The sequence below is a fragment of the Embiotoca jacksoni genome, unplaced genomic scaffold (assembly GCF_022577435.1).
Source record: "Embiotoca jacksoni isolate LCO1_2020_lvr unplaced genomic scaffold, fEmbJac1.0.p SCAF_96, whole genome shotgun sequence".
Classification (NCBI taxonomy): Eukaryota; Metazoa; Chordata; class Actinopteri; family Embiotocidae; genus Embiotoca; species Embiotoca jacksoni.
Window position 1 is genome coordinate 734722 of NW_027185454.1, and position 72089 is coordinate 806810.

The window sequence follows — 72089 nt, forward strand, 5'->3', positions numbered from 1 at the left end:
ATGCCTGAAATAATAAAGGTGTGAAAAGAAAAAACATGAAATCAGAGTAATGCAATAGTTTAATAAATATTTCACATCATAATAACTTCTTGTTAAGCTTCTCAGTTCAACAAACTTTTAAAACTAAGATCATCTGCCTCTTTTAAATGTCTTTCAGCACCAAAAACACTTCTGCTTTTAGATGCAAAGAAAGCCAGACTATTAGAGAGATAAAGACTAGATAAATACAGATAGGATGTGATAGGATCAGTGCGTGACAGGGTGGCTGGTGGTTAGAAACCATAGCTATCTGTGTGCAGTATGTGCAGTATTTTGAAGGCTGCTATTTTCCTGCTGGAGAGAGAAAGATAATCTTCCATCCTTAGTATTTACGAAAAAACACCTCAGGGAAAGTTAGAAGACACTTCCAGTACACAACAGTAAGCATTTATTTTCTATGAATAAAGAAAAACACTAATTGTTGACATTGTATAAATCAAAATTTTTATGATAAGTCTTACGGATTTCTTTTTTTTTTTTAAGTGAAATAAACCGGGCTCTCCAATACACCATGAATAACACCCTAAATTGCATAATCTCCTGTCTGCACACAACCTTGCTTACCATACATGACGGGTACGTTACAGACTGTCATGCTGTGTGACACTGACCTCTGCAGGGTAACAAGAGCATAACAGCGGCACTATGCTCGTCCTGCTTTCAGCTTTTACACTTTTACTTTCACATTTTTAAATTTGAAAATATTTGTGTGGTTACATTTGATTTGCATTGTCCAGAAGGGAAAATGAGCCATCTACTCATGGAGAATGATTAATTTTCATAATTAAATAAGGTAAACAAGATATTACCAAGACACCACTTGCGTTAAACAGCCCAAGCTGCCATTAAACCTCCTTGCATTCTTGCTTGCAATCATAAGAAAGATTGATCTAGAGATTGCAGATTTGGCACCTGTCCGACGCTGGGATGCATTTAATGGAAGTAATGCGTCCGATAGGACATTACAAATTTTGCACTTTCTGTCGAGACAGCCCCTCTAGTTGTTGTGTCACTTGGAAATTCTCCAAGGTTGAAGTTTAATGTATATTTTTAAAGTGAACCGCGTGCACATGCATACTGAAACATTTTGAGTCGCTTTTACAGGCGGTTTTGATGATGCAACATGAAAAGTGGCCAGTGGTTCATAAGATACAATTTATGGCAGATAAGCCTCAGCATGATGATGACATTTCTTGTGTGCATTTGTGTGTGCTGCTGCTTGATTAAGATTTCGTTAAAAAAAAAAAAAAAAAAAAAAAAAAAAAAAATTGTTTTAGTTGTTTTCCCCATCTTATTCGCAGTCATATTAGATTTCATTAAAAGTCTCTCTTTCCCTCACAATTCAAAGGTGCTTCATGAAACACCAAGGACAAAAACAAAACAAGAATGCACGTTCCTCATAATGCCTTTCAACCATCAAATACCATAGAGATGTTATTTTAGCAGTAAAATATGTGAAAGCCTCAACCAATTTGGCATGTGAGGGCGTTCTCTCTGTGTGGCATTTGAGGAATGTTGACTCACACTTCCTGTTTCCTGTCCATTTAGGAAATGGCAGTGTTTAACCCCTGGCTGCCACCCCCATGCTGCTCTTATCTTCAAGATACTGCCTGGGCCCCCGTGAGAGGGTTTAGTCTGAGGATCAAAACCGTTATAATCTGGTCGGGTTAGTTGCTTGTAAAGACTTCCTGTGTTACTATAGTCTCGCTCACTCAGAATTGAGGTAAACATTTTTGGGGGGTCACGGTTGTTTGGGCTCCTTCATTGTACTGTTGCATTTTCAATTATTTATTTATTTTTTTGATTTGTTTAAAATTAGTCAAAGGTTTCCATTTGGTTTACAAGCAAAAATAATGATGTGTGATTATCATGTTTGTGTGAGACATCCTCTTTATTCGTGTTTCATTCAGAGTGCCGTCGTATTTATAATCTAATACCGTTGAAAAGCTAAAACTGTTGGGCATAAAATTCTATAAAAACCTCACCCTCATAAAGTTTAAGTGTACAAAGTGCATGACAACAAATTAACCACTTTATGATAATTTATGCAATCACTGTTTCAAATGCCAAAATGTAAAAAGTTATTGTCACATTAAAGTGAAGAACCTGTTATGGCACTAGGATTAAAACAACTGCAAGAAAATACACGAATGAACCACATTTCTAAATAATGTAAATATTTGTATTTACAATAAAACATATGCAGGAGAAATGTCTCTTTTGCAAGGCCCTTATTTTTTTTACATATCTGCTGAATGACTGAAGAAATTAAAAGGAAAAAAAAGTGCAAAATATTGTGCATGTAATCTCAGGTTGTTCGATTTTTTTTTTTTTTACCCAGCGAATGTTTAATCTGTTACTTTACCTTTGCTGACTTCCCCGAGTCCACAGACTGTTAACCCTCATGTGTAAGTCCTAATACGGCTCCTGAGACTCCATGACTGCCATCAAGAATAAGAGCTGTCAAAGCCAAATTTAAGGCTGTGATGAATTTCTGACATGTTTTAGACGCTCATATCCGACAGAAGAAGCCACAAATAGCTTTTACATTCGTTCAGAAGGTAGGCGTAAAAAATGTATCCATTTGAATTGTTAAAAAAAAAATTAAAAAAAATAGAATTAGTCCCAAAGAAGATGTTTGGTTGATCGTCCATCCATTGAAGTGTCACATATCTCTGCAGAATATTTTGTTTTCTTTAGGTTATTAAACAGGAAGCATTTAATTTTTTTTGTGTAATCACGGCTGCATCTCGTATTGCCCCTCTGTGGCAACAAAGAAGTCATTCAGAATGTTCTTCAGAAATTCGAAAGTGGGCCGGTCATCAGGCTTCTCCTTCCAGCACATCATCATGATATCGTAGAGTTCCTCAGGACAGCCGTCCGGACATGGCATCCTGTACGACCTGTCCAGGCTCCTGATCACCTCTGGGTTGGTCATTCCTGATTTAAGAAAAATACAATGTATGCAGATTGGGTTTTAATAGACTTTTAGTGAACGTATTTTGTAATCATTTCAGCTTTTAAAATAGCTATGCAACATTTGAGCTGGTTTCTGTACAATATAACAACATTAAAGTATGTATGTGGTTATTTCTAATGTTCTGTACCTGGGTAAGGTATTCTTCCATAGGTAACTATTTCTGTCAGGAGGATCCCAAAGGACCACACATCGGATTTGATGCTGAATGTGCCAAAGTTGATGGCTTCTGGAGCTGTCCATTTAATGGGAAATTTAGCACCTAATTATCAGAAAGAGGGTGAGAGAAAGAGGAGGGAAAATGCGTTATTGGATGGGGATTGTAAACAATGCGGCGGTCTGTGTGTGACTGTCTTGTTTGTTACTCTTAAAGTGACATAATAGGTGTTAAGATACACCCAGAAATAACAGTAATATGATTGTCATTAGAGAGTTAACAGAGGTGTCTATCTCCAGAATGTCTCTGGTTGTGTTTTTTGTTTTTGAGGACAATATGAATTTACATGAGTTTTGCATCAGTACAATACATTTATGAGTTTTTAATTCACTGGATTCAGCAAACTTTAAACAAAATTTCCCAGGAATGTACTATATCACCAAATATATTGCTATCACAACATAAACCCAGCCCGACTGTAGAATATTAGCACAATATTTCAAAACGATAAGTTATGACACAATATTATTGTAATGTTAAACACATTGCAACGTGCTAAGGTTTTCAATGACATATATTGAGATATACTGCAATTTATTTGCATTTTTTTCCCTCTGTAAATATGTCCCCAAAAGGAAATTTTGTCACCATCTGTTTCATCTGATAACATAAAGGTTTTTGTCTTTTCATCTCATTTTAATTTTTTTTTTTTTTTTTTTTTTTTGCAGAAAAATGTGATATTCAAGCAGAAAGACAAAGCAGCCTTAAAAGCATGTTATAAATGTTGTATGCACCCAAATTTATGTACTTATTACCACAATATAATATCAATTATTTGGACCCTGTATCTATACAACATTGCAATGCAAAATATTGCAATACAATACATGGATTTGTTTGCCCCCTCCCTTATTCATTTTAGGATCTTTAGCATTAAAATTGTCTGAAAGGGGTAAAGGCTACTGGGAGATTTGAACTGAATGAATCGAGTGTATCTAAAATCCTGATTATGGATTTTATGGAAAAACACTGGCCATACTCCACCTTCTTGAGCTGTGTACTCTGACTCGATTATTCTGGCCAGGCCAAAGTCTGCTATCTTGCAGTGCAGCGTCTCATTGACCAGTATGTTAGCAGCACGCACGTCCCTGTGGATGTAGTTCTTCTTCTCAATGTACGCCATGCCTTCAGCTATCTGTCATTAAGAGAGGATAATTCAAAACACTACTACTGTAAAACATTCAGCTGAAATATAAATTCCCAAAACAGGATTTTTAATCTGTGTGGCGTGTGAAAGAGGGTGCAAACAATATGTCTGCAGTGTGGATTTTTTTTTATGTATGAAGTGTCCGATACAGATAGCGGAAGCTACTATTTGCAATTATTGTCTCAGAATCATACAAGTTTAAGTAGGAATATTCTTGCAGTTTTCTGTGAAAATTATTTTTACATAGAAATAAATAAGATGTTTTGCACAACTTCAAGTAAAGTAGTTTTCTTGTTTTGCCCAGTACATCTTGAAAAGCATATTATATTATGTCTGCATCTGCCAGTGGACTGTCACAATAATATAGGCAAATTATTTGTTCAATCTCTTGTAGGAGAGACTGGATGTTCTCTGCAATTGAAAAAAAAAGAAGTATGTCGCCTATATCAGCATCAGGCAAAAGAGTTGGAAAATATTGGCAGCTTTGATATTGGCAAAAAATAAAATATCAAGATCAAAATTCTTAATTTGTACCATACAGTATTTGTCTGTTTTCCCTGATTAGTGTGCTCTTAGCTCAGCACATGGAGTAGTGCTGCTACAGTACACATACAGTATGTGTAAATATTACGTTTACATGTAAGATAATGGCAGCAAAGTGGGTTTAACAAGATATGCTAACTCTCAGGAAGTCGAAACGTTTTTTGAAGGGGCAAAAGACTTCTCAGTGTGGATGGAAAAACAGCATGACTTCCTGTCCGGATGTTAATAATTGACGTAGGGCGAGACTTTCAAGCCAGATGAGTAGAGGCTCTACCACAGAAACCACATAGCTACTGCTTACAGTTTCCATGTGTGTTCACGTCACGACTGCCGCCAAAGCGTGTACTATAAGAGACGTTCAGAGTGTTACTGTAGAGCAGCTAGTGTGTATAAATAAACTATGAGGGCAGCTGATGTTGTTTTTGACGGAGGATTGTAAACTGCTTTCTCTTTATCTACCTTCTAATGTCCTACTGTCACAAACAAAAGCAGCAGCAGGGAGACAAAATAATTCTAGCTAACTTTGAGATACATCTTTCATTATATCAGAGAGATATATATCATTGTCAAGAAAATGTCACATCCAGGATATGATTCTCGTTGACATCATTGAAACTGTTTCTCACCTGTGCTGACATGTCGATCAGCTTATTTAGCTTCAGCGTCCTTCCTTCGTCTGTCTTTAGAAAGTCCAAAAGACATCCTGTGAATAAAAGGGGAAGTGCAATTTTATTAGAACACAAAATGAAAGCTAACATTTTGAATCGGAAATTGTTTTCATTTCATAGAAACTGTTGCTTACAATTACACAGAATCGTGACATTTGATCGTCCCACAATGAAAGCAGCCAAAATTCACATGAAGCTGCAGCTGTAGGTGAGGTCATTGCTTTTAGGTCCCTAGCAGTTAAACATAATACCACAAACACACGTCCGGTGTAATGTGATAAGCCTTACAAATGCAGTTTTAATTTCCTTTGGTTTGATTGTATTATGTTGTATAAGTGTATTAATTTTTGCCACTTCATTATGTGCTTTAGTCAGTGAGCAGTCTTTAGTTTATTAAACAAAGTCTGTAAATAGTTTTCTCACCTTTGCAAATTTCTCATGAGCTGGTCTGCATCAATTTTTCAAATATTTTATGAACAGAAAATTATTTGTTCAAAACACTGAATAACCATGCGTCTCAAATGTGAAGATTTTTTTTTTTTTTTTCGTTTCTCCACTTCTGTTTTGTTTTTGACTGCTTGTTGGACAAACATGACAACAGATTTTTTTTTTTTTTTTTTTTTTTTTTTTTTTTTTTTTTACTATTTTCTGACATAAATGACTAAATGATTAATTGATTTAAATACTTTTCTAGATTTATCTTTAATGAAAAAGTTACAAGCCTATTTATAGCACAGTTTATCACCCCTCATTGGTTCAATGCTGTTGCTGTTCAATCATCAGCAACCCTTCCTCTCTGTCTTTTTTTTTCATTTTTCTTACCATTGATCATGAATTCGGTGACAATGAGAATGGGCTCCTTAGTGACCACGGCATGGAGGCGCACCAGTCGTGCATGCTGCAGCTGCTTCATCAGGTTGGCCTCCTGAAGGAAGGCCTCTGGCTCCATAGTTCCCTCCTTTAAGGTCTTAATAGCAACTTTCTGGCTGTTCTTGTAGTAACCTGCAGTAGTAATTCAAACAGGATGCCTCATTCACTCTAACATCTCGGTTTATAAGATGTCTCCAATCAATGGCTTAACAGGTAGCTTCCTCTTACCCATCCACACTTCTCCAAACTGCCCGGCTCCCAGTTTCTTTACCATCTTCAGTGTCTCTCGGGGAATCTCCCATTGATCTTGTGCCCATGGCGGCTGAGGTGGTTTAGCCTTACAAGGAGCATACAGCCGCTGACACAAACCATCTGCTGTGCCTGCACCCAAATATGACACGTTCAAATATTATGAACAAAATTTTTAACTCTCTCTCTGCCAATGTGATAAATTTAGTCACAGAAGCAGCACGGGGTCCTTAAATCATCTCTTTTTTGTGCTTGCTTTGCGTGTACCTCTTTCTCATATGTTGCATTTGCATTGCATTTGCAGCCATTCTCAAGATTTGGCCTTCTTATCTTGTGGTTTAGTTACAGGGGTTGATAGACTATCACTCTTCTCACACAGGAAATGCACAAGGGTCTATCTTCCCCCTTTACTTCAGGTGCAGATGTATTGTAATTATTTTTTTGTACTTGTAATTTAGAGCAGTGAAGCGAAATCTGAGTCCAAATAAATGCTTTATTAAAGATTTATAATTATTGACCAGAAAACGTACAAATCTTTACATAAATTCGCCTCTTTTTAATATTATTAAAAAACAAACAAACACTTTTGCAGGTGGATATGATGAATCTGTGGTTAATACTTACGACTGTAGTACTTAACCAACTCCTGTAGGGATGGGAACGTGTTGGAGGGGGAGATGTAGTAGCCACCTTTGTCCAGACAGCGAATCTTGTAGTGTTTTACCACATTTGCTTGTTCTGGCATTTCATCTCTGACCGACAGAGAGAAGGACCCTAAAGGAAGATAAATACAGTTTACAGTTATGTATTAACCAATTTGAGTCTAGACATGTTCATATGTTTCTGAATATGTATCCCTGAGATCACAGAAACAGACTGATGGCCGTCACCTTTACAGGTCTCACTCTCTCGAACTAGAAAACTCCCCGGTTTATTTCCAGTGGCTGAAAGGAGTCGTTCAGTCTCTTTCCTACTCAAATCCTTAAAAAACCACCTGCAGGACAGAGCAACACAAAACACACTTTATGTAACCTTTTCAGAAAATGATAATATAATAAACAAAAACTTATATGATAAATAATCCATACATTTTTTTGCAGTGCCACATTTTATTGAATAATATGTTGTGCTGTGTTTGAAACTGATGCTTACTTTTCCACCTCCAGTGTATCTGCTCTGGCTACATAATTACACGGTATCAAGCCCTCCTCTCCGGTCGTCATCGACTTCGCCAGCCACCATTCTCCATTTCTACAAACAACACAGACATGGCAGATTATTTCAATCTCTCAGGTTAAAAGCATTGTGTAATGCGTCTTGCTACTTTAGGGATCAGGATGAGACTTACTCTTGCAAAACTTTAAGTTTGTCTCCCTTTTTGAAAGGCAGATCATTGTCGTTGGTCGCTTTGAAATCATGCTGTGCCACAAACACGATGTCATCTAAAGACAAGTAGAGCACAAAGCAGTTTTAAAAGAAGTGAGTTCAAGAAGCAGTTACTTTATAGTTTGACATAATACTGCATTCCTAATACGGCGTGCAGGACATGTATCCAGCTTTATTCAGATATTGCATTATTTTTCTTCTCTTTGCAATGAGCATGTCTGTGACATTGCAAAGTTTTTCCTCTACTCTCAATCTTATCTTACTCCCACAAGAGAACAGAGGAAATTCAACTGAGATTTCAATCGTTAAATGCAGCCTCTTCTTACTGGTGGTATCTCTTTGCACAGCGATAGTTGACAAAGTAAACGCAGGCCTGTTACTCTCCACTAAGAAGTTTATTATTTAGTATGCAAAGTAATTACCATGTTCTGAATAACTGTTTCCTCTCCGTTCCTAAACAGCAGGAAAAGATCATGTACGAGTCAGTGTTCAGCAAGTCAAGTAAATAAAGTAATTACGAGTAATTAAGTAAGTTATTGGATTTTGTACTATGGTTAAAATAAATAAAGCTTTCAGTATTTCACTTACTATATGATTTGAAGAGTGGGAGGCCTGAGAGTTGAATTTTCCTTTGTAGAACTCATCTTTTATCTGTTTCTGGCCACTGCAAGCGCAGCCCATCCTGCATGTTCAATCGAAATCTCTTTTAGCTATATTGCATGCAACTAATAAGATTTACTTCATATTTGATAAACTACAATACATGTTACATAATGTAGTATCCCCACACATACAACTACAAGGTCCTGCTAAAAGTTCCAACATGTTTATTTCTGTGCTCTTACCTGATGAAGCAGATGAGCTTTACTGAAGCCGTCCTTAGTCTCTACTCCTCCCACTGCAGGGCCTGCTCTCTGACTTCATGCCCAGTGCTAGAAAAAAGGGATCCAACTCACTTAAAATCAGGAAATTATCTTTAATGAGAATGTTTAGTTTTTTTGACAAGTGCCCCCCCCCCCCAAAAAAAAAAAACTGACGTTCATTAAGAGGAAATGGAAAATATTTGTACAACTTTATACACTAGCATTTGCATGTGCACAGATACAGTCAAAGTGCCATGTCAGAGTTAAAAACAGAAGGGGAAATAAAAGTGCTAAAAATAACTGATAAGAAACTACGTAGAAATGTAGACCAAATACAAAGTATTTTTTATCAGTGTTTATCAACATGTTTTTCAGTAATAGGGTGCACATTCTGTTGCTCAATCTATGTGAAGTGACTGTTTCATAAAAGATGTTAAAACTTACTAATGTGGCACCAAACATAATTGACATCAAACAGTACTGAAGTAGTTTTAAGAGGCAATTTCAACTTTTCAGCATTTGAATATTTGGCAACTGGAAGGGTTTAATGTTTATCACGGAAGTTAAAGTTGATGATGGTACATGTAAATGGGTGAGTCTAACTGGGAACACATGTAGAGTATCAATGTCTAACAACCACTCCCTGTGTGAGTGTTGGACCATGTGGTCACACATTATTATTGTTGTTGTTGTTAATTAAATGAAACTTAAATTAAATGTATGGGTGAGAATTTACATTGAAAAACGACCATGCTCTAATTTGGGCATAAAGTCACACAAAACTTACCTTTGACGTCGAATAAAACTGTGATTTACATGGCCAGTGAGCAGTAATCTTTAATCAAACTTGTATTTTCATTCTGTTTCCATGTAGAAGAAGTAATGATAAAAAGTAAAATTACTTACATTACAGATTAATACTTTTATCACTCATCCTCACAATTTTATTTTATTTTTCTTTGTCTGAGTTTCTTTTAATTTATAATGTTATGGTAGCTATTATAACATGTTTTTTTTATCGCCAAAGGATTACTGTAAATCTTTATTAATAACTGTAATGGTTATCAATAACTACTCTTTATGCCAAGCTTGAAAAACTGCCATGTGTTTCATGATTTTACTTTCAAAACTTTATAGAAATACACTTGATTGTTAATCTTATGATCATAACATTAAGATATCTACAGTATTACAACTGTCAGCAGTCTATATTGTCAGATTCACATACAACAGATAAATACCTTGAACTTGTCCCCAGCTGTGTCTTCAGAAGTACTCCAGATGCGTGATGTCTTCAGTTTCCTTCCTAAAAACTAAATGCTTATCAATGTGTCACTCTCATTCACTCATTTTGGTTTGGAAAGTTTCTCTCTCACTTGTGCTCTCTCTCTCTCTCTCTCTCTCTCTCTCTCTCTCTCTCTCTCTCTCTCTCTCTCTCTCTCTCTCTCTCTCTCTCTCTCTCTCTCTCTCTTTCTCTTTCTCTTTCTCTCAGTGAAGTACATGGCCTCCCCTGGGGTACCACACAAAGTTTGGTACTGGAAATGGACAGCAGTTTGTCTGTTTATTTTGTCCCATGATACCCTCCCTTGCCTCATATACTGTGACAAAACAGCACAAACATCACCTGATCTTTAAACTTCAATAAGTTGCCTTCAGTCGTTCAACTGGTTAATGAATGAAATTAATTCAATTTACCTTCAGCCGTTGATTAATATTGATCGAATTACAAAGAGGGGTGGGTTTACTAAACAGTACAGTTGGTTGTATTTTAAAATGTGGTGCACAGTCCATGATTTGTGTTACTATGTGACGGGGATCTTTTTTGTTTGTTTAATTGCACATTTCCAAGCATATCAAATGAGCTCTACAATGGGGAAGTGGTTACACAGTGTGTGTCTGATGAGCAAGCATGCTTTCCACGAAATGATTTTCTGTTCCTCTTTATGGTCACTGTTTTTCTCTGCAGTATGTTTTCAAATGAGCAAATCATAATGCATGTTTACAGTACAGCTGTAAAGCAATACTTATTCTTGCCAGAAGAGGGACTCTTTAGCTGAAATCTTGAATTGCTCTACTTGAGTAATATGTGTGCAACTACCTGTGCAAGGTCAAAGGTTGAATTTAAGTTGAGAAATAAAATATGAATTATAAAGTGCTAAAACTACAGCAAAGTCTTTAAATGATACAGCTTTTTATGTCAAGAGGTGATTATTGGTGATCATTCGTGCAGTGAATGTTCATTCTTCATATTGTTCAGATCTGCAAATGATGTTTGTCCCATTTTTTTTATTCCTTGTACTTTAAAAAAAAGAGTATTTACTTACATATCTACCTGCATGTTTATTTCCTGCTGAGACTGTATATTTACACACACACACACACACACACACACACACACTCGCACACGCACATGCACATGCACACACGGTGTCAGTCTCATACCAAGTAATACCTGACCAAGAATCAGCAATAATAATACATGTACTGATATACTTTTTAAATATTAAAACCTGCAAAAATACTGTCTTTAAGGGGAGAGTCATTATGAGGTAAAAACATCATCAATAACACCGCCAAAGAATGTTTATTTTTATGTTAGTCACTTTGGATAAAAGCGTCAGCTAAATGAAATGTAATGTATTTCAACACCAGAAAGTTATCTAATGGTAAAATAAAAAAATATATATATTCATGGTGTGGTTAAATAAATATGGCCAGAATAAAATATAATGTGAGACAGATCCATCTGTGTTTGGGTATTGATGCAATGAATTCACTCTAGTAAAATAAACTTCAAGTCATCATTCAGAATTTACTACCTGCAGAATTATTTATTTCTTGCTGATGTTCCTCACTTTTGACACTAGAGGGTGTAAAGTTTCATGATATAATCCTGGACTCTCCTTCAGGTAACACCATTTCAAGTCACTTAAACAGTTTTTTCTCTAAAGTCGTCCCATTTCTATAAATGTATAACCTTTACCATGACCTCATATAATGAAAGAGTGTTCAACGTTGGGGATTTTTTTTAATTTTTTTTTATTGTGTACTGCTTTTATACCTGGTGAAGAGGGCAGTGTGCAGATGTGAATGCAGATGCAAAGTCTGTCACTCTGGGGGAGGAAAAATTGCAAGCTGGTAATCAATCTATCAAAATATAACAATGCTTTGGTTTTTCACACCATACAACATAGTTAACCAGGTCTTTCCTATTCTCACCACTCAATGCGGTGAGGAGGGGATTCACCCCTCTTCATCGGCTACTAAGACAATAAGCACAAAACAATATGTCCTTGAGTTATCTAGCAGTAATTATGACCCTTTTGTGTCCGCTTTGCATGCTAAATTACTATCAAATATCATGAAGAATGAATCGAAGAGCCTTGTGAGGAAGATATCATTCACGCTATGGTGTAACCTGTAAGTGCAGGGAACAATAAATCTTACAGCACCGGAAGTGTTTGTTTCCTATGGGGGGTTTTATACAACACGCAACGTGGGGATATTACTCTCTGGGCAACACTTCACAGGTTTTTGTTTGGACCACCTGTGCTGTGTGTGGGGACTGTGCTGTGCTGTAGTTCTCTGAAGGAACAACCTCACTTCACTGTACACACATACACACAAAGAGGCACAAACACACAGGCTGCAGGTGCATGGTGAGTGTTATTGAGTGCGTCCTGGTTACTAGCTGCTGTTTCTCTTTATACTCCTTTCTTCTAGTTTTCCATCAGCCCTTGTTTTCTTCCCAGGGCTTGGCGGATGCTTGTGTACAGCTCTGTTGGGGTCCCCAGACATTGCATCCTGCCTGCAGAAGGGTCATAAGTGGCCCCACAGGATAACCTGAACAACAGTGGGAAAGAGAGGGAGCGTGGGTCTCCTTTAGTAATACAGTTCTGACCACTTGTGTGACAAAAGCATAAATGCTGCCAAAAGCTGCTTTCAACTCCCATTATTAATGTGAGTGTGCGCTGCAGGTGACCAAACATGTCTATTCATGTGCTCATGTGCATGTTTGATACTTGTGTGTGTGACAAAGCATACAATGATAAAAGAGTGTGAAATTAAATATTTCTAGGAAGCTGTGAAGTCGGTTCTTGTTTATTCAAGTTTATCAAAGCTTTGATTTATTCACACAAACACACACACACACACACACACACACACACACACACACACACACACACACACACACACACGCATATCAACACACTTTCCTAAATTTTGATCCCTCTCTACATCACAAGAGGCCCCTTTTTGACTTCCTGTCTGTGTGGGAACCTTTTCTATCCTCTGTCACACATCAAGTGAGAGAAGGTCTCGCTTCTACATTTGCCATAAAAAGACAAAGTGATTGTCAATAAACAAGGAACAATTGAGCTCCCCAAATGTATTAAGCAGGTCCTTGTGCTGTTCCTCCAGGATGTTCATCAGTTTTAGACAAGCTTCACTTTTCCTGGGGATACTTTCCTGCATCAGCCCTCATCAAGTGCAACTAGTGGAACTGTACTATAGCCTTATTTGTGGGATTCACTGTTTCCTCCATATTCAAAGACAATTAAGTGCAGGATAATATGGCTGCATATTTATTTGTTCTTGTATAATTTTCTTATTTGTGTTTCCTCACTTCCATATCTACTGTAAAACAATCTAATAATATTATCTACAAGTGCCAAAAACGGCATTTTCCCTATCAGGTACCTGTCACACTTTCTTTAAAAGATAAATGTTCAGTAGGGATAATGCTGTAATATAGTTGGGAGCAAGTCTGCAGCTGTTCCAGGGGCAAGTTGCTCTGAGGTAAACATGGCTGCGGGAAAGCCCCATATTATTGTGCTCCGGATGACGTTCCTCACTCTTCCAGTGTTTACCGTGGAAATCACTGTGCCAGCAAGCAGGTGCTTCCTCAACAGCTCTTTTCTTTTCCAGAAGATTTGAGGATTAAATTCATCTCAGCAAGTTTAACACTCCTGCAGCATTTTTTTGGGAAGGAGTTTATAACAAATCTTCATTAGATGTATATCAATAAATTTAATTTATAGAAACTGATGAAAATGGTTATTCATAATTTAACAGGTTTTGCCTTTCAGCAACAGTCTTTACTGAATACAGTTTATCACACTTCCTCCTCAATGAAAAGTCACATTATACTCACAGCACACCTACTTTCATGTTAATGTCGGAAGCCAGGAGTTTGAACCCGCTGACATGACTGTAGTTTATATCAGACTCTTCATTTGAGACAATTTTCTTACTGTTTTACCTTAAAAAAAAAATTGTAATTAAGTTTGCACATTTGAATATAGAACAAATGAGACTGTACCCATTGCTAACGAACAAACGTATTCCCTTTAAGTCTGTCGGTCAATGCTCATGCTCGACCTTCACAAGTGTTTTCATTTAAATTGTCTATTTAGACTAGTTATATCACCTAACTCTGAACATGGCTCCACCCACCTTCAACCTGAACAGAAGGTCCAATTGGTAATGAGTAATTGAAGTCACCTGTCTGAATGTGCAAGCCTTTAAATTATGCTACCTCTGAATTCAATTACAAAACAAAAATTCTTAAACCTGTTCATGATTTTTGGCCACAAGGGGCCAGAAAAAAAATCCTCACAAGCTGACAGAAAGGCCTGGAGAAAGCTCTCTTTAGCACGTAAGGCTAAACAGATAGTGAACAGATGCTGAACTCGAAACATTTCTTCAAGGCTGGTAAATAAACAGCTGCTAATACTAACTTTGACAACTTAGCACTAGTTTATAAAGGTAGCTCGTGTACAACGTTACTGATAAATTAGCGGTTTGTTGATATGCGGTTCAGAGCAGTTAGAATAGCTGTATGTGGCCAGCTTAATTAGCTTATCATCTAGCTTTCTACCAAACGACATACATTTTTTTGTTGTTGCAAACAAACCGATAGTACTGACCTTAGACAACTTTAAACTGATATTTAGCGCAGCTAATGACAATGCAAAACTTGATGAAAAATCATTTAAAATAGTGTCAATATATAGTATTGCTGTGGCTGCTTTCCTATTATGGTCTTGCTAAAAACAGAGATAAGCAAGCTAAAGGCTGATCAGTGATCAGTTAAGTGTCTTAACCGGTCAGTTCTTTTTCATCTTATCCAATACTAGGTCCATATAATCTAACTTTACAGTCATCTCTCACTAAAAAAAAAAGCCAGGGCAAGGCAACAATAGACAAAATTTGACCAAACTTTCGGAGTGAATGCAGAGTGGACGCCACGGCGGCTCACTATTGCTTCTTGATGTACAAAGTAGTATTACAAGAAGGGACTGGTGTCTGGTGTCTTCAGTGTATTGGCGGTTATTAGGCTTACAGGATATAAATAAGTCAACTTTGGGTACTTGAAGTTGCTTTTTGGGAGACAGCAATCCTCTTTTAGTGGTTGTGCTTTCTTAACTAATGGTGAGATGGTGAAGAAGCACACTCCGCATACTGAACTCCTGAGTTAAAGTGTTCCTTTGTGGAGCAGGGGAATGTTGCATGTTGACATCCCTTGGAGTAGGAAGGACCTCAGAGGCTTCAGGCCATGGTCTTGTTTCAATAAGAAGAAAGCTTGATAATAGAGACCTGCCTCTTACTGGTGGTAAGCAGTCAATCAGAGTGACACCAATTATGTGTCACATGACCACAGGAGACTGTGAATGGAAACTCCGAGAAGGGCACATTCATCAGGTCTGTCTAATGGGGCTCACTATAGAAAGAGAATGGGAAAAAAGTCTCCATAGATGGCCCCAGGCACATCCAGTTACCATACTGTACCTCTCTAAAGAGGTTATTAGAAATTGTATATGCAATATCAATTATATTTAGAATTTTCTAGGATGGTAGAGTAAATTGTTAAGTCTCAAGTGACGTATTCATTTTTGGGACGATAGGCATGCGTGTTATTTTGTCATAGCAACCCAAAAACAACCCATCATTACTAACGAATTTAATGCTCTGCTGATTCTTAAAAAAAAAAAAAAAAGGCTCCACAAAGTATCTTTGGATGACCCTGTATGAATAATAATAATATAATAATTTGTATAATAATTGATAAGCTGCATTTTATGGATTTTTCTTTTTCACCTGTGCAATACATGTGTCTTTGTATGGTGACACATGTTTATGCTCTGGATAAGTGATTTGTAAAATGATCATTAATATGTTATTTTATTGCACACTTTAAAGAAGAGGGTACAAAGCCTCTGTTTATGAGTTGAAATCTCAGATGTTGTTGTCAAAGCTTAGATTTTTTGTTTTGAGTGATGTGTTTTTAAAAAAAAGACTACCAAAAGGACTTTCAAGTACATTTAATTTCAGAGACAGTATGTGCAGTACATTCATCAAAGGAAATAAACTCTGTAGCACAGAGAATAACATATTTTCTTACTGATAAACACAGTTGAATGGCCTAAAATACAGAACAATAGGATAGCATGTCATACATAAAACCCTGCATGTTACTTTTCAGAGGTGTTCATCAAATTATACCAACCAATTATAGCTTAAATGCAGTAGCCTGATGGTATTGACAAGATGTTTCCACTGATGTTAATTATCATCCAGTTTTTTGCTCTTTGGATCCAAAGCTAAATGCTGCCATTAACAGCACTGAACCCGCACAATAGAACATGATACATTCAGAATGAATATTATCTTATTCTGGATTCTGGATTTCCAGAAAACAACAATATTAACTAGAAAAAGATATACCTTAACCACCAGAATTAATTTAGTTCGACAAAATACATCCAGACACTTTCTCAATCCAGCAAAAAATGTTGAGCAGCAAAAATGGTGTAAATATACTCCAGCAATTTTAAGAATACCTACAGTATATGTGAAAGTGTGATATTTTAAAGTCGTTAATGTAACAGTCAGATACTATCATGTTCAGCCAACCATAGTTTATGATTAGTGTCATGTTCTGTCTAAGGCTCATAAGTGCAATAGGTAAGTAACATGAAACAAATACTCTATGACTCACAGTTCTTGAAAGTACATTTAGCTTTTCATAAAAGCTTTGCAAATCCCCTACATACAGTATATACATTCAAGTTTTCATGATTCTTTTTTTCATACAATTGTATGAGTAGTAGTTGTGCAGCTGCTCAATCTCATTCAGTCGCATTAGAAATGCTGAAGCAAAGTGCTTGTCATTTTTAGGGCTTGTTTACTAGGAATTCACAGTTGGAAATCAGAACAATCTAGATCAGTGATCCTGTGTTTTCTTCCCGACACAGGTGTTGGTAGGTATCCTCTGGAAGATCTGACTGTGTAAATGGTTTTGGTTTTTCCAAGGTCTCAAAGCACTTCACAGTTTTCGCCTCCCATTCACCCACTCACACACCGATGATGGAAGAGCTGCCATGCAAGGTGCTCACCTGCCATTGGGAGCAACTTGGGATTCAGTGTCTTGCCCAAGGACACTTCACCATGTGGACCCAGGGATTAAACTGCCATCCTTAACATTATTGAGCATCGCGCTGTACCGTCTGAGCCACAGCCACCACTTTATGACTAAAATTAACAAGAATAACTTTAAACTGCTGACTACTTGCAGTATCTATAACAGCTCTCTTCTTCCCAGTATCTACTTAAGACCCTCATTTTTCTCCTGCATCCCACTCTCTCTCAATTCTACATAGCTTTGACAGAGTCAACAGTCAACTTATGAAGAATCTTTTGTCAAACTCTTTGACTCAAGGCTTGCCCCTTCTTCTGGACTGTTTATATCAGTCTCAGAATCTTCAACATCAGCGTAAGTGCCGTCCTCAGATTCAGCGCTCACTTCGATCAAAGTCTCAAGTGGCATTAACAATGTTTCCCTGACTACTTTGGTAGATGTGTCTTGACTGGTTGCCTCATTTGTAACAAAAGGCACCTGTCCATCTTCAGTTTCTTCCTCTGGTTCCTCTGAGTCCTCCTCCGCTTCATCTTCTCCATCAGCGGAATCTCCCTCATTTTCACTCCAGTCTTCATTGGGTGTCTCGGTATCCTCATCTTCTTTCTCAGAGGCTTCAGCAATGTCTTCATCATAATCGCAGCTTCCCTTTGGGACACTGATACATTCACTTTGCGTGATATTTGTTTCTCTTTGATCATCACCATCTCCGTCTGCATTTTCTTCTGATTTGATTTCCTTGATTTCTGATATTTCATCTTCATCTTTCTCTGGTTTCAGCTCCACCACGGCGTCAGGGTCTTCTGTTTCGTCATGAGTCCCCCCTTGACGCTTGTCAGTTAAGTCACTTTCTTCGCCTGTACGTTCTTCTTCTTCGGCGTTCTCCGCAATCTTTTGATCTCGTGCAGATTCATCCTCTGTTTTATCTGTAATTGTTCCCCTTACTGTTTGAACTTCTCCATCCTCTTCTTCTGCAGATTCCCCCTCTGCTCCAGGTTCTTCTCTGCAATCACTATCAGTAATCTCATTCTGGGATATTTCAGGTTCTCCAGACTCTTTCGCTGCTGTTTCATGTCCTTCAATCTCATCTCCTGTTGTTACAGCTTCTGTGCAATCTTTACAGGTTGCCCCGGCCTCCCTTTCACTTTCATTTACAGATTCCTCCTCTTCAGATTCTTCTCCAGTTGTTTCACCTTCTATGGCAGCAGCACTGCTTTCTGCAACTTTTTCGCATGAGTCTGTCATGTCACACTCTTCAGCTGATCCCTCCTCCACATGTCCTGCCTCACTTAAGGTCTCGTGTGAATCCGTAGTTTCTTTTGCAGTCTCATCCTCCCCTGCAGTTTCTACGTCATTTTCAGGCTTGGACTCTGAATGCTCTTCCCCTGAATCGTTACTATTTGTGATCTCTGACGTATCCTCTTGTCCTGTGGTTTCACTTATGTCTGTTGTTGCATTGTTTGCAGATTCGTTTTCATCTGTTGCTGATTCATTGCTTTCTTCCTCAGATTCATTTTCTGTCACAGCTTTGGGGCTTTCTTTTCTGGCAAATTCAGGATCAGTCTCTACATTATCATGGTTGTCAAGTTCTTCTCCATCTGTTGTTTCTCTCATCTCCTTTTCATGAGTGTTTTTGATTTCCTCTTCACCTGAATTTTCCTTTTCTGTGTCTGTCTCTACATTCTCTTCCGTCTTTTCATCTTCACTTGTTACTGCTTCAGATGGTTCTTTGGCTGCATTATCGTTCTCCTCTGAATTTTCATCATTTGTGGAGGCATCCAAGCATTCTACATTGTCATCTTCACTGCCAGTAGTAGTGCCTTCTGCATCATCAATCGTCCCTTTATCCATGGTGTGGTCTTTGTCAGATTCATGTTCAGCTGTGTCTGCCACATCTTCTGTTGCATTAACATTTTCAACCTTGGTGACTTCACCTTCTTCCTCTTCCATCTCATCTACACTTGTGACAGCAATTTGTTTTTCAGCAGTTTCATCGTCAGTTACATTTTCAGCTGCTTCCTTGTCATCCGATTCATCCGCACTGGTACCTTCTACAGATGCCTCTTTGTCAGATTTGTTTTCAGTTGTAGCTACAACATCAGGTTCTTCTGCTGCATTGTTATCTTCAGCTTCATCCTCACTTGCGACAGCAACATCTTTTTCCACAGTGTTTTCGTCTTCACTTTTTGTAGAAGTCTGATCTTCATTGCCAACCATTCCTGCTTCCACAGCCTCGTCATTATCAGATTCATGTTCACTTGGGGCTGCCATAGTGTTTTCTTCGTTAGCTTCCTCATCACTTGTAACAGCCATCTCCCTTTCCACCATCAGCTCGTCTTCACTTGCCTCTTCTGCTGGTTCATCACCCGTGGCATCGTTCTCCCCTGTAATTTCTTCTTCATTTTTGGTAGCTTCTAAATCTCCTGCAGAATCATCTTCACTGGCAGCCCCAGTCTCTTCTCCATCATCAACCTTCTCTGCTTCAGCAGCATCCTCATTGTCAGTTCCTTCTGCAGCAGTTTCATCTTCAGCAGTCTCATCCTTTGATTCACTTTCTCCTGTGAGTGCAATCTCTTTTTCATCTTCAATTGCTGCTGCTTCGTCTTGGTCTTCTGATTCATCAGCGATGGCCGTGTCATTGTTTTCATCTTCAGACTCATTTGCACTGATGGCTGGAATCTTCTCTTCATCACTGACTTTTCCCTCTTCCTCAGCCTCATCTTTCTCAGATTCATGTTCACTTGTGGCGTCTATGGGGGTCTCTGCTGCCACGTTTTCATCCTCAGCTGTGGTGGCTATAGAAGCACCTTCTGTAAATTCCTCATCACTTGTAACAGCCATCTCCCTTTCCACCATCAGCTCGTCTTCACTTGCCTCTTCTGCCGGTTCATCACCCGTGGCATCGTTCTCCCCTGCAATTTCTTCTTCATTTTTGGTAGCTTCTAAATCTTCTGCAGAATTGGATTCACTAGCTGCACCAGTCTCTTCTCCATCATCAACCTTCTCTGCTTCAGCAGCATCCTCATTGTCAGTTCCTTCTGCAGCAGTTTCATCTTCAGCAGTCTCATCCTTTGATTCACTTTCTCCTGTGAGTGCAATCTCTTTTTCTTTTTCATCTTCAATTGCTGCTGCTTCGTCTTGGTCTTCTGATTCATCAGCGGTGGCCGTCTCATTGTTTTCATCTTCAGACTCATTTGCACTGATGGCTGGAATCTTCTCTTCATCACTGACTTTTCCTTCTTCCTCAGCCTCATCTTTCTCAGATTCATGTTCACTTGTGGCGTCTATGGGGGTCTCTGCTGCCGCGTTTTCATCCTCAGCTGTGGTGGCTATAGAAGCACCTTCTGTAAATTCCTCATCACTTGTAACAGCCATCTCCTTTTCCACCACCAGCTCGTCTTCACTTGCCTCTTCTGCTGGTTCATCACCTGTGGCATCGTTGTCGTCTACAGTTTCATCCTCGTTTGTGGTGGCTTCTAAATCTTCTGCAGAATTGGATTCACTAGCTGCACCCGTCTCCTCTTCATCATCCACCTTCCCTGCTTCCCCAGCTTCCTCATTGTCAGATTCGTGATCAGTCGTCATCTTATCTTCAGTTGTAGCTAATTCAACTGGTTCTTCTGATGATTCATCAGCCATAGCTGTGCCATTGTTCTCTTCTGAAGACTCATCTGCACTGATGGCAGGAACTTCCCCTTCTTCGCTGACTATCCCTTCTTCAACAGCCTCATCTTTGTCAGATTCTTGTTCACTTGTGACTGCCATTGCGGTTTCTTTTGCATTGTCATCTTCAGCTGTGGCAATTTCAGCAGGGTCTTCATTAGCTTCATCCTCACTTGTAACAGCCATCTCCCTTTCCGCCACCAGCTCATCTTCACTTGCCTCTTCTGCTGGTTTATCACCTGTGGCATCGTTCTCCTCATCTTCATCTTCATCTTCATGGTCAGATACATGTTCAGGTGAGGCTGTCAAAGCAGTCTCTTCTGCAGCTGCCTCATCCTCAGTTGTTGCTACATCATCTGGTTCGTCTGACGATTCATCAGCTTTGGCTGTGTCTGTGATCTCATCTGCAGACTCATCTGCACTGATGGCTGGAATCTTCTCTCCATCACTGACTATTCCTTCTTCCTCAGCCTCATCTTTCTCAGGTTCATGTTCACTGGCTGCTACACTGGTCTCTACTGCTGTGCTTTCATCGTCAACAGTTTCAGAAGTCATCTTCAGCTCATCTTTACTTGAGACAGCAATCTTTTTTTCTCCAGCAGTCTCATCATCAGTAGTTACCTCCTCAGTCAGTTCCTTTGCTGAATTGTCTTCCAAGATTGTGCTGTCATTTTCATCTTCAGACTCCTCTGACCCCGTAGCAGAAATCTCTTCTGCAGCGTCTTCTTTATCTGATTGGTGTTCCGTTGTCGTAACCACAGCAGTGTGTTCAGCTGCATTTTCATTCTCACATGTTGGGGATTCATCAATCTCTCTCTCAAATATATCTTCAGCTTTGTCTGCTGTCTCTTCTTTGGACTCATATTTGCATTCCTCACTAGCAGGGATTGCATCTTCAGTGTCATCTTCTGGAGTTTCATTTTTGGCAATAGCTGTTTCAGCTTCTATTATCTTGTCTTCAGCTGTGCCCACAGTCTCTAGTGTGAATTCTTCCTCAACTGTGCCCAAGTCTGCACTCTCATTTTCTGACTCATCATCCTCCGTTTTGCTTATCTCCTCTTTACTATCTACAGAAAAGACTTGTACTGTTTCTTCAGCAACAGACAATTCTTTTATTGTGTCATTTTCAGAACTATCTTCCTGAACTGCATCTTGAGATACATCATCTACCTCCTTTTCATCTGGTGCAAATGCAACATTTTCAGTGACTTGATGTACTTCATCTCCTTCCATTTCTTTTACAGCTCCAGAAATAACTTCTTCTACAAGTATTCCTGCTGCTTTATTTTCACAGTCATTCCCAGAGTGAGATGTGTAGTTGATATCCTGTGTATTGGCTGAATCACAGAGCTTCATCACCAGGATTCTCTTGAGGTCAAAGTCCATGACAACAGGGGCAGTTCGCGCAACTTCTTCCACAAGAGGTGGCCCAGATGTTGTATTCATGTTGCATGTTTCACACGGACAGTGTCCATCATTGTTTTCACTGCGCTGGTCACTGAAAGATGTCCCTGTTGCTGAGTCCTCGCTTTTTTCAACTGATTGTTGGAGCATGGCCAGCAGTCTTTGTCTTCTCTCCTCCGCTTGTGTTGTCAAAGTGCGGGACATCGCCTCTTTAGGAGGTCTTGGCATGCCAGCTCGAGCTTGAATTTTCCTCAGTTCTCTGTCGACGCTTGCTTGGATTCTTTTGTGAACCTCAGTTTTAAGCTCGTGTATCATCACGTCAAGCTGTTCATTATCTCCCAAGTTCCAACGAATCTTGAACTCTTTCATTGCATTGGTGTAATGTTTCATGAACTGCTTTTCAATTTTAGTCAATAAGGTTAAAACCCAGACAGGATCAGGATGTTTTCTGGCTTTTTGGATGAGAAGAGAACTATCCTCTGGACAATTTGTTTCAACTTCGTCTGACAGTGTTTGGCCATTGCTGTCATTTCCATAACTCTTGCTTGAGGAGGGCAGTGTTTCACGTAGTTCTGTTGGACTTTCTTTGCCTCCAATTGTCTCATCTTTTGGTGTATTATCTTCTTTTTGTTTTTCCTCATATATTTCCTCTACTCTCTCAGATCTCCATTGAGTATCTGCTTCTGTTTCGCCTTCACAGATTTTCTGTACTTTGTTGAACATATCACCGGTAGGTGCTTGAGACGCATCAGCACTCACATCATTACTACTCTTTACACCATCACTACTCTTCCCAGAACCCGTGGAGCCGCTATTGACATCCACACCAGAGGATGACGTGTGATTGTACTCATCATCCAGCGAATGGTGATCATCCTTGTTAACCACACGTTCATTTTCTGGAGGATCATAAAGCCAAAGAGACTGAAGAACATTCATTAGCTCTTGGTATCTCTTATCCTTTTCGTTTGCATTTTTAGGATTGTGGTCTATTAACTGCAGCTTCACAAGGCAATCCAAAAGACCTCCAGCTGCAGTGCTTAGCTTACGTCCATACACTGGAGATATTTCTGGTAAACTGTTACATCTGTCAAGTTTTGGATTTAAAAGTACTTTCATCACTTGTATGGATGAGTTAAATACCTTTGCGGCATCATCTTTCTGAGCAGAGTTATTATCTTCATTTGGTGCCTCTGGGCTTTTTTGGCGGTCATTATCAGGGCCACTGTTTATCACATCTCCTTCATTTGTGTCTTTTGGATTCTCAGCTGCAGCGCCATCATTGTTTTCATTATCCTCCACTCTGGCAATTTCCTCTGTCATGAGCTCAGTTTTTTGTCCATCACAATTTCCGTTCAATTCCTCGATGTCATATGTGTCACCCTCTGCTTGTATTGTTTTTAGCCATTCATTAACGACCTCAGTAGGGGATACGTTGGGTAGGCTAGATGGGACAAGCTTAAAGTCTTCAGCATCTGTGTTCCTCTGCCCGTGTTTGCTGCTTTTGTAATTTTTACTATCAGTGACACTCCCCTCAGCATGTGTAGCTTCCAATTCATCATTTGTCATCGGCTTCGACACATTAGATTTTGATTCTTCAGCTACTTGATTCTCACATATCTCTTTGACAAGATCTGAACTGGACAGAGTTTGTGACAAATCACTTTCACTTGACTCTGTGTGATACATGACTTCATTTTTGTCTCCTTTCGGTTGCTGAGTACTTTGAGAAGTCTCTGATGTCGCTGATTTTTCAACAGACTTTGGTTTGTATACATCTTCGACAAGTGTTTCTTCCGGGTCCTGCTTTGTTGACTTGTTTGTTTTGGAGACAAAAATGCTCTTATCACTAGAAACACTGGTCCTCTCCTCAGGAGACCCATCAACGACTGTAGACACCTTTAACTCCTCTTTGCTTTCCATATCTTCATTGGCTACTTTTGATTTTTTTGGTGTATTGGGCATACCTGAGTTCACACATAAAGTCTCTCCTTTATTCGCAGATGTTGTTGACTTTTTTGACCGTGCTGAACCTTTGGACTTCAATGACATTGCTCTAGATGCTCTGTCTTCACTTTCCTCAATTGTCACAGCAGGAACTTCAGACTTGGTGAATGCGTCAGATCGATTTGATTTTGCTGTTACAGGGGTAAGTGTTCTGTCCATTTCATTGTTATCAGCGAGAACATCAGAAGCTTTAGATTTTTTGGACTTGGCACTTGGTGCTCTTTCAGATACTTCCTCAGTGTTGCCTTCATTTTGATACTCAGGGCTTTCTCGAGTAGAAATGTGGGGGGCTATCAATGGTTGTGATTGTATTGAACTTATTGATTTAGCTGACTTGGCTGACATGGCACTTTGGGCTCTTTCAGCATTTTCTTCATCATATCCAATCTTTTCACCCAGGGTAACTCCAGATTTGTTTGACTTTGAGGTTTTTGCAGAAGTTTTTGACTTTATGGACATAATACTTGGAGGTCTCTCTGTTTGAACTGCTTCTTCAGCTGCCTGTTCAAATACTTTTGATTTCCCTGATCTTTGAATACCCTGAGAAGATTTTGATTTTGTAGAGACTGATGTCAGATTTGACATTATTGATTTGGCAGACAAGGGGCTGATTGCTCTCTTCTCAGTGTCTTCCTCTGTGTTTTGATCAGTGACGTTGGTACCCTTTCCTGCAGAAACCTCTGAAGCTTTTGATTTCTTGGATCTTGCTGAAGCATTTGAATTCCTCGATCTCCCTGATTTGATGGTGGTAGGACTTGGTGCTCTCTCCTCATTCTCCTCATGATGTTCTTCACCTGGAGTATTAGAGGGTTTTGTTTTACTAGATTTAGCAGAAATATTTGACTGTACTGATTTGGTGGATCTGGTTGATTTAGCTGACATGGTGCTTGATGGTCTTTGTCCACTTTCCTCTTCATTTGCATTGCTGTCTTCTGGAGGAACGTCACATACTGATACAGAAATATTTGATTTGGCTGTGGCTGACATGTGGCTTGGCGACCTCTCCTCAGTTTCTCCTCCATCATTTCCTTCATCAGGTTTGCCAAAAGAGACCTGAGAAGCTTTTTTAGATACCCCTGAACGATCTGACTTTGCTGATATCACTGATGCTGCACTTGGTACTCGCTCTACAGTTTGTTTGGCGGAGTTAGCTGACATGCAACTGGGTGCTCTCTCTGTGTTTTGTTCTTCAGCACTTCCCTCGCCTGGGAATGTACCTTTTGATCTTTGAGATGGTCTTGAGACATTTGACTTTGCAGATACACCTGACATGGCACTAGTGGCTCTCTCCTCTGCAACATGTTCTTCAGCTGGCACATCAAAGACTTTTGACTTACTTGATTTCACAGACCTGGCTGACTGTGTGGATTTGGATGACACTGCACTCGGCGGTCTCTCTTGAGTTTCCTCCTCACCATCCCTTTCATCAGAAATGTCAGTTGTGTTCCCAGAGCCACCTTCAGCAGAATTTGATTTAGCTGATTTGGCTGACAAAGCAGAAGGAGCTCTCTCTGACGTTTCCTCATATTCATTCACATCTTCAGTAGTAACACCAGAGCCTTGTGACTTCATAGATCTTTGAGAAACATCAGACTGACCTGAATTGGCTGACGTGCAGCTTGCAGCTCTTTCTTCTGTTTGCTCTTTGTCCTTTTCTTCGTTGGGGTTCTCAAAGCTTTGAGCAGCTGAAACATCAGAACTTTTTGACTTTTTCGATCTAGCAGAAATATTAGACTCAGACATTGAGCTCACTCTTCCTCCGTTCTCTGCATCACCAATTTCGGGAGGCATGTCAGAAGCTTTTGATTTCTTAGATCTGTTTGAAACATTTGACTTTTCTGATTTAGCTGATTTGATTGACATGCCGCTGGCAGCTCTTTCCACATGATCCGAATCAATAGCAGCTTCTATTGCTGGGGCTATCAAGACATTTGACTTATTGGACTTTGCAGACATTGCACTTTCTGGTCTGTCTTGAGTTTCTCCCTCATCATTTTTCTCCTCTGGATTATTTGTATCAGAAGGAACTTTAGAGGCATTTGATTTTATAGACTTTGTAGAAGTTCGTGACCATGGTCTGCCTTCTTCAGCTGGAACATCTGCTGGAGATTTTGACTGACTTGATTTTGCAGAAATATTTGACTTCACTGACATTGCACTCACTGATCTGCTTTCATTGTGTTCATCTTCATTTACCTTTTCAGCAGCGACAGAAGCTTTTGATTTCTTTGACTTAGCTGATTTTGCTGATCTGGCAGACATATTGCTAGGCGCTCTTTCTTCATTTTCCTCCTGATTAAATGTTTGGTCTTCGACTGGAACGTCCAGTCCTTTTGACTTAGTAGAAGTAGTTGACTTTGCAGTTTTGTGTGACAATGAACTCTCAGCTCTCTTTTGAGGTTCATCTTCACCATTTGCCTTTTCAGGAATGCCAGCGTTTTTGCCAGACTGAACATCAGAAACATTTGATTTGACCGATTTCGAAGAAGCGTGTGACTTTGCCGGCTTAGCAGACAAAGCACTTGGAGCTCTCTCTGCAGACTTTACAGATCTTTCAGAAACATGTGACTGGACTGATTTGGCTGACATGCTGCTCAGTGCTCTTTCTTCACTTTGCTCTTTGTCATGTTCTTCATCAGAGATCTGGAAGCTTTCTTCAGCTGGAGCACAAGTAGAACATTTTGACCTATTTGTTTTTGTAGATTTATTTGACTTAGCTGACACGGCAGACATTGAACTCATTGATCTGATTTCACTTTCCCCTTCTGAAATTCTTTCCTCAGGATCGACTACCTCATCTTCCAAACAAACTTCATAAACTTTCAATCTTTTAGATGTTGTAGAAACATTCGACTTTGCTGACTTTCCTGATCTGACTGACAAATTACTTGGAGCACGTTCTTCATCATCACATACATTTCCCTCTGGTGGACCATCCTGTTTTTTTGACTTGGTCGATCTTGCAGAATGAGTTGACCTTGCAGATTTGTCTGACATTGCACTCTGTGCTCTCTCTTGAGTTTCCTCTGCACCATTTATTTCAATGGGGCTAGTTTTGCCAGAACAAACTTCAGATGTAATTGATTTGAAATATTTTTTAGAAGCGTGTGACTTTGCTGATTTAGCAGACAAAGCACTTACTGTTCTCTCTGCAGACATTTCAGAAACATGTGTGGCTGACATACTGCATGGTGTTCTGTTTTCAGGGCTGTTGTCAGTGCTCTCCCTGTCATTTCCTTCATTAAGGATTTCAGAGCCGTCCTTGGCAGAACATTTGGACTTGTTTGATTTTGCAGAAATGTCCGACTTAACTGAGTAGACCGACATTGAGCTCACTGATCTCCCTTCAGTCTCCCCTTCAATAACAATTTCTTTAGAATAATCACCGCAGCCATCAGAAGGAATTGCAGAGCTTCTTGATTTCACAGAAGCATTTGACATGTTGCTTGGGGCTCTTTCTCCATCTTCTGTATGACTGGTAGCATCCTCATCAGCTGGAACATCACTGGGCTTTGACTTGTTAGATTTGGCTGAGATATTTGACCGTGTTGATTTGGCAGACACATTTGACTTTGCTGATTTCACTGAGAGCGCACTAGGTACCCTCTTCTCCACACACACTGTATTATTTTCTCTATCTGCCACGTCACTGCATTTTGATCCACTAGATCTCGCTGAAATGTTTGATTTGGCAGATTTATCTGACATTCTACTTGATCTCCCACCAGTTTCCTGTTCAACATCTCCCTCATCACGAATATCAGTGTTATATTTTGAAACATCTTGAGAAGCTTTTGATTTTGTAGATACTGCAGTGGCGTTTGATTTGCCAGATTTAGTTGACAATGCACTCTGTGCTCTTTCTGCAGTTCCCTCATCCTCATTGATTTCCTTAAAGCCCGAAGAGGCTTTACTAGATATTACAGATGTTTTTGACTCAGTGGATTTTTCTGACATGGCACTTGATGCTCTTTCTTCATTTTGCTCTCCATCATTTCCATCCTGGTGACTGTCACTGTCACGCCCTACTTTATTTGGAACTTCAGATGATTCAGATTTACGAGATTTATTTGACTTCACAGACTTGGCTGATTTGACTGATATTGTGCTCTGTGGTCTTCCTTCACTTTCCACTTCAGTATTTACATCATCTGAAATGTCATTACTTTCTCTCGCATGAAGATTAGCCTTCTTTGATTCTCCAGACTTTTTAGATGTTGCAGATAAATTGGACTGGACAGACCTTGCTGACATTGCACTCAGTGTTCTTTCACCTTCTGTGTTTTCAACTTGATTTTCCTCAATTGAAAGATCAGAAACTATTAATTGTTCAAATGATTTTGCAGAGGTAATTGATTTGGGTGACATGACACCGGGAGATTGCACATTGTCTTCGGATTTGTCCTCAAAACTTTCCTTAGCTTCAGAAGTTCTCGACTTTCCAGATTTTGCAGAAGTGTTTGACTTCTGTGACATTGCGCTTTGAGCTCTCAGGCCAGTGTCATTCTCATTTTCTTCAGCTGAGGTTTCAATGCTTTGCTCTGCAAATGCCTCAGATACTACATATTTTGATGCTGCATATGGGTTTGATGTAGCTGACATTGCACTGGCTGTCCTCTGCTCAGTTTCCTCTTCAGCATGTTTTTTACCTGGGAGAGAAGATACTCTCGATCCCTTTGATTTATTAGAGACTTTGGATTTTGATGACATGGAACTTAAAGCTCGATCTTCTTCAGCTTCCTCCTCAGGTTTATGCTGTTCAGCTGCCACGTCTGACTTCACAGATTTTTCAGATTTAGCAGACTCTCTGCTGGATGTTCTTTCTTCGGTTTCTTCAGCTGCAACATCTGAAATACCAGATTTGGATTTTGTCGAGGCATTTGAATGAACTGACATGGCACTTTTCAATCTTTTCCCCTCTTCATCTTCAGAGTCTCTGTTGTGTATTTCTTTAGATTTATTTGATCTGCAAGAGGCATTCGATTTGACAGACATGGCACTTGATTGATCTCTTTGGATCTCACCTTCTTCTTCAGCTTGGGTCTTGCTTTGTCCTTCTGTATCATCCTGGGCACCTGCAGATACGCCACAGTGACAAGCATGTGATGATTTTGATTTTCTTGACTCGCTTGAGTGCCCTGAAACGTTGGATCGTTTGTCTGTAGGGCTCGGAGATAAATGTTTCACAAGAGATCCTGTTTCCAAAACTCCCCTCTTTGTGGTCTCTTCCTTTTCAAGTTTACTATTTCGAGAAGATGCCCTTGAAGCACTTGGTGGGACATCGTCACCCTCAACATTTTGATTCTCCTCATCGTCTTTTAATACTTGAGAGGAAGCAAAAGTAACAGGTCCTGCTTGTTCTTCTTGCTCTGTGGTTTGAGCGGTTTCGACATTGATCTGATCATTTGGGCCACTATACATATAAGCAGCCACACTGTTGTCCAATGTGGCAGGCTGCACATTACACCTTGGTGAGCAAGTCTCACTCCTGATGATGCAGTACTCTACAGTTTCAGCTGTCTCAACAGTCTCCTTTACACAAGTTTGTCTCTCCACCACTTGTTCAATAAGGTCTTCACTTGATCTAGACATAGTTTTCTGATCAGCCACGGTCTTTCGAGAGACCACTTTACGTGAGGATGCACTTGAGCTGGAAGTTTGAATGCGGCGACTCGCTCCATGTGTCTCTGGTACATTTTTCCAGATGTCATAATCCTGGAAGTGACTGCCACAGTGTGGGCAGTGGGGCTCCGCTGTATGTCTTTGATAGTGCTGGGTGCTGTAAGCCTCATCTTGTTCACCTGCAGAGATGTTCTCAGATTCTGAATAGATTTTATCCTTAACCTGTGTAAAATGGGGGTTACTGTGTCCTTGGAGGTACTCGGAGCTCCTGTTTGTTTTCTTTTTTACTTCTGTCGACCAATGTAATGTCTCTTTATTTTGCAGTCTGAAGCGCACTTTCATCTCCATAGACAAACTGCCGTCTTCGTTAATGCAGACCCGTTTCTCTATGTCATCTTCTCTTATTCCGTCATCAGTCTGTAGGCAGGAATCAACATTATCTGGAGAGTCAGTTCCATCTGGTACTGACTTGTCCGATGACACTAACTGCCTGGCAGCTCTGTTGTCAGACTCCACGCTTGGATGGACAACACTTTTCTTTGCAGTGAGTCCTTGGTTTACCATCCAGCCATGAGAGATAATAAAAAGAAGACAAATACATCAAATTAATCCTCTTTTGCTTCTGGTGGACATAAATCATTTAATGCACTATTGTATTAATCAATTAGAATTAAATAGATACAAAACAAAATGACTTGTTTGATTTGAGGTAACACTTGGGATTACAACACCTTAATAATTGAAAGAATATTAAAGCAAAAAATTGTGTTAGAAATTAAACATGAAAATGATAAACTGTTTCTCCTACTCTCGTGTCCGTCAGTGGAACGTGACTTCCCACTCAGCTTTGGAAGCTTGTCATTGGATGTTTTCCGAAAATTCTCCACGATCAAAGGGTGAGAAGGCTCCCGTCCCACACAGACGAGCACAGTGGGGCACTGCAGCAGACTCTGAACACTGTCAATCTGAAACAAAACAGCAAAAAGTATCACTTAAACAAGAGTTTTTACTACTGAACAATTTGTTGCTATTTCCTGTAAGGAATACTTTAGTATGAATAAATTGGGAGTAGCAATTGATATATTTCAGTAGACTGCAAGTCTGTTTAAAAAACAGACTCAATAACTGCATTTTAGTTTCAAAACCACCATGTTTACAGCCCTCTGAGGAAAAAGACATGTTGTACAGGTGAAGGGGTTTCTGCCTGCTCTTCTTTTGATCCCAAAAAGTTTCAAACATTCAAAACTGCTCGCCATATCTTTTGAAAAAAATCGTGTACTTTTCATACTGAAAACAAGCATTTTTTTTTTACTCAACTTGCTCAAATGTGCAGCTCATTACAGTTGCATAGTTTTTGCCTTACAGATGTCCATCATTGATGTAGACATGTTCACAAGTGCCATGAGTAGGGTAACTTTTGCAACGATACCAATATAGCAATATAAATTTTGCCCCTACAGTAGAGTGCATATTTATGAAAATGTGATCATTGTGAAATTTGGACATGGACCAAACCTCTTTTAAAAAAATTTGAGTATCTCCTTTTTGTTTTTTAATATTATTCAATAACGTCCTCTAAATGATGAGATACTGTTGTTCCTTTATTGAACATCAATCATTAGTAAAAAAAAAAAAAAAAAAAGATCATATTTATGGAGAAATGTTTCCAAATAACTGTAAATGTTATGATCAAACTATTTGAATGGGGTTGGGACCATCCAGCATAAGACGACTGTGAGTCAAGCAGCAAGTCAAGACCGGATAATTATCCTAATCTGGGATGATCTCCGGGGAACTCCACCAGATGACAGTGCGTTCCCACAGTGATGAGCTGCCATTGTAACCATCTTGTGTATTGCAGGTCTGCTGAGTGCTTGGAAGAGGTCAACTAAATGTTATAAAGCAGTGGTGTGAGAGCTGTAATCTGTTAATACAGCATAATCACACTGCTTTATTATGATTTAGGATACCCCCAACTCCTAAAATGTATAATGTCGTACAGATGATTAACCTGAATAGATAAATGTTAATCATACAGAGGTTGAACAGAAGTAATTTGATTACATACTATTAACCACACAATACATTGTTTGATAAAAACCATGACTCTCCAAGTTGGTTGCCACATTTTTTTTTTTTACATTTTTAGATTTCAAAGGAGCATGTCATCTTTTTAGGTGTAAGGATTAAACTTCTTCTGTTAACCCCTCGTGTGAAACCCCTTCAAACAGCACTGGGTTGTTGAAAAATCCATTGTTTGGATATACATGTTATCCCCCAGACAATGACAGAAAGGCCATTAATGGCTTCTATACTATGTGTGTGTAATTTCTATTGCTAGTCATAAATAACATGTATATAATGCTGCCATTCCTGTTTATTTTATTTCCAAGTTTTCAATAGTGAACACTGCAGCTAGTTGACTGACAGCTATAAAATGCCGTGAGAACATGTAGCCTGAAATATTGACTGTTGCGTTGATTTCATTTCGCTTATGTGCAGCTGGTTTTGATGACAGTGCAGTTTTGAATTTTAAATCGGCTGTTGGTTAAGGCAGATGAATGGCTTCATCTGTGGTCACACAAAGCCCAGGTGAACATAATTAATTGCCACGGTGGAAGACACATTTCTGAGACACCTCTGGTATCAAAGTAGGGGAGTTTCAACGTTGACCTGTTTCTCTTCTCTCAAAAATAGCTCTGATTTGACCAAGATTAATGGGTTTTGGAGAGATATCCACAATCTGAATGTATGTGTGAGGGAATATCCCCATTTCATTCCCTCATGCACACACACAAAATATTTATCCCATTTCAGTTGAATTATAACAAACTACTCGGTGCGAACTAAATGAAAATGATCTTTTATGAATGTTCTTGTTGTTTAAATGTCAGTTGTACTTTTCTTGTTGAAGCAGTCAAACTCATTACTTCTTCTGAATGGGATTTTTGCTTTTTAATAAAGCATAAATCATCCTTTACTATTAATTACCTATTCTTATAAAGGACTTTAACAAATGCACTGCTCTTATAACAATTAATTTGAATTAAGCTTAAGAAGATAACTTTAAAATACCACTAATTGAGAAGTTATGATGTAGTTAATTTATTCTGAAAGTCCACCCTGGACATTGAAACTTTGCAGGACATGTTGGCATTTGTGTGCAATAAGTTACAGTACCATATTTTCCATATGTAACACTAAACCATAAATGTGCTGAGCGCCCTCCTGAAATGAATTCAACTTCAAACTGTGCATTTGACTAGTTCTCAGGTTGGACTTAGGGCATCCGTCCTATCACTAGAGGCCTCTCTTTCACTCTGGTCTTCATTCTCAGGGATGAATAACAGCAATATTAAACGATACTTTAAAACCAACATGCTTTTAGAGTAAGGCCAAATTAATACAGAGGAAACAACTCATGCAGTTAATTTCAGATTCGTCCATCCTTATCAATTCAGTAAAATACAAAGGAAGGTATTTATTTAGGGTCAAGCACTGAACCTTCTTGTTGTAAATAGAAGTTTCCCAACAAAAAAAGTATGAAGTCTTATTCAACCCCTGTAATCCCAAAAATTTTGAAAGTGAATGCCCAGAAAACAAGGATATATAAACTGAACGGCCCGGGTGTTTATGACCTTACCTTGCGTCCCTCCAGCGTATACAACTTCCTGATGTGGTACTGCATGAGTTCAGAAACTTCCTCCAAGAAAAGACCAAAACTGCGTAGACTCCTGCGGTGTAACACGATGGTCCTCTTGAATGAGGGGTCGCTGTTCTTCAGCAGCACCACCTTCTTGTTGTATCTGTGATGATGAATATGGCGTGCATGAACCAGCGGGGCCTCTTCTGGCATGCTCGGCTCTCTGATAACATACTGGGGCGGATGATGGTGGTGATACGGTGTGTGCGTGTGATAAAAAGGTGACAGGTGAGTCTCCACTGCTTCCAGAGCCTGGGCATGTCTATACTCAGAACAAAGATAGCAATCATCTACAGGTTGATGGGCCACTATGCCATGCTGGGGGAGCCTGGGTAGCCGGGTGCTATGATGCTTGAAGGGGAGGGAGGACTTGTGGGAGCCTTCCCATATAGTGTTGAAGCACTGAAAGCTGCGTTTGTGGGAGGACATTTTGAGCAAATGGTTCTGTCTGTACTCTAGATGAAGGACGGAAGAAGTGGGCAGGGCAGCTTGGGCAAACAATGACAGAGGTTTGTCATGTCTCTCTTGAGCTGCCTTGAGGAAGGTGTTGCACAGCACATCTGCATGGCTCCCGCTCACCCCAGAGACTAAAAGAGAGTTTGAAAAAATAGAGCACGTTAAAGAGCAAAACTGTGCCTTAATGCTATTTACCTATATTGAAAATTAGTACTTATTTTCGATAGGTGTTGGAAGCAAAGGAAAAATTAACAAAAACATTACTGTTTTCTTCTCACGAAACTTTGAATTCTAACCTGCATGAAGACAATCTACTGCCAATTGCACTTAAATGTCCATTTCAGCTTTCCCTCTTAACCAAGCATGGTTTCCCTGCTTCTTCTTTAATTAGTCTAAAATAATACCAAAACCGAAATGAGGCCTGACCGGCATGTCTGAAAAAGAAAATCCTCACAAAGAGACACCTAAATGTCTGCAGGTAACATTGCATCTACTGTTAACTTAACTCTAATTATACAAATTGAAAAGAAACTGAATTTTCTGTTTTATTCTGAATATGTCTAGCCACTTTTCCGGAGGTTTCTTCAGGTCAAGATTTAGCCATCTCACAATGACCTGAATGACTCCAAATCTTAACAGACGTTAACCTTGTGGTCATTTATTTTGTTGGAAATAGGGCCAAAGACTTTTTTATTTGCTTTCTATACCTAACACGCAATTTAAAGTGGGATACAAATGGCAGGGTTGTTACATGTCTGCAGACTGCTGTGAAGATCAAAGAGTAAATGAAGACAGGGATAATGAGGATACAGCCACAAATAAATCCTCCGAGTGACTTAAAATAAAAGGCTTAAGTCTCTGCTTGCAGTGGAAGTGGACATTACGTCAGTGATTGTCCCTGTCACTGAAGAAAATACAGTCTTAGCCAGCTTCGACTGCAATTAAAAATGCAAGGATTACTCATAAAAAGCAGAAATATCTGCAAAAAGCACAATGCATTCTTACTGTGATAACACATGGAGGTAAAGACAATTAATTGTTGCCCGATGAGAAACGGATGAAGCCCACTATGAAATGCAAATAAAAAAATCTGCAAAATTCTGTAAATGGTAAAATAGGCTAAGCTTGACTGACAACTATAAAGAACAGGTTTGGCTGTTGTCCTTGTTCTTGTATTAACATTGTTGTGGACATGCAAGTAAAATAGACACTGTTCGCTGGAGCTGAACATTTTGGCAGTGAATGGAAAAATAATTTATTTCTGTAAATATTCTGACATGTCATCTTTTGTATTTGGAGTTGAATTTATACCCATTTATAGCCTACAAACACATTTGATTGTCTTAGATATATAAGATTTTTCTGCTCTCCATAATCCAGGATTATCAAGGTAATGCTATTCCAGTTAATTGATGTGTGCGTCTTGAATACATTCTCTGGAAAATACAGTCTGCTTTAATATCAATCATGTCATCTTTGTCCAACAGCAGTAAGGTACTCCAGTATGATTTCTGACATTGAACACTGGCATTGTCCATATGTTTCTATATGTTTCCATTCATTTCGTGACTTCAGAAACAAAGTTAAGCCTGAATTTAGATAGAAAATCACTAAAAGGAATGGCTACTAACTGGAACAACATTTTTCATTGTAAAAAAAAAAAATAATAAGATTTTGAGATGCTTTTCAGCTGGATGCCAGCATTGCAGGTGACACTTCTATCAGTGTGAACATAGGACTGTTGATCCAAATATAACTGGTACAGGGAAGATAAATACTTGTATGAAAAGATTACTCACAATACTGTATAGTAGTATTCTAGTCTGCCAACTTGCCTAATGCACATATTTGAATAAAATGTCTGGGATCCTTATTCTGCAAAGTAGCCAAACAAATCATGTGCCTGTTTCATCTCACTGGATTACAAATACAGAAAGTACTTCTTTATTCACCAGAACTAGGAAACATATGTGGCCTTGGAATCCCTAAAATAATGCAATATATCCCTGCGGTGTCGTGTAGGCCAACTGAGGCTCCTGAAAGAGTTCAAACACGGAAAATAAAGATTGCATCCGGCCAGCCTGTGTTCACTCAGTTTAACATGGATTGCTGCATCCTTTCTTTGTAGGAATCACACACACAACTTACCCAGCAAATACTACACTAATTTGATACCCTGCAAGTGCAACTGCATTATCATTTCATCATTTCAGTTGTTACATTTATGTTATGGAAAATGACATGAATTTGCAAACAATACAGGAGTCCAGCCAAAATGTAAAATGTATAAGAAATATACTCACATGATCCATAATCCAAAAAAGTAAGACAACAAACTAAAAAATAAAAAGAAATAGTCCTACAACCACAGAATGTCAGATGCAAACGTCCAAAGAAACAGCAGCACTGTTGCAAGCAAAGAAACAAGAAACCAATCCTAAAGCCTCCCTCCAGCAGCGGGCCTACCTGCTAATTAGATACATGGGAAGCTAAGGATAGACTGAAAAGCCTGGCTAATCACTCTGAGATTGGACTGAAATCTGCTGAGGCTTTGGACACATGACTTGGGCTTCACCATTGCATAAAGGGAGTTAAATACGCTTTGAGAAATCAACTGAGGGGTCAGTCTATGACTAAGCATAACTCCTTTTATCTGTCACCTATTGTCCATTTAGTCATTATTATGTCTTGCAGTGTTTTTTGTGTCTGCACTACATGTTGGCTTCTTCTACTGGCTACTTGTTTATGTGTTGTAGAGCAAAACCTTACAACTTATTCAAAATATTAAAGATTCTTCCTAAATACAGTCAAAGAAAAAAAGTCAAGAAAAAGCAAATCAAAACCATCATTGTCAAAGCAAACCCATACATGTCATCTGATTTTTGACTCTGTCAAAAGGGAGATTTACTGATGTAGTCACCTTTTTCTGAGACAAATTTGTGAGCAAGACAGAAACTCTCGCTGTTTTAATTCTCAAGAAAGCGTAACATTTCTTTGCCTTTGCGTCGGCCAGATCTGTGGTCATAAGTGCTGAGTTAAAGTCGTAAAAATGCTGTTGCTAGGTAACGGCAACGTGGACAGCGTCTGGAGACCACAGACGCTAGCAATTTTAACAGTCTAACATAATGCAGGAAATGCAAAGGCACGACATCACAAAAAGATGAGGCCCTTAATAAAATCAATATTTCCCTCTGACATACACTAAGTTATAAATACAAACCCTATATGACTAAAAATTACAATATATCAGCTTAACATCAAACGAAAAATACATTTCCATGGCCCCTTGACATTTCTGTAAGTGTCTGCAAACATGTGACGTGTTTGCTGACAAACTTGCTGACAAATTTTAGGCTTATAGAAAATTTTGAGTTCCAACGTCAGGAATACCACGAGGGGGCTGTTTATATGGACTCTTCTCGTGTGCACGATAAATACGACCCCATTCAAACGCAGCAAAAGGCTTTATGTTCCCCGGTTGCCCTTCTGTCCAACTCAGGAACACCCGAAGACAATTTCCTCAAACTTGGCACAAACTTTCACTTATCCTCAGAGGTGCACTTTTTAGACTTTGGTGCTTGAAGGTTAAAGCTCACTGTGGCCTCTTTAAACATGTGGCCATAGCTTATGAATTAAAACGCTGATTATGACACAAATGTCAAATGGGATAAAACGGTGATGTGATGACATTTTAGATCCAAAAAGTCGAAGGTCAGCATCACTGCAACATGAAAGCATTCTTCAAAAACACTGTCCATTTTTCAATGCCATAAATCAGGAACAGAAGAGGAGATTGTGAACATATTTCACATGTGGTCAGATACTAAAGTGGTGACACTAATCTTGGGTGTCCAACTGTGATGATTGCGAAGATCTCCTGTGGGGTCAGGTTGACAATGTATGTAAAGCATCAACGAATTTGTAACTTCTTCGCAGCAACATTGATATTTGAAGCATTGTTTACTGTCCTGGCTACAACTTTGTGCTCAATCAGCTTTTTTGGTAAAAAAAAATCCTTCACTACATATACATATACATATACATATACATATACATATGAGTCAGGACAGACATGGATGTAAACTGCAACTTCGCTGGTTGGTGGAGGTAACTGGGAGGCTTCAATCTTGTGCACCTGTGACTTAAATTTTTTTTTTTAAAAAGTACCTCTGTGACATGGTGTCGTTAAAAATTAGCCTACTTCAATCTAAGCTGCCTTGCTGGCACATACTCCTCACAGTCTCCTCAGACAGACTGGTGCGACAGAGCATGCGAAATGGTCGCAACGCTCAAATTTACAACGCAAATAGCAGCTAATCATTCGTGTTCCACCTACAGGTGTTGCATGTGAATGGTATGGTGTGTGAAGCAAGTTTACATACTGTATTTTTCTTGTCTAAATAGTACTTAGTCACTTCAAAATGACAAAGAGGAACTGCCGCAGGCAGGGTTACCCTTATCAGAGGCTTACAGATGGCATCCCGATCCCCCCTATGATGTCAGGAGTATGAAGAAGGGCTTAGTCACAGGAGCACCCACTCCCACGAAGCCTACACAGACACACACACACACATACACACTCAGTGGGGTGAGCTCCATATGTCCTCCGTCTTAAGGAGCTTGATGGGTCATGATAGGGTGGAGTTGACTCAAGGTGGACAGATAACTCATGGAACAAAATAAAAGAAAGACCCTCCCTTTCTGCTGTGTGATGACGGCAAATGAATGACTCAGAAGAACAGCTGAGGTTTGACCATGGGCTTTCCTGTGTGAGGAGGGCACCTCCCCTCACTCCTTAGAGTCAGATGAAAGAGGTCATGATGAGTTTGAGTCAGTTTAAATGGAATCATGAGGAGTTGCAACTATGACAGAGATTACTTATGCTTTAATTAAATGAATTCTAAACCAAATATTTCACCCATAGAATGACTTTTACTGTTCTTTGATAGACCAAATAATGAACTAACCACTTCATCTACTGCCAGCCTATCAGAGCTTAAGGTGCACAGAAGAAGATTTCCCAGAACCTGTACTCTACATTAGATTAAATTAAATATGATTAGCATTTCTGTGTCCTGTCAGCCGTTTAGGCTCCAACATTGGGAGGCAGTTAAGATCACAGTCACAGAAGGACGCCCTGAAGCTCATCATCCGTCAAGCTCACACGTGTGCACTGATGCTCAGGCTTAGCACTCCCTCCTCCTGGCTGCAGTTTAAATATTAGGGCTAATTAGTGTGCAACCTGCTGTGCAACAGGACTCCATTAAGTCACAGTCTTAATAAAGCATACACCCAGGAAGTTGAAGCACTGATTAATTGCCCCAGTTAAAGGCTAAGACTTGAGCATTTAAGAGTTGAAGGTTGAGTTTTAGTAACAAATACTCACTCTTAAAAGGTACATTAATTGTAACATATATCAACTTTGTAATTGCACTAATTTAGACTTTAGAGATTTCAGGTAAAAAAATTTAAAAAAAAAACTTTAAATGTCCATAATGAAATATTAAATCATCATTGAATTTACGTACATAAAATTCACAACAAATACAAGCAACTTTGATTCTGGCACTTACATGCTAACATTAAAAGGTTGTAAGATTTCAAATGTTGATGTTCCTAAAGAAGATTTTTTTTTTTGCTATTTTGCTTTAAAATGACAACTTCAAAATCATTTTGACGTTACACTGATTTTTAATCAATATAATGGCACTTTTTGAATCCCAGTCTGCGCCTCGAACATCGTTTTTTGCATCATGAAACTTGGGTTGACTGTGTATGATCTCCTGTGCAATGTGGTAACGCTTTTCATCACTATACATCACCCACCTCCAACTCTGGGTATTCGGCTAGCTCGTTATTCTCGGTAAGAACATCATGGCAGAGGTGAAGAAACCGAAAAAGATGTTGAAGGAGAAGGCTAAGAGAAAAAGAGAGAGTGAGCGAGAAAGATGTCGAACTAGAGTAAATCTCAAACTGGCTATGAGTCGTTGGTGACAGCTTCACAAAAAAAACAGGCTGCCACGTTGGCCTTCTTGCTGTTGGACTACAAAGTAATAATGGATTACCACTTATGGTAATCGTTCAGCAAGAGTTGCATAATGTTGCCTTGAATAAAATATTGTGAATACATTAATTGTGAATAAATATAACTATTTTACTTAAAACTTATAAGTAAAAAATGCATGCCTTTGCCACTGCAATTTTCATTCAATATAGAACCTGTGCCAATCTGATAGACAGGCTTTACCTCTGTTCACCCTTTAACCTTTACCTATCACAGTGAGGTGAGGATCACACAGAAGGAGTTTAAGTATAACCAACAGAAGCTGTCTTGGCCTGGTATTTACATAATCCTGCAGTGGCAGTGTGTGCTCTGGACAAATCCTGCTGTACTTAAACGAAACCTCTGGAGCTACTTTAAATGTCCTTATTTATCCATGTGTTGTGGCATTTGATTTTTTTTTTTTATTGTTAAACTGTAAAGAGATTTGAATGCATTTTACTGTTTCACTTTAATGGGCCATCAATTTTAGATGCAATCCTCCTTCGTGTGTTCAAATTGACAATACATTTGCATTGCACAGTGCAGCAGCAAATGCAACCATGTGCAAGTGTGGTTATACAGTGCAAGGCTTACAGTATGTCATTGTTCAAGTCTATCCGGTGTGATTTATGGCCATGACCATACTTTCAGCAGTCTGCCAAGATAAGGCACAAGGACATGAATCCTATTAGAGAGAACTAAAAGTGCTTAAACAGTTTCTTCTTCAGTGTAATCAAACCAAGCTGTAGCCTTAGCTGATTGTTTTACAAATTCGGGTTTTTTGTTGTTGTTGTTGTTTTTACTTGTAAGGCTGTTTAGTTCTTTAAGATAAAACTAAATATCAACTGTTTGGGAACTGGCAAAGGAAACAGATCATTTTCTTGAATCGCAAAATGTACATGAACAGAGCATAAGTTATGTTATGATTGGTATCTGCATCAACCAACTTTGTTGACAAAAATTTAAAAAAAAAAGTCTGTCAGAAGTGGGATTCGAACCCACGCCTCCAGGGGAGACTGCGACCTGAACGCAGCGCCTTAGACCGCTCGGCCATCCTGACAACTACAATTTGCTACCTTAAAAAACAACCACAATAATTCCACACATCCCTCTAAAGTTGATGTCATATTCGAGTTCAAATTAGTAACGATTCTTATGGTATAGATGCAGCCTAGAAAGGTTGCTCTAGTTTATCTTTGCGCGCTTGAAAATAATATGCACGGATGGAGCTACAATAATCTAACGTACTGTCTGAAATAACAGAATATCTGATGGATATAACTTTGGAAAACCAACAGTCTTCGTACGAAACACGGCCTGGCTCAGTGGCTCAGGGGATTTCTGAAGAGATAAACACACGTAACTGGAGTTTTGAGATTATGATGAGGAGCGGCTGAAGTCTGCGACTGCTCTCATGTCCGTCACATGCTGACGCTTTGAAAAGTAGTATCTACATCAAGTGAATCTATTTAAAGTAGGACCAGGTGGTAATTTACGATGAAAAGAGCCACGAAGATGCTTTAAAAAAAATTAAAAAAAAATAAAAAAAGAAGAGAGAAGTATGAGAAATACATTTTTCTCTGTTGACTTATGATGTTGCTTAATGTTTGATCTTTCTTTCTATCCATCGATTGATGCATCAATGCATATCTACCTATTAATCTATACTATTGTCACTTCTATCTTCATATTTATCTTGTGCTACTAAATGAATTACACTGACACTGGGACTTCGTACAGTTTGTCATTTAAGGGAGTAGTTGTATTAAATATGAATCAGGATTCAGAGTTTGTTTGTTTGTTTATTTATTTAAATTGACACATGCCACTGATGGTGGTTTTAGCATATTTTTTCTTATAGCTTCAAGTTAAGAGGCTTTGCTTGCAGAATTAAAACCCCACTCATAAGCAGAAATTGGCCAGTTTGTAAATGGCACATGTTAGCCAGAAAGATCATGTGCTACTGTAATTAATGATTTTTATTTTTTTTTAAATTTTTTTACTTGCCTCAAACACCTTGGGAAATCTGCTCTCTGAAAGTGCAAACGGTGTGATATTTCTGCAGAAGCAGATTTCACCAAACTACAGGATCAGGTCTTAAAGTGCATACAGTGTGTTTAACAGAGTTGTGAAATACTCTAATATAACTTTATTACCTGTCCAGTGCTGCATCTCTGTTTACTTCATGTTGGAGTTAAGAAGTAGTTGAAATGCAGAACATGATCATGAAACTACTGCAGCATATCATAGCTTGGTTATATTTGCATTCTAAACTTTTGCAATACAGTTGGTAAATGAAGAATCACACTTTAAGTTGAGACTTAGTTGAGATAATGGTTAATGGTTTGACTTCCAATCCAGTCTTTGTGTACCTGCTTGTAGGTCATACTGAATACGTGACTGCTTGATTTGCTTATCAGAGTTTTCAGCTATCACTGCTCTTTAAGTATTCTGCCATCTGTAATAAACATAGACCTATCCAACTCATATCCTGTTTTGAACCTGTCAACATGGTACTTTAGTTGAAGTGTCTAAACACACGGGACATCTGTGTGAGTCATTTCCGCGTGTCTCATTTTTGATGTTGAGTCTTTAAGGAAACAGGGCCGAGCATCCAGCAGGAAGGGATTCCTTCAAACTCAGACATCAACAACATCCCGAATATTAAACCTGTAACGTAAGGTCAGAGGAATGGGAGTGAGCATGGAAATGATGCCAGAGTTACCCGTTGCCAAGGTCAGTCAGGAGCATTGGTACTCGGAATTTCTGAGTGTAAACATCTCACATCAAGGCAAGGGAAATGCTGTGTGTCATAACTGACGTACTACATCTCTGAGCGAACAGCAGTAAATGAGGTTTTCTGTTTCTGTATATAGGAACTTGCATCATTGATCAGTCATCTGACACAACTCTTTTCAAGCCACGAGTGAAGGAGACTTCGATTCTAATTCCAGAGATGTGGGCAGGATGCTTCTTTCCATGTAGCCCAACCCTTGCTTTGGATAAATATTAATGACTAATAATTAGGGATACAAAAAACAATTATTATCAGGACAGATTAACTGCCAATTATTTTCTCAGTTATTCTACAATCACTTAGTCCATAAAACGTCAGAAAATAATACACATCACAATTTTCCAGATTCCAATTTGACATCTTTACATTGCTTTTTGCATCTAAAAACACCCAAAGATATACAATTCATAATAATGTTGCACAACAAAAATCGGCAAATTCTCATACAAACAAGCTTGAATAAGTCCACTCTTGTGCGAAAAAATTATTGAAAAGATGAATTTATGATTCATAATTTATAGGTAAAAGTCCAATACTAGAGTTTTAAGTAAAAGTAGGTCTAAATACAAGTAGCATCAAAATGTAGTTAAAGATTACAAATAATGTTAATTGTTTGTTCCCCTCACCATGAGTGTAACCACTGCCTTTTTTGGGGGGATTCCCATTGTTAAGGAAAAACTTATTGTGTGACTCACCCCTTCTAATTTTGCACTTGGTTACACCCACTTTTTTTTTTTTTTTTTATCACATTTTGGACTACATGCTACAGTATGACCTTTTTTTTTAACTTTTTCAACAACATGCTATAGTATTACTTTTTTTTACTTTTTCAACAACATGCTATAGTATGACTTTTTTTTTTAATTTGTTGACGACATGTTATAGTGTGACCATTTTTTTCATATTTGGGACTACATGCAAGAGTTTGACTTAATTTCAAATTTGGACGACATGCTACAGTGTGACTTTTTTTTCATATTTGGAACGACATGCTCTGGTTTGACTTTTTTTACATTTTTGGACGACATGCTATAGTATGACTTTTTGATCATATTTTAGACGACATGCTATAGTATGACTTTTTGATCATATTTTAGACGACATGCTATAGTATGACTTTTTTCTCATATTTTAGACGACATGCTATAGTATGACTATTTTTCATATTTTAGACGACATGCTATAGTATGACTTTTTGATCATATTTTAGACAACATGCTATAGTATGACTTTTTGATCATATTTTAGACGACATGCTATAGTATGACTTTTTTCTCATATTTTAGACGACATGCTATAGTATGACTATTTTTCATATTTTAGACGACATGCTATAGTATGACTTTTTTCTCATATTTTAGACGACATGCTATAGTATGACTATTTTTCATATTTTAGACGACATGCTATAGTATGACTATTTTTCATATTTTAGACGACATGCTATAGTATGACTTTTTTCTCATATTTTAGACGACATGCTATAGTATGACTATTTTTCATATTTTAGACAACATGCTATAGTATGACTTTTTGATCATATTTCGGACGACATGCTTTAGTATGACTTTTTGATCATATTTTAGACGAGATGCTACAGTATGACTTTTTTCTCATATTTTAGACGACATGCTATAGTATGACTTTTTTTTAAATATTTTAGACGACATGCTATAGTATGACTTTTTGATCATATTTCAGACGACATGCTATAGTATGACTTTTTTTTAAATATTTTAGACGACATGCTATAGTATGACTTTTTTTTCATATTTTAGACGACATGCTATAGTATGACTTTTTTTAAAATATTTTAGACGACATGCTATAGTATGACTTTTTTTTCATATTTTAGACGACATGCTATAGTATGACTTTTTTTAAATTATTTTAGACGACATGCTATAGTGTGACTTTTTGATCATATTTTAGACGACATGCTATAGTATGACTTTTTGATCATATTTTAGACGACATGCTATAGTATGACTTTTTGATCATATTTTGGACGACATGCTATAGTATGACTTTATGATCATATTTTAGACAACATGCTATACTATGACTTTTTGATCATATTTCAGACGACATGCTATAGTATGACTTTTTGATCATATTTTAGACGACATACTATACTATGACTTTTTGATCATATTTTAGAAGACATGCTATAGTATGACTTTTTGATCATATTTTAGACGACATGCTATACTATGACTTTTTGATCATATTTCAGACGACATGCTATAGTATGACTTTTTGATCATATTTTAGACGACATACTATACTATGACTTTTTGATCATATTTTAGACGACATGCTATACTATGACTTTTTGATCATGTTTTAGACGACATGCGATAGTATGACTTTTTGATCATATTTCAGACGACATGCTATAGTATGACTTTTTTTAAAATATTTTAGACGACATGCTATAGTATGACTTTTTTTTCATATTTTAGACGACATGCTATAGTATGACTTTTTTTAAAATATTTTAGACGACATGCTATAGTGTGACTTTTTGATCATATTTTAGACGACGTGCTATAGTATGACTTTTTGATCATATTTTGGACGACATGCTATAGTATGACTTTTTGATCATATTTTGGACGACATGCTATAGCATGACTTTTTTTTCATATTTTAGACGACATGCTATAGTATGACTTTTTTTAAATTATTTTAGACGACATGCTATAGTATGACTTTTTGATCATATTTTAGACGACATGCTATAGGATGACTTTTTGATCATATTTTAGACGACATGCTATAGTATGACTTTTTGATCATATTTTAGACGACATGCTATAGGATGACTTTTTGATCATATTTTGGACGACATGCTATAGTATGACTTTATGATCATATTTTAGACAACATGCTATAGTATGACTTTTTGATCATATTTCAGACGACATGCTATAGTATGACTTTTTTATCATGTTTTAGACGACATGCTATAGTATGACTTTTTAATCATATTTCAGACGACATGCTATAGTATGACTTTTTGATCATATTTCAGACGACATGCTATAGTATGACTTTTTTATCATATTTTAGACAACATGCTATAGTATGACTTTTTAATCATATTTCAGACGACATGCTATAGTATGACTTTTTGATCATATTTTGGACGACATGCTATAGTATGACTTTTTGATCATATTTTAGACGACATGCTATACTATGACTTTTTGATCATGTTTTAGACGACATGCTATAGTATGACTTTTTGATCATATTTCAGACGACATGCTATAGTATGACTTTTTGATCATATTTTAGACGACATGCTATACTATGACTTTTTGATCATATTTTAGACGACATGCTATAGTATGACTTTTTGATCATATTTTAGACGACATGCTATAGTATGACTTTTTGATCATATTTCAGACGACATGCTATAGTATGACTTTTTTTCATATTTTAGACGACATGCTATAGTATGACTTTTTGATCATATTTTGGACGACATGCTATAGTATGACTTTTTGATCATATTTTAGACGACATGCTATACTATGACCTTTTGATCATGTTTTAGACAACATGCTATAGTATGACTTTTTGATCATATTTCAGACGACATGCTATAGTATGACTTTTTTTCATATTTTAGACGACATGCTATAGTATGACTTTTTTTCATATTTTAGACGACATGCTATAGTATGACTTTTTGATCATATTTTTGGACGACATGCTATAGTATGACTTTTTTTCATATTTTAGACGACATGCGATAGTGTGACTTTTTGATCATATTTTGGACGACATGCTATACTATGACTTTTTGATCATGTTTTAGACAACATGCTATAGTATGACTTTTTGATCATATTTCAGACGACATGCTATAGTATGACTTTTTTTCATATTTTAGACGACATGCTATAGTATGACTTTTTTTCATATTTTAGACGACATGCTATAGTATGACTTTTTGATCATATTTTGGACGACATGCTATAGTCTGACTTTTTGATCATATTTTTGGACGACATGCTATAGTATGACTTTTTGATCATATTTCAGACGACATGCTATAGTATGACTTTTTGATCATATTTTATACATGCTATAGTATGACTTTTTGATCATATTTTGGACGACATGCTATAGTCTGACTTTTTGATCATATTTCAGACGACATGCTATAGTATGACTTTTTTTCATATTTTAGACGACATGCTATAGTATGACTTTTTAATCATATTTCAGACGACATGCTATAGTATGACTTTTTAATCATATTTCAGACGACATGCTATAGTATGACTTTTTGATCATATTTCAGACGACATGCTATAGTATGACTTTTTGATCATATTTTGGACGACATGCTATAGTATGACTTTTTTTCATATTTTAGACGACATGCTATAGTATGACTTTTTTTCATATTTTAGACGACATGCTATAGTATGACTTTTTGATCATATTTTGGACGACATGCTATAGTCTGACTTTTTGATCATATTTTTGGACGACATGCTATAGTATGACTTTTTTTCATATTTTAGACGACATGCGATAGTGTGACTTTTTGATCATATTTTGGACGACATGCTATAGTATGACTTTTTGATCATATTTTGGACGACATGCTATAGTATGACTTTTTGATCATATTTCAGACGACATGCTATAGTATGACTTTTTTTCATATTTTAGACGACATGCTATAGTATGACTTTTTGATCATATTTCAGACGACATGCTATAGTATGACTTTTTGATTATATTTCAGACGACATGCTATAGTATGACTTTTTGATCATATTTTAGACGACATGCTATAGTATGACTTTTTGATCATATTTTGGACGACATGCTATAGTATGACTTTTTGATCATATTTTAGACGACATGCTATAGTATGACTTTTTGATCATATTTTAGACGACATGCTATAGTATGACTTTTTTTTAAATATTTTAGATGACATGCTATAGTATGAATTTTTGATCATATTTTAGACGACATGCTATAGTATGACTTTTTTTTAAATATTTTAGATGACATGCTATAGTATGACTTTTTGATCATATTTTAGACGACATGCTATAGTATGAATTTTTGATCATATTTGAGACGACATGCTATAGTATGACTTTTTGATCATATTTTGGACGACATGCTATAGTCTGACTTTTTGATCATATTTTTGGACGACATGCTATAGTATGACTTTTTTTCATATTTTAGACGACATGCTATAGTATGACTTTTTGATCATATTTTGGACGACATGCTATAGTCTGACTTTTTGATCATATTTTTGGACGACATGCTATAGTATGACTTTTTTTCATATTTTAGACGACATGCTATAGTATGACTTTTTGATCATATTTTATACATGCTATAGTATGACTTTTTGATCATATTTTGGACGACATGCTATAGTCTGACTTTTTGATCATATTTCAGACGACATGCTATAGTATGACTTTTTTTCATATTTTAGACGACATGCTATAGTATGACTTTTTAATCATATTTCAGACGACATGCTATAGTATGACTTTTTAATCATATTTCAGACGACATGCTATAGTATGACTTTTTGATCATATTTCAGACGACATGCTATAGTATGACTTTTTGATCATATTTTGGACGACATGCTATAGTATGACTTTTTTTCATATTTTAGACGACATGCTATAGTATGACTTTTTTTCATATTTTAGACGACATGCTATAGTATGACTTTTTGATCATATTTTGGACGACATGCTATAGTCTGACTTTTTGATCATATTTTTGGACGACATGCTATAGTATGACTTTTTTTCATATTTTAGACGACATGCGATAGTGTGACTTTTTGATCATATTTTGGACGACATGCTATAGTATGACTTTTTGATCATATTTTGGACGACATGCTATAGTATGACTTTTTGATCATATTTCAGACGACATGCTATAGTATGACTTTTTTTCATATTTTAGACGACATGCTATAGTATGACTTTTTGATCATATTTCAGACGACATGCTATAGTATGACTTTTTGATTATATTTCAGACGACATGCTATAGTATGACTTTTTGATCATATTTTAGACGACATGCTATAGTATGACTTTTTGATCATATTTTGGACGACATGCTATAGTATGACTTTTTGATCATATTTTAGACGACATGCTATAGTATGACTTTTTGATCATATTTTAGACGACATGCTATAGTATGACTTTTTTTTAAATATTTTAGATGACATGCTATAGTATGAATTTTTGATCATATTTTAGACGACATGCTATAGTATGACTTTTTTTTAAATATTTTAGATGACATGCTATAGTATGACTTTTTGATCATATTTTAGACGACATGCTATAGTATGAATTTTTGATCATATTTGAGACGACATGCTATAGTATGACTTTTTGATCATATTTCAGACGACATTCTATAGTATGACTTTTTGATCATGTTTCAGACGACATGCTATACTATGACTTTTTGATCATGTTTTAGACGACATGCGATAGTATGACTTTTTGATCATATTTCAGACGACATGCTATAGTATGACTTTTTTTCATATTTTAGACGACATGCTATAGTATGACTTTTTTTTTAAATATTTTAGACGACATGCTATAGTGTGACTTTTTGATCATATTTTAGACGACATGCTATAGTTTGACTTTTTGATCATTTTTTAGAGGACATGCTATAGTGTGACTTTTTGATCATATTTTAGACGACATGGTATAGTATGACTTTTTTTATCATATTTCAGACGACATACTATAGTATGACTTTTTGATCATATTTCAAACGACATGCTATAGTATGACTTTTTGATCATATTTGAAACGACATGCTATAGTATGACTTTTTGATCATATTTCAGACGACATGCTATAGTATGACTTTTTTTTCATATTTTAGATGTCATGCTATAGTATGACTTTTTCATATTTTAGACGACATGCTATAGTATGACTTTTTGATCATATTTCAGACAACATGCTATAGTATGACTTTTTTTCATATTTTAGACGACATGCTATAGTATGACTTTTTGATCATATTTTAGACGACATGCTATAGTATGACTTTTTTTCATATTTTAGACGACATGCTATAGTATGACTTTTTGATCATATTTCAGACGACATGCTATAGTATGACTTTTTGATTATATTTCAGACGACATGCTATAGTATGACTTTTTGATCATATTTTAGACGACATGCTATAGTATGACTTTTTGATCATATTTTGGACGACATGCTATAGTATGACTTTTTGATCATATTTTAGACGACATGCTATAGTATGACTTTTTGATCATATTTTAGACGACATGCTATAGTATGACTTTTTTTTAAATATTTTAGATGACATGCTATAGTATGAATTTTTGATCATATTTTAGACGACATGCTATAGTATGACTTTTTTTTAAATATTTTAGATGACATGCTATAGTATGACTTTTTGATCATATTTTAGACGACATGCTATAGTATGAATTTTTGATCATATTTGAGACGACATGCTATAGTATGACTTTTTGATCATATTTTGGACGACATGCTATAGTCTGACTTTTTGATCATATTTTTGGACGACATGCTATAGTATGACTTTTTTTCATATTTTAGACGACATGCTATAGTATGACTTTTTGATCATATTTTGGACGACATGCTATAGTCTGACTTTTTGATCATATTTTTGGACGACATGCTATAGTATGACTTTTTTTCATATTTTAGACGACATGCTATAGTATGACTTTTTGATCATATTTTATACATGCTATAGTATGACTTTTTGATCATATTTTGGACGACATGCTATAGTCTGACTTTTTGATCATATTTCAGACGACATGCTATAGTATGACTTTTTTTCATATTTTAGACGACATGCTATAGTATGACTTTTTAATCATATTTCAGACGACATGCTATAGTATGACTTTTTAATCATATTTCAGACGACATGCTATAGTATGACTTTTTGATCATATTTCAGACGACATGCTATAGTATGACTTTTTGATCATATTTTGGACGACATGCTATAGTATGACTTTTTTTCATATTTTAGACGACATGCTATAGTATGACTTTTTTTCATATTTTAGACGACATGCTATAGTATGACTTTTTGATCATATTTTGGACGACATGCTATAGTCTGACTTTTTGATCATATTTTTGGACGACATGCTATAGTATGACTTTTTTTCATATTTTAGACGACATGCGATAGTGTGACTTTTTGATCATATTTTGGACGACATGCTATAGTATGACTTTTTGATCATATTTTGGACGACATGCTATAGTATGACTTTTTGATCATATTTCAGACGACATGCTATAGTATGACTTTTTTTCATATTTTAGACGACATGCTATAGTATGACTTTTTGATCATATTTCAGACGACATGCTATAGTATGACTTTTTGATTATATTTCAGACGACATGCTATAGTATGACTTTTTGATCATATTTTAGACGACATGCTATAGTATGACTTTTTGATCATATTTTGGACGACATGCTATAGTATGACTTTTTGATCATATTTTAGACGACATGCTATAGTATGACTTTTTGATCATATTTTAGACGACATGCTATAGTATGACTTTTTTTTAAATATTTTAGATGACATGCTATAGTATGAATTTTTGATCATATTTTAGACGACATGCTATAGTATGACTTTTTTTTAAATATTTTAGATGACATGCTATAGTATGACTTTTTGATCATATTTTAGACGACATGCTATAGTATGAATTTTTGATCATATTTGAGACGACATGCTATAGTATGACTTTTTGATCATATTTCAGACGACATTCTATAGTATGACTTTTTGATCATGTTTCAGACGACATGCTATACTATGACTTTTTGATCATGTTTTAGACGACATGCGATAGTATGACTTTTTGATCATATTTCAGACGACATGCTATAGTATGACTTTTTTTCATATTTTAGACGACATGCTATAGTATGACTTTTTTTTTAAATATTTTAGACGACATGCTATAGTGTGACTTTTTGATCATATTTTAGACGACATGCTATAGTTTGACTTTTTGATCATTTTTTAGAGGACATGCTATAGTGTGACTTTTTGATCATATTTTAGACGACATGGTATAGTATGACTTTTTTTATCATATTTCAGACGACATACTATAGTATGACTTTTTGATCATATTTCAAACGACATGCTATAGTATGACTTTTTGATCATATTTGAAACGACATGCTATAGTATGACTTTTTGATCATATTTCAGACGACATGCTATAGTATGACTTTTTTTTCATATTTTAGATGTCATGCTATAGTATGACTTTTTCATATTTTAGACGACATGCTATAGTATGACTTTTTGATCATATTTCAGACAACATGCTATAGTATGACTTTTTTTCATATTTTAGACGACATGCTATAGTATGACTTTTTGATCATATTTTAGACGACATGCTATAGTATGACTTTTTGATCATATTTTGGACGACATGCTATAGTCTGACTTTTTGATCATATTTTGGACGACATGCTATAGTATGACTTTTTTTTCATATTTTAGACGACATGCCATAGTATGACTTTTTTTCATATTTTAGACGACATGCCATAGTATGACTTTTTGATCATATTTCGGACGACATGCTATACTATGACTTTTTGATCATGTTTTAGACGACATGCGATAGTATGACTTTTTGATCATGTTTTAGACGACATGCTATTCTATGACTTTTTGGTCATGTTTTAGACGACATGCTATAGTATGACTTTTTGATCATATTTCAGACGACATGCTATAGTATGACTTTTTTTCATATTTTAGACGACATGCTATAGTATGACTTTTTTTTTAAATATTTTAGACGACATGCTATAGTGTGACTTTTTGATCATATTTTAGACGACATGGTATAGTATGACTTTTTTTTATCATATTTCAGACGACATACTATAGTATGACTTTTTGATCATATTTCAAACGACATGCTATAGTATGACTTTTTGATCATATTTGAAACGACATGCTATAGTATGACTTTTTGATCATATTTCAGACGACATGCTATAGTATGACTTTTTTTTCATATTTTAGATGTCATGCTATAGTATGACTTTTTCATATTTTAGACGACATGCTATAGTATGACTTTTTGATCATATTTCAGACAACATGCTATAGTATGACTTTTTTTCATATTTTAGACGACATGCTATAGTATGACTTTTTGATCATATTTTAGACGACATGCTATAGTATGACTTTTTGATCATATTTTGGACGACATGCTATAGTCTGACTTTTTGATCATATTTTGGACGACATGCTATAGTATGACTTTTTTTCATATTTTAGACGACATGCCATAGTATGACTTTTTTTCATATTTTAGACGACATGCCATAGTATGACTTTTTGATCATATTTCGGACGACATGCTATAGTATGACTTTATGATCATATTTTAGACATGCTATAGTATGACTTTTTAATCATATTTCAGACGACATGCTATAGTATGACTTTTTGATCATATTTCAGACGACATGCTATAGTATGACTTTTTAATCATATTTCAGACGACATGCTATAGTATGACTTTTTAATCATATTTCAGACGACATGCTATAGCATGACTTTTTGATCATATTTTGGACGACATGCTATAGTATGACTTTTTGATCATATTTTGGACGACATGCTATAGTATGACTTTTTGATCATGTTTTAGACGACATGCTATACTATGACTTTTTGGTCATGTTTTAGACGACATGCTATAGTATGACTTTTTGATCATATTTCAGACGACATGCTATAGTATGACTTTTTTTCATATTTTAGACGACATGCTATAGTATGACTTTTTGATCATATTTTATACATGCTATAGTATGACTTTTTAATCATATTTCAGACGACATGCTATAGTATGACTTTTTGATCATATTTCGGACGACATGCTATAGTATGACTTTATGATCATATTTTAGACATGCTATAGTATGACTTTTTTATCATATTTTAGACAACATGCTATAGTATGACTTTTTAATCATATTTCAGACGACATGCTATAGTATGACTTTTTGATCATATTTCAGACGACATGCTATAGTATGACTTTTTGATCATATTTCGGACGACATGCTATAGTATGACTTTATGATCATATTTTAGACATGCTATAGTATGACTTTTTAATCATATTTCAGACGACATGCTATAGTATGACTTTTTAATCATATTTCAGACGACATGCTATAGTATGACTTTTTGATCATATTTTGGACGACATGCTATAGTATGACTTTTTGATCATATTTTGGACGACATGCTATAGTATGACTTTTTGATCATATTTTGGACGACATGCTATAGTATGACTTTTTGATCATATTTCAGACGACATGCTATAGTATGACTTTTTTTCATATTTTAGACGACATGCTATAGTATGACTTTTTGATCATATTTCAGACGACATGCTATAGTATGACTTTTTGATCATATTTCAGACGACATGCTATAGTATGACTTTTTGATCATATTTTAGACGACATGCTATAGTATGACTTTTTGATCATATTTTGGACGACATGCTATAGTCTGACTTTTTGATCATATTTTAGACGACATGCTATAGTATGACTTTTTTTTAAATATTTTAGATGACATGCTATAGTATGAATTTTTGATCATATTTTAGACGACATGCTATAGTATGACTTTTTTTTTAATATTTTAGATGACATGCTATAGTATGACTTTTTGATCATATTTTAGACGACATGCTATAGTATGAATTTTTGATCATATTTGAGACGACATGCTATAGTATGACTTTTTGATCATATTTCAGACGACATGCTATAGTATGACTTTTTGATCATATTTCAGACGACATGCTATACTATGACTTTTTGATCATGTTTTAGACGACATGCGATAGTATGACTTTTTGATCATATTTCAGACGACATGCTATAGTATGACTTTTTTTCATATTTTAGACGACATGCTATAGTATGACTTTTTTTTTAAATATTTTAGACGACATGCTATAGTGTGACTTTTTGATCATATTTTAGACGACATGCTATAGTTTGACTTTTTGATCATTTTTTAGAGGACATGCTATAGTGTGACTTTTTGATCATATTTTAGACGACATGCTATAGTATGACTTTTTGATCATATTTCAGACGACATGCTATAGTATGACTTTTTTTTCATATTTTAGATGTCATGCTATAGTATGACTTTTTCATATTTTAGACGACATGCTATAGTATGACTTTTTGATCATATTTCAGACAACATGCTATAGTATGACTTTTTTTTCATATTTTAGACGACATGCTATAGTATGACTTTTTGATCATATTTTGGACGACATGCTATAGTCTGACTTTTTGATCATATTTTGGACGACATGCTATAGTATGACTTTTTTTCATATTTTAGACGACATGCCATAGTATGACTTTTTTTCATATTTTAGACGACATGCCATAGTATGACTTTTTGATCATATTTCGGACGACATGCTATAGTATGACTTTATGATCATATTTTAGACATGCTATAGTATGACTTTTTAATCATATTTCAGACGACATGCTATAGTATGACTTTTTGATCATATTTCAGACGACATGCTATAGTATGACTTTTTAATCATATTTCAGACGACATGCTATAGTATGACTTTTTGATCATATTTTGGACGACATGCTATAGTATGACTTTTTGATCATATTTTGGACGACATGCTATAGTATGACTTTTTGATCATGTTTTAGACGACATGCTATACTATGACTTTTTGGTCATGTTTTAGACGACATGCTATAGTATGACTTTTTGATCATATTTCAGACGACATGCTATAGTATGACTTTTTTTTCATATTTTAGACGACATGCTATAGTATGACTTTTTGATCATATTTCAGACGACATGCTATAGTATGACTTTTTGATCATATTTTAGACGACATGCTATACTATGACTTTTTGATCATGTTTTAGACGACATGCTATAGTATGACTGTTTGATCATATTTCAGACGACATGCTATAGTATGACTTTTTTTCATATTTTAGACGACATGCTATAGTATGACTTTTTGATCATATTTTGGACAACATGCTATAGTATGACTTTTTTTCATATTTTAGACGACATGCTATAGTATGACTTTTTGATCATATTTTATACATGCTATAGTATGACTTTTTAATCATATTTCAGACGACATGCTATAGTATGACTTTTTGATCATATTTCGGACGACATGCTATAGTATGACTTTATGATCATATTTTAGACATGCTATAGTATGACTTTTTGATCATATTTCAGACGACATGATATAGTATGACTTTTTTATCATATTTTTAGACAACATGCTATAGTATGACTTTTTAATCATATTTCAGACGACATGCTATAGTATGACTTTTTGATCATATTTCAGACGACATGCTATAGTATGACTTTTTGATCATATTTCGGACGACATGCTATAGTATGACTTTATGATCATATTTTAGACATGCTATAGTATGACTTTTTAATCATATTTCAGACGACATGCTATAGTATGACTTTTTAATCATATTTCAGACGACATGCTATAGTATGACTTTTTGATCATATTTTGGACGACATGCTATAGTATGACTTTTTGATCATATTTTGGACGACATGCTATAGTATGACTTTTTGATCATATTTTAGACGACATGCTATACTATGACTTTTTGATCATGTTTTAGACGACATGCTATAGTATGACTTTTTGATCATATTTCAGACGACATGCTATAGTATGACTTTTTTTCATATTTTAGACGACATGCTATAGTATGACTTTTTGATCATATTTCAGACGACATGCTATAGTATGACTTTTTGATCATATTTTAGACGACATGCTATACTATGACTTTTTGATCATGTTTTAGACGACATGCTATAGTATGACTTTTTGATCATATTTCAGACGACATGCTATAGTATGACTTTTTGATCATATTTTATACATGCTATAGTATGACTTTTTAATCATATTTCAGACGACATGCTATAGTATGACTTTTTGATCATATTTCGGACGACATGCTATAGTATGACTTTTTTATCATATTTTAGACAACATGCTATAGTATGACTTTTTAATCATATTTCAGACGACATGCTATAGTATGACTTTTTGATCATATTTTGGACGACATGCTATAGTATGACTTTTTTTCATATTTTAGACGACATGCTATAGTATGACTTTTTGATCATATTTTAGACAACATGCTATAGTATGACTTTTTAATCATATTTCAGACGACATGCTATAGTATGACTTTTTGATCATATTTTAGACGACATGCTATAGTATGACTTTTTGATCATATTTTGGACGACATGCTATAGGTTGACTTTTTTATCATATTTCAGACAACATGCTATAGTATGACTTTTTGATCATATTTTAGACGACATGCTATACTATGACTTTTTGATCATATTTTGGACGACATGCTATAGTCTGACTTTTTGATCATATTTTGGACGACATGCTATAGTATGACTTTTTTTCATATTTTAGACGACATGCTATAGTATGACTTTTTTTCATATTTTAGACGACATGCTATAGTATGACTTTTTGATCATATTTTATACATGCTATAGTATGACTTTTTAATCATATTTCAGACGACATGCTATAGTATGTCTTTTTGATCATATTTCGGACGACATGCTATAGTATGACTTTTTTATCATATTTTAGACAACATGCTATAGTATGACTTTTTAATCATATTTCAGACGACATGCTATAGTATGACTTTTTGATCATATTTTGGACGACATGCTATAGTATGACTTTTTTTCATATTTTAGACGACATGCTATAGTATGACTTTTTTATCATATTTCAGACAACATGCTATAGTATGACTTTTTGATCATATTTTAGACGACATGCTATACTATGACTTTTTGATCATATTTTGGACGACATGCTATAGTCTGACTTTTTGATCATATTTTGGACGACATGCTATAGTATGACTTTTTTTCATATTTTAGACGACATGCTATAGTATGACTTTTTTTCATATTTTAGACGACATGCTATAGTATGACTTTTTGATCATATTTTGGACGACATGCTATAGTCTGACTTTTTGATCATATTTTTGGACGACATGCTATAGTATGACTTTTTTTCATATTTTGGACGACATGCTATAGTATGACTTTTTGATCATATTTTGGACGACATGCTATAGTATGACTTTTTGATCATATTTTAGACGACATGCTATACTATGACTTTTTGATCATGTTTTAGACGACATGCTATAGTATGACTGTTTGATCATATTTCAGACGACATGCTATAGTATGACTTTTTTTTCATATTTTAGACGACATGCTATAGTATGACTTTTTGATCATATTTTGGACGACATGCTATAGTATGACTTTTTTTCATATTTTAGACGACATGCTATAGTATGACTTTTTGATCATATTTTATACATGCTATAGTATGACTTTTTAATCATATTTCAGACGACATGCTATAGTATGACTTTTTGATCATATTTCGGACGACATGCTATAGTATGACTTTATGATCATATTTTAGACATGCTATAGTATGACTTTTTGATCATATTTCAGACGACATGATATAGTATGACTTTTTTATCATATTTTAGACAACATGCTATAGTATGACTTTTTAATCATATTTCAGACGACATGCTATAGTATGACTTTTTGATCATATTTCAGACGACATGCTATAGTATGACTTTTTGATCATATTTCGGACGACATGCTATAGTATGACTTTATGATCATATTTTAGACGACATGCTATAGTATGACTTTTTGATCATATTTCAGACGACATGCTATAGTATGACTTTTTGATCATATTTCAGACGACATGCTATAGTATGACTTTTTAATCATATTTCAGACGACATGCTATAGTATGACTTTTTGATCATATTTCAGACGACATGCTATAGTATGACTTTTTAATCATATTTCAGACGACATGCTATAGTATGACTTTTTGATCATATTTTGGACGACATGCTATAGTATGACTTTTTGATCATATTTTGGACGACATGCTATAGTATGACTTTTTGATCATATTTTAGACGACATGCTATACTATGACTTTTTGATCATGTTTTAGACGACATGCTATAGTATGACTTTTTTTCATATTTTAGACGACATGCTATAGTATGACTTTTTGATCATATTTCAGACGACATGCTATAGTATGACTTTATGATCATATTTCAGACGACATGCTATACTATGACTTTTTGATCATGTTTTAGACGACATGCTATAGTATGACTTTTTTTCATATTTTAGACGACATGCTATAGTATGACTTTTTGATCATATTTCAGACGACATGCTATAGTATGACTTTTTGATCATATTTCAGACGACATGCTATAGTATGACTTTTTTTCATATTTTAGACGACATGCTATAGTATGACTTTTTGATCATATTTCAGACGACATGCTATAGTATGACTTTATGATCATATTTCAGACGACATGCTATAGTATGACTTTTTGATCATATTTCGGACGACATGCTATAGTATGACTTTATGATCATATTTTAGACATGCTATAGTATGACTTTTTGATCATATTTCAGACGACATGCTATAGTATGACTTTTTTATCATATTTTAGACAACATGCTATAGTATGACTTTTTAATCATATTTCAGACGACATGCTATAGTATGACTTTTTGATCATATTTTGGACGACATGCTATAGTATGACTTTTTTTCATATTTTAGACGACATGCTATAGTATGACTTTTTGATCATATTTCAGACAACATGCTATAGTATGACTTTTTGATCATATTTTAGACGACATGCTATACTATGACTTTTTGATCATATTTTGGACGACATGCTATAGTCTGACTTTTTGATCATATTTTGGACGACATGCTATAGTATGACTTTTTTTCATATTTTAGACGACATGCTATAGTATGACTTTTTTTCATATTTTAGACGACATGCTATAGTATGACTTTTTTTCATATTTTAGACGACATGCTATAGTATGACTTTTTATCATATTTTAGACGACATGCTATAGTCTGACTTTTTGATCATATTTTTGGACGACATGCTATACTATGACTTTTTTTCATATTTTGGACGACATGCTATAGTATGACTTTTTGATCATATTTTGGACGACATGCTATAGTATGACTTTTTTTCATATTTTAGACGACATGCTATAGTATGACTTTTTGATCATATTTTATACATGCTATAGTATGACTTTTTAATCATATTTCAGACGACATGCTATAGTATGACTTTTTGATCATATTTCGGACGACATGCTATAGTATGACTTTATGATCATATTTTAGACATGCTATAGTATGACTTTTTGATCATATTTCAGACGACATGATATAGTATGACTTTTTTATCATATTTTAGACAACATGCTATAGTATGACTTTTTAATCATATTTCAGACGACATGCTATAGTATGACTTTTTGATCATATTTCAGACGACATGCTATAGTATGACTTTTTGATCATATTTCGGACGACATGCTATAGTATGACTTTATGATCATATTTTAGACATGCTATAGTATGACTTTTTAATCATATTTCAGACGACATGCTATAGTATGACTTTTTGATCATATTTCAGACGACATGCTATAGTATGACTTTTTGATCATATTTTATACATGCTATAGTATGACTTTTTAATCATATTTCAGACGACATGCTATAGTATGACTTTTTGATCATATTTTGGACGACATGCTATAGTATGACTTTATGATCGTATTTTAGACATGCTATAGTATGACTTTTTGATCATATTTCAGACGACATGCTATAGTATGACTTTTTTATCATATTTTAGACAACATGCTATAGTATGACTTTTTAATCATATTTCAGACGACATGCTATAGTATGACTTTTTGATCATATTTTGGACGACATGCTATAGTATGACTTTTTTTCATATTTTAGACGACATGCTATAGTATGACTTTTTGATCATATTTTAGACGACATGCTATACTATGACTTTTTGATCATATTTTGGACGACATGCTATAGTCTGACTTTTTGATCATATTTTGGACGACATGCTATAGTATGACTTTTTTTCATATTTTAGACGACATGCTATAGTATGACTTTTTTTCATATTTTAGACGACATGCTATAGTATGACTTTTTATCATATTTTGGACGACATGCTATAGTCTGACTTTTTGATCATATTTTTGGACGACATGCTATAGTATGACTTTTTTTCATATTTTGGACGACATGCTATAGTATGACTTTTTGATCATATTTTGGACGACATGCTATAGTATGACTTTTTGATCATATTTTAGACGACATGCTATACTATGACTTTTTGATCATATTTTTGGACGACATGCTATAGTATGACTTTTTTTCATATTTTAGACGACATGCTATAGCATGACTTTTTGATCATATTTTGGACGACATGCTATAGTATGACTTTTTTTCATATTTTAGACGACATGCTATAGTATGACTTTTTGATCATATTTTATACATGCTATACTATGACTTTTTGATCATATTTCAGACGACATGCTATAGTATGACTTTTTGATCATATTTTGGACGACATGCTATAGTATGACTTTTTTTCATATTTTAGACGACATGCTATAGTATGACTTTTTTTCATATTTTAGACGACATGCTATAGTATGACTTTTTGATCATATTTTGGACGACATGCTATAGTCTGACTTTTTGATCATATTTTTGGACGACATGCTATAGTATGACTTTTTTTCATATTTTAGACGACATGCTATAGTATGACTTTTTGATCATATTTTGGACGACATGCTATAGTATGACTTTTTGATCATATTTTGGACGACATGCTATAGTATGACTTTTTGATCATATTTCAGACGACATGCTATAGTATGACTTTTTTTCATATTTTAGACGACATGCTATAGTATGACTTTTTGATCATATTTTGGACGACATGCTATAGTCTGACTTTTTGATCATATTTTGGACGACATGCTATAGTATGACTTTTTTTCATATTTTAGACGACATGCTATAGTATGACTTTTTGATCATATTTTATACATGCTATACTATGACTTTTTGATCATATTTTATACATGCTATACTATGACTTTTTGATCATATTTTTTGGACGACATGCTATAGTATGACTTTTTTTTCATATTTTAGACGACATGCTATAGTATGACTTTTTGATCATATTTTATACATGCTATACTATGACTTTTTGATCATATTTCAGACGACATGCTATAGTATGACTTTTTGATCATATTTTGGACGACATGCTATAGTATGACTTTTTTTCATATTTTAGACGACATGCTATAGTATGACTTTTTTTCATATTTTAGACGACATGCTATAGTATGACTTTTTGATCATATTTTGGACGACATGCTATAGTCTGACTTTTTGATCATATTTTTGGACGACATGCTATAGTATGACTTTTTTTCATATTTTAGACGACATGCTATAGTATGACTTTTTGATCATATTTTGGACGACATGCTATAGTATGACTTTTTGATCATATTTTGGACGACATGCTATAGTATGACTTTTTGATCATATTTCAGACGACATGCTATAGTATGACTTTTTTTCATATTTTAGACGACATGCTATAGTATGACTTTTTGATCATATTTTGGACGACATGCTATAGTCTGACTTTTTGATCATATTTTGGACGACATGCTATAGTATGACTTTTTTTCATATTTTAGACGACATGCCATAGTATGACTTTTTGATCATATTTCAGACGACATGCTATAGTATGACTTTTTGATCATATTTTGGACGACATGCTATAGTATGACTTTTTGATCATATTTTAGACGACATGCTATAGTATGACTTTTTGATCATATTTGAGACGACATGCTATAGTATGACTTTTTGATCATATTTCAGACGACATGCTATAGTATGACTTTTTGATCATATTTCAGACGACATGCTATAGTATGACTTTTTGATCATATTTCAGACGACAATATAGAGTATGACTTTTTTTCATATTTTAGACGACATGCTATAGTATGACTTTTTTTTTAAATATTTTAGACGACATGCTATAGTGTGACTTTTTGATCATATTTTAGACGACATGCTATAGTTTGACTTTTTGATCATTTTTTAGAGGACATGCTATAGTGTGACTTTTTGATCATATTTTAGACGACATGGTATAGTATGACTTTTTTTTATCATATTTCAGACGACATACTATAGTATGACTTTTTGATCATATTTCAAACGACATGCTATAGTATGACTTTTTGATCATATTTGAAACGACATGCTATAGTATGACTTTTTGATCATATTTCAGACGACATGCTATAGTATGACTTTTTTTTCATATTTTAGATGTCATGCTATAGTATGACTTTTTCATATTTTAGACGACATGCTATAGTATGACTTTTTGATCATATTTCAGACAACATGCTATAGTATGACTTTTTTTCATATTTTAGACGACATGCTATAGTATGACTTTTTGATCATATTTTAGACGACATGCTATAGTATGACTTTTTGATCATATTTTGGACGACATGCTATAGTCTGACTTTTTGATCATATTTTGGACGACATGCTATAGTATGACTTTTTTTCATATTTTAGACGACATGCCATAGTATGACTTTTTTTCATATTTTAGACGACATGCCATAGTATGACTTTTTAATCATATTTCAGACGACATGCTATAGTATGACTTTTTGATCATATTTCAGACGACATGCTATAGTATGACTTTTTAATCATATTTCAGACGACATGCTATAGTATGACTTTTTGATCATATTTTGGACGACATGCTATAGTATGACTTTTTGATCATGTTTTAGACGACATGCTATTCTATGACTTTTTGGTCATGTTTTAGACGACATGCTATAGTATGACTTTTTGATCATGTTTTAGACGACATGCTATTCTATGACTTTTTGATCATATTTCAGACGACATGCTATAGTATGACTTTTTTTCATATTTTAGACGACATGCTATAGTATGACTTTTTGATCATATTTCAGACGACATGCTATAGTATGACTTTTTGATCATATTTTAGACGACATGCTATACTATGACTTTTTGATCATGTTTTAGACGACATGCTATAGTATGACTGTTTGATCATATTTCAGACGACATGCTATAGTATGACTTTTTTTCATATTTTAGACGACATGCTATAGTATGACTTTTTGATCATATTTCAGACGACATGCTATAGTATGACTTTTTCATATTTTAGACGACATGCTATAGTATGACTTTTTGATCATATTTCAGACAACATGCTATAGTATGACTTTTTTTCATATTTTAGACGACATGCTATAGTATGACTTTTTGATCATATTTTAGACGACATGCTATAGTATGACTTTTTGATCATATTTTGGACGACATGCTATAGTCTGACTTTTTGATCATATTTTGGACGACATGCTATAGTATGACTTTTTTTCATATTTTAGACGACATGCCATAGTATGACTTTTTTTCATATTTTAGACGACATGCCATAGTATGACTTTTTAATCATATTTCAGACGACATGCTATAGTATGACTTTTTGATCATATTTCAGACGACATGCTATAGTATGACTTTTTAATCATATTTCAGACGACATGCTATAGTATGACTTTTTGATCATATTTTGGACGACATGCTATAGTATGACTTTTTGATCATGTTTTAGACGACATGCTATTCTATGACTTTTTGGTCATGTTTTAGACGACATGCTATAGTATGACTTTTTGATCATGTTTTAGACGACATGCTATTCTATGACTTTTTGATCATATTTCAGACGACATGCTATAGTATGACTTTTTTTCATATTTTAGACGACATGCTATAGTATGACTTTTTGATCATATTTCAGACGACATGCTATAGTATGACTTTTTGATCATATTTTAGACGACATGCTATACTATGACTTTTTGATCATGTTTTTAGACGACATGCTATAGTATGACTGTTTGATCATATTTCAGACGACATGCTATAGTATGACTTTTTTTCATATTTTAGACGACATGCTATAGTATGACTTTTTGATCATATTTCAGACGACATGCTATAGTATGACTTTTTGATCATATTTTAGACGACATGCTATACTATGACTTTTTGATCATGTTTTAGACGACATGCTATAGTATGACTGTTTGATCATATTTCAGACGACATGCTATAGTATGACTGTTTGATCATATTTCAGACGACATGCTATAGTATGACTTTTTGATCATATTTTGGACGACATGCTATAGTATGACTTTTTTTCATATTTTAGACGACATGCTATAGTATGACTTTTTGATCATATTTTATACATGCTATAGTATGACTTTTTAATCATATTTCAGACGACATGCTATAGTATGACTTTTTGATCATATTTCGGACGACATGCTATAGTATGACTTTATGATCATATTTTAGACATGCTATAGTATGACTTTTTAATCATATTTCAGACGACATGCTATAGTATGACTTTTTGATCATATTTCGGACGACATGCTATAGTATGACTTTATGATCATATTTTAGACATGCTATAGTATGACTTTTTGATCATATTTCAGACGACATGATATAGTATGACTTTTTTATCATATTTTAGACAACATGCTATAGTATGACTTTTTAATCATATTTCAGACGACATGCTATAGTATGACTTTTTGATCATATTTCAGACGACATGCTATAGTATGACTTTTTGATCATATTTCGGACGACATGCTATAGTATGACTTTATGATCATATTTTAGACATGCTATAGTATGACTTTTTGATCATATTTCAGACGACATGATATAGTATGACTTTTTTATCATATTTTAGACAACATGCTATAGTATGACTTTTTAATCATATTTCAGACGACATGCTATAGTATGACTTTTTGATCATATTTTAGACAACATGCTATAGTATGACTTTTTAATCATATTTCAGACGACATGCTATAGTATGACTTTTTAATCATATTTCAGACGACATGCTATAGTATGACTTTTTGATCATATTTCAGACGACATGCTATAGTATGACTTTTTGATCATATTTCGGACAACATGCTATAGTATGACTTTATGATCATATTTTAGACATGCTATAGTATGACTTTTTAATCATATTTCAGACGACATGCTATAGTATGACTTTTTGATCATATTTCAGACGACATGCTATAGTATGACTTTTTAATCATATTTCAGACGACATGCTATAGTATGACTTTTTGATCATATTTTGGACGACATGCTATAGTATGACTTTTTGATCATATTTTGGACGACATGCTATAGTATGACTTTTTGATCATATTTTAGACGACATGCTATACTATGACTTTTTGATCATGTTTTAGATGACATGCTATAGTATGACTTTTTGATCATATTTCAGACGACATGCTATAGTATGACTTTTTTTCATATTTTAGACGACATGCTATAGTATGACTTTTTGATCATATTTCAGACGACATGCTATAGTATGACTTTTTGATCATATTTTAGACGACATGCTATACTATGACTTTTTCATCATGTTTTAGACGACATGCTATAGTATGACTTTTTGATCATATTTCAGACGACATGCTATAGTATGACTTTTTTTCATATTTTAGACGACATGCTATAGTATGACTTTTTGATCATATTTTATACATGCTATAGTATGACTTTTTAATCATATTTCAGACGACATGCTATAGTATGACTTTTTGATCATATTTCGGACGACATGCTATAGTATGACTTTATGATCATATTTTAGACATGCTATAGTATGACTTTTTGATCATATTTCAGACGACATGCTATAGTATGACTTTTTTATCATATTTTAGACAACATGCTATAGTATGACTTTTTAATCATATTTCAGACGACATGCTATAGTATGACTTTTTGATCATATTTTGGACGACATGCTATAGTATGACTTTTTTTCATATTTTTAGACGACATGCTATAGTATGACTTTTTGATCATATTTCAGACAACATGCTATAGTATGACTTTTTGATCATATTTTAGACGACATGCTATACTATGACTTTTTGATCATATTTTGGACGACATGCTATAGTCTGACTTTTTGATCATATTTTGGACGACATGCTATAGTATGACTTTTTTTCATATTTTAGACGACATGCTATAGTATGACTTTTTTTCATATTTTAGACGACATGCTATAGTGTGACTTTTTATCATATTTTGGACGACATGCTATAGTCTGACTTTTTGATCATATTTTTGGACGACATGCTATAGTATGACTTTTTTTCATATTTTGGACGACATGCTATAGTATGACTTTTTGATCATATTTTGGACGACATGCTATAGTATGACTTTTTGATCATATTTTAGACGACATGCTATACTATGACTTTTTGATCATGTTTTAGACGACATGCTATAGTATGACTTTTTGATCATATTTCAGACGACATGCTATAGTATGACTTTTTTTCATATTTTAGACGACATGCTATAGTATGACTTTTTGATCATATTTCAGACGACATGCTATAGTATGACTTTTTGATCATATTTTAGACGACATGCTATACTATGACTTTTTGATGATGTTTTAGACGACATGCTATAGTATGACTTTTTGATCATATTTCAGAAGACATGCTATAGTATGACTTTTTTTCATATTTTAGACGACATGCTATAGTATGACTTTTTTTTTAAATATTTTAGACGACATGCTATAGTGTGACTTTTTGATCATATTTTAGACGACATGCTATAGTTTGACTTTTTTTATCATATTTCAGACGACATACTATAGTATGACTTTTTGATCATATTTCAAACGACATGCTATAGTATGACTTTTTGATCATATTTGAAACGACATGCTATAGTATGACTTTTTGATCATATTTCAGACGACATGCTATAGTATGACTTTTTTTCATGTTTTAGATGTCATGCTATAGTATGACTTTTTGATCATATTTCAGACAACATGCTATAGTATGACTTTTTGATCATATTTCAGACAACATGCTATAGTGTGACTTTTTGATCATATTTTAGACGACATGCTATAGTTTGACTTTTTGATCATTTTTTAGAGGACATGCTATAGTATGACTTTTTTTTTAAATATTTTAGACGACATGCTATAGTGTGACTTTTTGATCATATTTTAGACGACATGCTATAGTTTGACTTTTTTTATCATATTTCAGACGACATACTATAGTATGACTTTTTGATCATATTTCAAACGACATGCTATAGTATGACTTTTTGATCATATTTGAAACGACATGCTATAGTATGACTTTTTGATCATATTTCAGACGACATGCTATAGTATGACTTTTTTTCATGTTTTAGATGTCATGCTATAGTATGACTTTTTGATCATATTTCAGACAACATGCTATAGTATGACTTTTTGATCATATTTCAGACAACATGCTATAGTATGACTTTATGATCATATTTTAGACATGCTATAGTATGACTTTTTAATCATATTTCAGACGACATGCTATAGTATGACTTTTTGATCATATTTCAGACGACATGCTATAGTATGACTTTTTAATCATATTTCAGACGACATGCTATAGTATGACTTTTTGATCATATTTCAGACAACATGCTATAGTATGACTTTTTGATCATATTTCAGACAACATGCTATAGTATGACTTTTTGATCATATTTCAGACGACATGCTATAGTATGACTTTTTGATCATATTTCGGACGACATGCTATAGTATGACTTTATGATCATATTTTAGACATGCTATAGTATGACTTTTTAATCATAGTTCAGACGACATGCTATAGTATGACTTTTTGATCATATTTCAGACGACATGCTATAGTATGACTTTTTAATCATATTTCAGACGACATGCTATAGTATGACTTTTTGATCATATTTTGGTCGACATGCTATAGTATGACTTTTTGATCATATTTTGGAAGACATGCTATAGTATGACTTTTTGATCATATTTTAGACGACATGCTATACTATGACTTTTTGATCATGTTTTAGACGACATGCTATAGTATGACTTTTTTCTCATATTTTAGACGACATGCTATAGTATGACTATTTTTCATATTTTAGACGACATGCTATAGTATGACTTTTTTCTCATATTTTAGACGACATGCTATAGTATGACTATTTTTCATATTTTAGACGACATGCTATAGTATGACTTTTTGATCATATTTTAGACAACATGCTATAGTATGACTTTTTGATCATATTTTAGACGACATGCTATAGTATGACTTTTTTCTCATATTTTAGACGACATGCTATAGTATGACTATTTTTCATATTTTAGACGACATGCTATAGTATGACTTTTTTCTCATATTTTAGACGACATGCTATAGTATGACTATTTTTCATATTTTAGACGACATGCTATAGTATGACTATTTTTCATATTTTAGACGACATGCTATAGTATGACTTTTTTCTCATATTTTAGACGACATGCTATAGTATGACTATTTTTCATATTTTAGACAACATGCTATAGTATGACTTTTTGATCATATTTCGGACGACATGCTTTAGTATGACTTTTTGATCATATTTTAGACGAGATGCTATAGTATGACTTTTTTCTCATATTTTAGACGACATGCTATAGTATGACTTTTTGATCATATTTCAGACGACATGCTATAGTATGACTTTTTTCTCATATTTTAGACGACATGCTATAGTATGACTTTTTTTTAAATATTTTAGACGACATGCTATAGTATGACTTTTTGATCATATTTCAGACGACATGCTATAGTATGACTTTTTTTAAAATATTTTAGACGACATGCTATAGTATGACTTTTTTTTCATATTTTAGACGACATGCTATAGTATGACTTTTTTTAAAATATTTTAGACGACATGCTATAGTATGACTTTTTTTTCATATTTTAGAAGACATGCTATAGTATGACTTTTTTTAAATTATTTTAGACGACATGCTATAGTGTGACTTTTTGATCATATTTTAGACGACATGCTATAGTATGACTTTTTGATCATATTTTAGACGACATGCTATAGTATGACTTTTTGATCATATTTTGGACGACATGCTATAGTATGACTTTATGATCATATTTTAGACAACATGCTATACTATGACTTTTTGATCATATTTCAGACGACATGCTATAGTATGACTTTTTGATCATATTTTAGACGACATACTATACTATGACTTTTTGATCATATTTTAGAAGACATGCTATAGTATGACTTTTTGATCATATTTTAGACGACATGCTATACTATGACTTTTTGATCATATTTCAGACGACATGCTATAGTATGACTTTTTGATCATATTTTAGACGACATACTATACTATGACTTTTTGATCATATTTTAGACGACATGCTATACTATGACTTTTTGATCATGTTTTAGACGACATGCGATAGTATGACTTTTTGATCATATTTCAGACGACATGCTATAGTATGACTTTTTTTAAAATATTTTAGACGACATGCTATAGTATGACTTTTTTTTCATATTTTAGACGACATGCTATAGTATGACTTTTTTTAAAATATTTTAGACGACATGCTATAGTGTGACTTTTTGATCATATTTTAGACGACGTGCTATAGTATGACTTTTTGATCATATTTTGGACGACATGCTATAGTATGACTTTTTGATCATATTTTGGACGACATGCTATAGCATGACTTTTTTTTCATATTTTAGACGACATGCTATAGTATGACTTTTTTTTAAATTATTTTAGACGACATGCTATAGTATGACTTTTTGATCATATTTTAGACGACATGCTATAGGATGACTTTTTGATCATATTTTAGACGACATGCTATAGTATGACTTTTTGATCATATTTTAGACGACATGCTATAGGATGACTTTTTGATCATATTTTGGACGACATGCTATAGTATGACTTTATGATCATATTTTAGACAACATGCTATAGTATGACTTTTTGATCATATTTCAGACGACATGCTATAGTATGACTTTTTTATCATGTTTTAGACGACATGCTATAGTATGACTTTTTAATCATATTTCAGACGACATGCTATAGTATGACTTTTTGATCATATTTCAGACGACATGCTATAGTATGACTTTTTTATCATATTTTAGACAACATGCTATAGTATGACTTTTTAATCATATTTCAGACGACATGCTATAGTATGACTTTTTGATCATATTTTGGACGACATGCTATAGTATGACTTTTTGATCATATTTTAGACGACATGCTATACTATGACTTTTTGATCATGTTTTAGACGACATGCTATAGTATGACTTTTTGATCATATTTCAGACGACATGCTATAGTATGACTTTTTGATCATATTTTAGACGACATGCTATACTATGACTTTTTGATCATATTTTAGACGACATGCTATAGTATGACTTTTTGATCATATTTTAGACGACATGCTATAGTATGACTTTTTGATCATATTTCAGACGACATGCTATAGTATGACTTTTTTTCATATTTTAGACGACATGCTATAGTATGACTTTTTGATCATATTTTGGACGACATGCTATAGTATGACTTTTTGATCATATTTTAGACGACATGCTATACTATGACCTTTTGATCATGTTTTAGACAACATGCTATAGTATGACTTTTTGATCATATTTCAGAC

At 35.2% G+C, this 72089-nt stretch overlaps 2 protein-coding genes and 1 non-coding gene across 3 annotated transcripts; all 3 read right to left on the reverse strand.

Moving 5' to 3' along the window:
* Positions 1 to 1589: 1589 nt before the first annotated feature.
* Positions 1590 to 10450, reverse strand: blk (BLK proto-oncogene, Src family tyrosine kinase). Its single transcript, XM_069142082.1, has 14 exons — positions 10201 to 10450; positions 8942 to 9028; positions 8685 to 8778; positions 8519 to 8549; positions 8059 to 8152; positions 7863 to 7961; positions 7601 to 7704; positions 7335 to 7484; positions 6690 to 6842; positions 6414 to 6593; positions 5550 to 5626; positions 4218 to 4368; positions 3147 to 3278; positions 1590 to 2979 (listed from the first exon to the last, which is right to left on the reverse strand). The coding sequence occupies exons 3-14, from the start codon at positions 8775 to 8777 to the stop codon at positions 2777 to 2779; spliced, it is 1467 nt and encodes a 488-aa protein (XP_068998183.1). The 5' UTR covers position 8778; positions 8942 to 9028; positions 10201 to 10450; the 3' UTR covers positions 1590 to 2776.
* An 8848-nt stretch (positions 10451 to 19298) lies between these two features.
* Positions 19299 to 34364, reverse strand: rp1l1b (rp1 like 1b; the record flags this gene model as incomplete). Its single annotated transcript, XM_069142069.1, has 6 exons — positions 19299 to 24412; positions 25115 to 25246; positions 29477 to 29527; positions 29696 to 30635; positions 30872 to 31039; positions 33718 to 34364. Coding segments are annotated over 6 exons (7052 nt in total), but the record flags the coding sequence as incomplete, so codon positions are not given.
* A 6889-nt stretch (positions 34365 to 41253) lies between these two features.
* Positions 41254 to 41336, reverse strand: trnal-cag (transfer RNA leucine (anticodon CAG)). Its single transcript has one exon. It is a non-coding gene; the product is annotated as a tRNA-Leu (tRNA).
* Between the last annotated feature and the right edge of the window lie 30753 nt (positions 41337 to 72089).

Bases quoted from the DNA above. Each gene is read 5' to 3' on its own strand.
- blk (XM_069142082.1), bottom strand. From the start codon at position 8,777: ATGGGCTGCGCTTGCAGTGGCCAGAAACAGATAAAAGATGAGTTCTAC. The intron at 5,627-6,413 runs GTAAGAAAAATG...TTTTATTCACAG, and splicing joins CACCGAATTCATGATCAATG to GATGTCTTTTGGACTTTCTA. The intron at 4,369-5,549 runs GTGAGAAACAGT...TCTTAATGACAG, and splicing joins TGATCGACATGTCAGCACAG to ATAGCTGAAGGCATGGCGTA.